The following is a 72,089-nucleotide window of genomic DNA, read 5'->3' as shown; positions in this document are numbered from 1 at the left end:
TTCAGAGATTTCCATACCCAACTATAACATCTTCCGTCAAGATAGAACTGCCAAAGGGGGAGGAGTTGCAGTTTACTGCAGAGATGGCCTGCAAAGTAATGTCATACTTTCCAGGTCCATACCCAAACAGTTCGAACTACTAATTTTGAAAATTACTCTCTCCAGAAATAAGTCTCTCACGGTTGCCGCCTGCTACCGACCCCCCTCAGCTCCCAGCTGTGCCCTGGACACCATTTGTGAATTGATCGCCCCCCATCTAGCTTCAGAGTTTGTTCTGTTAGGTGACCTAAACTGGGATATGCTTAACACCCCGCCAGTCCTACAATCTAAGCTAGATGCCCTCAATCTCACACAAATCATCAAGGAACCCACCAGGTACAACCCTAACTCTGTAAACAAGGGCACCCTCATAGACGTCATCCTGACCAACTGGCCCTCCAAATACACCTCCGCTGTCTTCAACCAGGATCTCAGCGATCACTGCCTCATTGCCTGTATCCGCTACGGAGCCGCAGTCAAACGACCACCCCTCATCACTGTCAAGCGCTCCCTAAAACACTTCTGTGAGCAGGCCTTTCTAATCGACCTGGCCCGGGTATCCTGGAAGGACATTGACCTCATCCCGTCAGTTGAGGATGCCTGGTCATTCTTTAAAAGTAACTTCCTCACCATTTTAGATAAGCATGCTCCGTTCAAAAAATGCAGAACTAAGAACAGATACAGCCCTTGGTTCACCCCAGACCTGACTGCCCTCGACCAGCACAAAAACATCCTGTGGCGGACTGCAATAGCATCGAATAGTCCCCGTGATATGCAACTGTTCAGGGAAGTCCGGAACCAATACACGCAGTCAGTCAGGAAAGCTAAGGCCAGCTTCTTCAGGCAGAAGTTTGCATCCTGTAGCTCCAACTCCAAAAAGTTCTGGGACACTGTGAAGTCCATGGAGAACAAGAGCACCTCCTCCCAGCTGCCCACTGCACTGAGGCTAGGTAACACGGTCACCACTGATAAATCCATGATTATCGAAAACTTCAATAAGCATTTCTCAACGGCTGGCCATGCCTTCCGCCTGGCTACTTCAACCTCGGCCAACAGCTCCGCCCCCCCCGCAGCTCCTCGCCCAAGCCTCTCCAGGTTCTCCTTTACCCAAATCCAGATAGCAGATGTTCTGAAAGAGCTGCAAAACCTGGACCCGTACAAATCAGCTGGGCTTGACAATCTGGACCCTCTATTTCTGAAACTATCTGCCACCATTGTCGCAACCCCTATTACCAGCCTGTTCAACCTCTCTTTCATCTCCTCTGAGATCCCCAAGGATTGGAAAGCTGCCGCAGTCATCCCCCTCTTCAAAGGGGGAGACACCCTGGACCCAAACTGTTACAGACCTATATCCATCCTGCCCTGCCTATCTAAGGTCTTCGAAAGCCAAGTCAACAAACAGGTCACTGACCATCTCGAATCCCACCGTACCTTCTCCGCTGTGCAATCTGGTTTCCGAGCCGGTCATGGGTGCACCTCAGCCACACTCAAGGTACTAAACGACATCATAACCGCCATCGATAAAAGACAGTACTGTGCAGCCGTCTTCATCGACCTCGCCAAGGCTTTCGACTCTGTCAATCACCATATTCTTATTGGCAGACTCAGTAGCCTCGGTTTTTCGGATGACTGCCTTGCCTGGTTCACCAATTACTTTGCAGACAGAGTTCAGTGTGTCAAATCGGAGGGCATGCTGTCCGGTCCTCTGGCAGTCTCTATGGGGGTGCCACAGGGTTCAATTCTCGGGCCGACTCTTTTCTCTGTGTATATCAATGATGTTGCTCTTGCTGCGGGCGATTCCCTGATCCACCTCTACGCAGACGACACCATTCTATATACTTTCGGCCCGTCTCTGGACACTGTGCTATCTAACCTCCAAACAAGCTTCAATGCCATACAACACTCCTTCCGTGGCCTCCAACTGCTCTTAAACGCTAGTAAGACCAAATGCATGCTTTTCAACCGGTCGCTGCCTGCACCTGCATGCCCGACTAGCATCACCACCCTGGATGGTTCCGACCTAGAATATGTGGACGTCTATAAGTACCTAGGTGTCTGGCTAGACCGCAAACTCTCCTTCCAGACTCATATCAAACATCTCCAATCGAAAATCAAATCAAGAGTCGGCTTTCTATTCCGCAACAAAGCCTCCTTCACTCAAGCCGCCAAGCTTACCCTAGTAAAACTGACTATCCTACCGATCCTCGACTTCGGCGATGTCATCTACAAAATGGCTTCCAACACTCTACTCAGCAAACTGGATGCAGTCTATCACAGTGCCATCCGTTTTGTCACTAAAGCACCTTATACTACCCACCACTGCGACTTGTATGCTCTAGTCGGCTGGCCCTCGCTACATATTCGTCGCCAGACCCACTGGCTCCAGGTCATCTACAAGTCTATGCTAGGTAAAGCTCCGCCTTATCTCAGCTCACTGGTCACGATGGCAACACCCATCCGTAGCACGCGCTCCAGCAGGTGTATCTCACTGATCATCCCTAAAGCCAACACCTCATTTGGCCGCCTTTCGTTCCAGTACTCTGCTGCCTGTGACTGGAACGAATTGCAAAAATCGCTGAAGTTGGAGACTTTTATCTCCCTCACCAACTTCAAACATCAGCTATCTGAGCAGCTAACCGATCGCTGCAGCTGTACATAGTCTATTGGTAAATAGCCCACCCTTTTCACCTACCTCATCCCCGTACTGTTTCTATTTATTTACTTTTCTGCTCTTCTGCACACCAATATCTCTACCTGTACATGACCATCTGATCTTTTATCACTCCAGTGTTAATCTGCAAAATTGTAATTATTTGCCTACCTCCTCATGCCTTTTGCACACATTGTATATAGACCCCCCCTTCGTTTTCTACTGTGTTATTGACTTGTTAATTGTTTACTCCATGTGTAACTCTTTGTTGTATGCTCACACTGCTATGCTTTATCTTGGCCAGGTCGCAGTTGCAAATGAGAACTTGTTCTCAACTAGCCTACCTGGTTAAATAAAGGTGAAATGAAAAAAAAAAAAAAAAACACGCTCGACCATTGCTACTCTAACTTCGGCTTGAGGAGGAATGTACACAGCTGTGACAATAACTGACGAGAATTCTCTTGGTAGGTGAAATGGCTGGCATTTGATTGAAAGACATTCTAGGTCGGGTGAGCAGAAGGACTTGAGTTCCTGTATGTTGTTATGATTACACCATGAGTCGGTAATCATAAAGTATACACCCCCGCCCTTACTCCTCCCAGAGAGGTGTTCATCTCTGTCGGCGCGGTGCATGGAGAAGCCAAGTGGCTGAACCGATTCCGACAACATATCCTGAGAGAGCCATGTTTCCGTGAAACAGAGAATGTTACAATCTCTGATGTCTCTCTGGAAGGCAACCCTTGCTCAAATTTCGTCTACCTTGTTATCAAGAGACTGGACATTGGCGAGTAGAAAACTCGGGAGAGGTGAGCGATGGGCACGTCTACGGAGCCTGACCAGAAGACCACTCTGTCTGCCCCTTCTGCGGCGCCGTTGTTTTGGGTTGCCTACTGGGATCAGATCCATTGTCTGGGCTAAAGCAAGGAAATCATGTTCTGATGCTGATTGGCTTATTTTTAGGCAGTTACGAAACAAGTGTTATTTTCTTCTCAGGAAGGCCAAGTCTGAATATTTCATGTCTGTTACCACTGATAACCTGAATGACCCTAGAAAGTTTTGGAAGGCTATTAAGTCTATGTCTGGTAACAGTAATATTAATATTAATGAATTACCGTCATGTGTTTTGAAGGACTCTGTTGCTATATATGACAAAACTGAAATGCTGAATTGTTTCAATGAGCACTTTGTATCATCTGGTAGGCTGTTTGATTTAGTGTCCTATGTCTCTGTACAACCCTGTGTGGATGAACCAGTGAGAGCTGGTCAAACCTTTAGCTTTTTGCCATTCTCAGTGCAGGTGGTACATAAAGACCTGAAATCCTTAGATCAGAGAAAGTCTGCAGGTCCTGATCTTTTGGATCCCTGCTTTTTAAATCTGACAGCTGATTTCATAGCTGAACCACTTACATATCTGTTCAATCTAACCCTGGAATATAATGAAATTCCAAATATCTGGAATTCAGCATTTGTCCTACCACTTTTAAAAGGGGGATATCCAACTCTTTTAAATAATTATAGGCCAATCTCAAAGCTGTCACCCCTGGTGAAAATACTTGAAACCCTTGTAAGTGAACAGCTAAAATAGTTTTTATTTACTAACTCTATTTTATCAATGTACCAATCAGGCTTCAGAAAGAAGCATAGCACAATTATCCACAATCTGGATAAAGAAGCATATCCTGTGTGTGTGTGTGTATGTGTGTGTGTGTGTGTGTGTGTGTGTGTGTGTGTGTGTGTGTGTGTGTGTGTGTGTGTGTGTGTGTGTGTGTGTGTGTGTAGTGTACTGAGTATATACGGTGTTTATACATTATGTCTGTATATGTGGATAGATTTGCATGTGCTCCGTATGGCTAGTGAGGGGTATCTATGCCAAGTTGACCACACCGGCAGGAGACAGGCTGGTCGGGCAGGAAGTAGGAGGGGGGGTTGTGTGGCACTCCTGCCGGGCGACACCACCCCACTGGGCACACAGCTGGTGTAGTTCAAATGGAGCCCCCCACTCCAACACACATTCAGACAGAGACAAACACACGCGTGATACACCAATCACCTCAACACTCCAGCAGCCCACACTTACACCTGCTAGACCACAGAACAGGAAGCCAAGCTGCCCCTCTCTTCTATCCACCTCCCTCTCTCCCCTGCCTTCCTCCCTCCCAGCATCAACCAGTCTACTGTACAACCAACACATGGTGACCAACCTGTCTTGCAGGTGCAAACCAGACTAGACAACTCAACCATGATGGCCGCCTGACCAATCTTCACAGCTCAGGAAGTTTACCAGATCAGAAAGAACCGGACATATGTAACCAATATGGTGATAGCTCCACCCAGCCTCCCAAAGGTTTTAGGGGAGATGCATATGGCTTACAAGTCATTCAGATCTCATCTGCAAACAGCAAAAGGAAAGAGGCTAGGAGTTGTTTTGGGACCAGACCTCACTTTTTGACCTTTCCATAGATGCACAGACAGATACACAGACACACACACACACACACACACACACACACACACACACACACACACACACACACACACACACACACACACACACACACACACACACACACACACACACACACACACACACACACACACACACAGGCACACACAGGCTCATAGGAAAAGAGCTAGAGGAGTTGAGGACACTTGATGACAAAACAGGATATTAGGAGGGAAGGGTCATTCTTTTGGTCGGGGGGCTGAGTAGAAGGCTCCTCTAGCAGGTATCCATCAGCAAGGGCCATCATCCTCTCTGGAGGGGTTAGCATTAACATGGGCTAACGGCTCATGGCTCAAACAGAGAGGGGGAGAGGGGAGATAGAGCAAGGGGAAAGAGAGAGGATGAGGAGTGGGGGTAGAGGTGGAGGGGGGTGAGGGGGAGGGGGGGGGAGGGGGAGGGGAAGAAGGAGATGGAAGAGGATAGGAGGCAGAGAGGAGATAGGCAGGTGAGAGAGTGAGGGAGATGAGGAGAGTATAATCTCTTTTCAACAGTAAACCTTGGACAAGGACAATAAACCTTGCCTCGAGGCTTAGTTTTCCCGTCTACAGACTTGAGACTGTTAGAAAGCGAGAACTACACAGAGTTACCATGTCTCTCTTCCTCTCTGTTTCCGTTTTTCACTCACTCTTTCTGTTTCTGTGTCGATTGCTTACTCTCTGTTCTTTTCAGAGGGTGGATTCTGTTTCTTCAGAGTAGGGGTGGCCATTTGACATTATTTTACTATTCAAATAGTATCATGACATATTTTTGGATGTCCAGATAGTAATTACATTTTTTAATGTTCTCCATTTTCTCGACCAATCAAAATCACGCAAATGCACATGGCAGAGGTAAACAGTAGACATCTGCTTTTCTCTGGTGGGTTGGCTAACAGAAACACCCTGGTGGGTTGGCTAAAGAGAAGTCAGATTTTTTGGCATGATAGAACTGGTTCTGTTACAAAAAGTATTTTGCATTGATCTGGTCAGGTATAGTGGAAGGCTATATTTTTATTTGTAATTTTGAGGTCAATAACAACTATTTTCAACCAAGCTACAACTGTTAGATTAATACAGCACTACTAGCAGGGGTTTTTATATTTAGTGTTAGCAATCTAGCTAATGTGTTGAGTTTTCACTTCCTCATGTTTATGTTATTTTACCTTTATTTAACTAGGCAAGTCAGTTAAGAACAAATTCTTATTTTCAATGACAGCCTAGGAACAGTGGGTTAAGTGCCTGTTCAGGGGCAGAACGACAGATTTGTCGCTACAATAATATCTGTGTCAATATCGCAAAATTTACTTGCTAACAACCTGTTGTCGTATTCGCGTGGCTGTTGTCATCAACCAGAGACCGGAAATAGGGTATACGGTCATTTGACTTTTCAACGTTTTTTTTCTCTCAAAATGACAGCGCCAAAGCGGACGCGACATTTCACTGTCAAAGAGGCTGTATCTCTATTCTGGTTGGTGATACGGATTCGGACACATCCTTGCACTTTGAAAAGTGGTGATTTTCAAGGTGAGTGAAATAAGTAAACAGCAGATATGTTTTGTGCTGTCAATGTTTGATGCTGTGAAATTTAGGGAATAGCTCTCAGATTAGCAATTCCTGTCATGTCATGATAACTTGTTTGGTACAGGCGAGCACATCAGAGGTGGAGCTTGAATGATTGCTCGCAGTCTCATGGATATAGCTGACTATCTACAGTTAAACACTGCAACTAACTAGTTGGTTGTTTTGTATTGTTTCTACCGATGTAATTCATAAGGAAACAGCCCAAGCTGCTTGCTATAGCTAACTAGCGACCTAAGTAGTCTGTCAGGCAAGAAAAGTTGTGTATAGCGGCATGCTGCTTTCCCGGGAACAGGCCCAAATCTCCGTCTTTTGCGTGAAGAGAAGACAGAAAAGCGGACAGAGGTCGGGCTGCCTTCTGAGAATTCGTAGGCGATCGAATAAACCACCATTGCCTTCCTTTCTACTAGCTAACATGCAATCATTAGAAAATAAAATTGTCGACCTATGAGGAAGATTAAACTACCGGAAGCTTATAAGAAATCCCGCTATGCCCTCCGACGTACCATCAAACAGGCAAAGCATCAATACAGGACTAAGATCGAATCATACTACACCGGATCCAAAGCTCATAGGATGTGACAGGGCTTGTAAACCATTACAGACTACAAAGGGTAGTACAGCCGAGAGCTTCCCAGTGGCACAAGCCTACCAGACTAGCTAAACTACTTCTAGGCTCGCTTCGAGGCAAATAACACTGAAACATGCATGAGAGCACCAGCTGTTCCGGACAACTGTGTGAATACACTCTCCGCAGCCGATGTGAGTTAGACCTTTAAACAGGTCAACATTCACAAGGCCAGACAGATTACAAGGATGTGTACTGCGAGCATGCGCTGACCAACTGGCAAGTGTCTTCACTGAAATTTTCAACCTCTCCCTGTCCGAGTCTGTAATACCAACATGTTTTAAGCAGACCACCATAGTCCCTGTGCCCAAGAACACTAAGGTAACCTGCCTGAATGACTACCGACCCGTAGTACTCACGTCTGTAGCCATGAAGTGCTTTGAAAGGCTGGTCATGGCTCACATCAACACCATTATCTCAGAAACTCTAGAACCACTCCAATTTGCATGCCGCCCTAACATATCCATAGATGATGCAATCTCTATTGCACTCCACGCTGCCCTTTCCAACCTGCACAAAAGAGAATGCTATTCATTGACTACAGCTCAGCGTTAAACACCATCGTCCCCTCAAAGCTCATCAATAAGCTAAGCACCCTGGGACTAAACACATCCCTCTGCAACTGGATCCTGGACTTCCTGACGGGCCGCCTCCAGGTAGTAAGGGTAGGTAACAACACATCCGCCACTCTGATCCTCAACACAGGGGCCCCTCAGGGGTGCGTGCTCAGTCCCCTCCTGTACTCCCTGTCCACTCATGACGCCAACACCATCATTAGGTATGCCGATTACACAACAGTGGTCACTGACAATGACGAGACAGCCTATAGGGAGGAGGTCAGAGACCTGGCCGTGTGGTGCCAGGACAACAACCTCTCCCTTAACGGAGAGGCAAAGGAGAAGATTGTGGACTACAGGAAAAGGAGGACCAAGCACGCCCCCATTCTCATTGACGGGGGCTGTAGTGGAGCAGGTTGAGAGCTTCAAGTTCCTTGGTGTCCACATCACCAACAAACTAACATGATAAGACAGTCGTGAAGAGGGCACGACAAAACCTTTTACCGCTCAGGAAACTGAAAATATTTGGCATGGGTCCTCAGATCCTCAAACGGTTCTAAAGCTGCACCATCAAGAGAATATGGTTGCATCACTGCCTGGTATGGCAACACCCTAGTCATAGACTGTTCTCTCTGCTACGGCACGGCAAGCGGTCCCGGAGCGCCTAGTCTAGGTCCAAGAGGCTCCTAAACAGCTTCTACCCCCAAGCCATACATCTAATCAAATGGCTACCCAGACTATTTGCATTGCCCACCCCCCACGCCCTATTTTATGCCACTGCTACTCTCTGTAAATATCTATGCATAGTCACTTTAATAACTCTACCTACATGTACATATTACCTCAACTAACCGGTGCCCCCGCACATTGACTCTGTATATAATCTCACTATTGTTATTTTACTGCTGCTCTTTAATTACTTTTTCCTTTTATTTTTTATTCATATTTTTTTTAACTGCACTGTTGGTTAGGGGCTTGTAAGTAAGCATTTCACTGTAGGATCTACACCTGTTGTATTCGGCGCATGTGACAAATAATATTTGATTTGAGAGAGATTATGCTATTTGTTGCTCCTCTCCACTACTCTGTTCCTCTAGGTCAGTGAAAGAAGATATGTGAAGGGTCAGTGCTCAGGAGCAAAAGGCAGGGAGGAAGAGGAGTTGGAGATGATTGGAGGGATAGAGATGTGGAGCGAGGAAGGTGGTGTCACGCCCTGGCCATAGAGAGGCCTTTATTCTCTATTTTGGTTAGGCCAGGGTGACTAGGGTGGGCATTCTATGTTAATTTTCTATGTTTTGTATTTCTTTGTTGTTTGGCCGGTGTGGTTCTCAATCAGAGGCACCTGTCTATCGTTGTCTCTGATTGAGAACCATACTTAGGTAGCTTTTTGGGTTTTGTGGGTAGTTGTTTTCTGTTTTTGTGTCTGCACCAGACAGAACTGTTTCGGTTTCGTTCATTCTCTTTGTTGTTTTGTTATTCAGTGTTCACTTCAAATAAAAAAGATGAACACGTACCACGCTGCTCCTTGGTCCTCACCTTCTTCCACCAACAGCTGTTACAGGTGGAGTGGAGCAAGAGGAGAGTGGAGGGAGAGAGGAAGAGGAGAGAAAGAGAAAAGAGTAGAGGGAGAGAGAGAGGAAGAGGAGAGTGAAAAGAGGGAGAAGAGAGTAGAGGGAGAACATGGAGAGGAGGAGGAAGAAGAGGGAGAGGAAGAAGCAGAGAGAGGAGGAAGCAGAGGAAGAGCACACCCAAGAGGGGAACCTACGTTTCCATGGTGTGTGTCTGCCCCAAGTCCACAACACCTTCTTTGGGTGCTCTACATGTTCTGTGCCACATTGCAAGATGGGGCCATGTTTCCAGAAGTTCCATGACATGTTGAAGGCTAAATGCAAACACTAAAGTTACAGTGTGAAATCTGAATTTGTCTTACAAAAATCGATGTCTCTGAAGAGTTGTTGTGTTTTGTATCTTCTCTCTTTCTAATAATTGTTGCATTCACTGAAATGTTGTCTAAGTAGGCTACTATTTCAATATTTTGTGTCAGGTCTAGTCTGTACCAAATCTTATTGAGAGAGGTTTTTAAAATGGTCTCCCAATAGTTGTTGCATTTTGACATTGTTACAGATGCAAGAAACGTTGTCAAATTTTTTAAATAGTTTCTAAATGTCATCTGGTCACACTTTGGATACATTTTTGAAAAATACATTTATGTAAATAATATTTATAAATATAATTTTGAGTGAGTAATTTAGTCAAATTTACTATCATTTAGATACTGTCACGCCCTGACCTAAGAGATCCTTTTTTCTCTGTTTGTTAGGTCAGGGTGTGACTCCGGTGGGAAGTCTGCTTTCTATTTCTTTGTTTTGGCCGGGTATGATTCTCAATCAGGGACAGCTGTCTATCGTTGATTGGGAATCATACTTAGGCAGTCCTTTCTCCCTCTTTCACTTGTGGGATCTTATTTTTGCATTGGTTGTTATTTTGCCCTGCAGAACGTCACGTTCGTATTTTGTTTGGTTGTTGTCGGTGTTCATTATAAAATAAATAGAATGAACACATACCACGCTGCGCTTTGGTCCACTTCTTCCCTTGACGATCGTAACAGAAGATCCCTCACAAAATGACCAAGCAGCGTGGCCAGGAGGAGAAGGGATCCTGGGCACGGGAGAGAAGGAGAGTTTAAGACATTGTGAACATGGGAGGAGATCATGGCAGGCGACAAAAGCCTGCCATGGAAACAGGCGGAGGCAGATAGAGAGGAGCGGAGAGATCAGGAGTTATGGCAGAGACACTGGAGCACGAGAGGCAACCCCAAAAAAACATTTTTGGGTGGGTTGCACAGGTGGGCGAGCGGAATTGCTCAAGGTTCCAGTGCCATGTATTCCGGTTTTACGCACCGTGCCTTCAGTGCACAGTCACAGCCCGGTGCGTGCAGTACATGCTCTCTGTACCTGCCGCGTAAAGAGCGGTATCCAGCCAGGAAGGGTGGTGCCGCGCAAGTTGTCTCCAGTGTGCTTTCACAGCCCAGTGCATCCTGTGCTGGTGCCCCGCACTTGCTGGATTGAAGTGGGTATCCAGCCCAGTGAGTCCTGTGCCTGCTCCACGAACCAGGCCTCCAGTGTGTCTCTCCAGCCCGGTGAGTCCTGTGCCTGCTCCACGAACCAGGACCCCTGTGTGTCTCCCCAGCCTGGTGAGTTCTGTGCCTGCTCCACGAACCAGGCCTGCAGTGTGTCTCCCCAGCCTGGTGAGTCCGGAGCCTCCAGCGACGGTCCCCAGTCCGGAGCCTTCAGCGACGAGCTGCAGCCCGGAGCCTCCAGCGGTGGTTCCCAGTTCGGAGTCTCCGGCGACGATCCACGGTCCGGTTCCACAGAAGCGGAGGGATCAGCGGAGGGAGCGGGGTCTACGTCCCGAACAGGAGCCACCACCGATGTAGATGCCCACCCGGACCCTCCCCTATAGTGTCAGGTTTGCGGCCGGAGTCCGCACCTTTGGGGGGGGGGGGGGGGGGGTACTGTCACGCCCTGACCTTAGAGATCCTTTTTTCTCTGTTTGTTAGGTCAGGGTGTCTCGGGTGGGAAGTCTATGCTTTCTATTTCTTTGTTTTGGCCGGGTATGATTCTCAATCAGGGACAGCTGTCTATCGTTGTCTCTGATTGGGAATCATACTTAGGCAGTCCTTTCTCCCTCTTTCATTTGTGGGATCTTATTTTTGCATTGGTTGTTATTTTGCCCTGCAGAACGTCACGTTCGTATTTTGTTTTGTTGTTGTCGGTGTTCATTATAAAATAAATAGAATGAAAGCTGCACTTTGGTTCACTTCATCCTTTGACGGTCGTAACAGATACTTTAGGTTTTTTGTTGTTGAGTGTTTGATAGTGAGTGTCTTTACACAATGGAAGACAAAATTATTGTTATTCCTATTGACATGAATGCGGTGTCATATTAAAGAAGAGGTTGTGCTCTCTAAAACTAAGTTAACTTTTAATTGTCACTTGTTATTTGTTTTGGAGCTACTGTATGGCCATTTGATTGAAATGTGTGAGAAAATTTGCTTTATATTGAAAATTCACAGTAATCTACAGTAGCATTCTAGAATTCTATTTAAGTGATAATGCCCAAGAACCTGGTGTTTGGGGGATATATTGTCATGTCTTGTCATATTATGTCTTGTTCCTGTTCTTTCTCTTCACTCTGTCTCCCTCTGCTGGTCGTATTAGGCTACCTTCTCTTTCTCTCCTCCTCCAGCTGTTCCTCATCTCCTCTAACTACCTCGTTCACCCTTTTCCCACCTGTTCCCTTTTTCCCTCTGATTAGGTCTCTATTTCTCTCTCTGTTCCTGCTTCTTTCCTTGTCAGATTCTCGTTTGAGTTTCTCATGCCAGAACCAAACTATCGTCTTGTTTGCTTCACCCTTGTCCCATCCTGTTGGAATCTGCCTGTTCTTCTGATGCTACGTGTGATCAGGTACCTCTGTCCGCTACGACCCGCGCCTACCCAGAGAGACCAGCAGTCTGTCGCCGCAACCCAGCTATTCTCCTCTGCTGCTAAGAAGGGGACTCTTTAGTAAATATCAGAAGGACTTTCTGTTTCATTTGTCGCCCTCTCTGAGGGTTGTCTATTTTGCCATTTTTCTACATCTGAAGAGGATCTATGTCTTCCCTGTGTTTTTACATTAAAGGACTCTGTTTTTGTTAAATCGCTTTTGGGTCCTCACTCAAGTGCACAACAGAAGAATCTGACCAAGAATAGACCCAGCGATTTCGGATCCTTTCCACTCAGCCGTCGAGATCCAGGGAGCGATGCTAGGCAGACACGAGCAGGAATTGTCTGTTGCTCGACATGCCGTTGAGACCCTGACCGCCCAAGTCTCCGACCTCACAAGACAGGTTCACCATCTCCGCCTTGATCCACCGGCCACTTCCAGGGCTTCCGAATCTCCGGAGCCCAGAATCAATAACCCGCCGTGTTACTCTGGGGAGGCCACTGAATGCCGCTCGTTCCTCACCCAGTGTGATATTGTGTTTTCTCTCCAGCCCAACACTTACTCCAGGAGCACAGCTCGTATCGCCTACGTCATATCTCTCCTTACTGGACGGGCTCGTGAGTGGGGCACGGCTATCTGGGAAGTGAGGGCTGAGTGTACTAACCAGTATCAGGACTTTAAGGAGGAGATGATATGGGTTTTTGATCGTTCTGTTTTTGGGGAGGAAGCTTCCAGGGTCCTGGCTTCCCTATGTCAAGGTAATCGATCCATAACAGATTACTCTATTGAGTTTCGCACTCTTGCTGCCTCCAGTGACTGGAACGAGCCAGCTTTGCTCGCTCGTTTTCTGGAGGGTCTCCGCGCTGAGGTAAAGGATGAGATTCTCTCCCGGGAGGTTCCCTCCAGCGTGGATTCCTTGATTGAACTCGCTATTCGCATAGAGCGACGGGTTGATCTTCGTCACCGAGCTCGGGGAAAGGAGCTCGCGTTCTCCGTTGCCCCCCTCTCCGCATCACTACCATCTTCCTCCGCCGGCTCGGGTGCTGAGCCTATGCAGCTGGGGGGTATCCGCATCTCGACTAAGGAGAGAGAACGGAGAATCACCAACCGCCTCTGTCTCTATTGCGGTTCCGCTGGTCATTTTGTCACTTCATGTCCAGTAAAAGCCAGAGCTCATCAGTAAGAGGAGGGCTACTGGTTAGCGCTACTACTCTGGTCTCTCCTTCAAGATCCTGCACTACCTTGTCGGCCCATCTACGCTGGACCGGTTCGTCAGCTTCCTGCAGCGCCTTGATAGACTCTGGGGCGGAGGGCTGCTTTATGGACGAGACCTGGGCTCGGGAACATGACATTCCTCTCAGACAGTTAAAGGAGCCCACGGCCTTGTTCGCTCTGGATGGGAGTCCTCTCCCCGGGATTCAGCGTGAAACGCTACCTTTAACCCTCACTGTCTCTGGTAATCATAGCGAAACCATTTCTTTTTTAATTTTTCGGTCACCTTTTACACCTGTTGTTTTGGGTCATCCCTGGCTAGTTTGTCATAATCCTTCTATTAATTGGTCTAGTAATTCTATCCTCTCCTGGAACGTCTCTTGTCATGTGAAATGTTTAATGTCTGCTATCCCTCCTGTTTCCTCTGTCTCTTCTTCACAGGAGGAGCCTGGTGATTTGACGAGGGTGCCGGAGGAATATCACGATCTGCGCACGGTGTTCAGTCGGTCCAGGGCCACCTCTCTTCCTCCGCACCGGTCGTATGATTGCAGTATTGATCTCCTTCCAGGAACCACCCCCCCCCCCCCCCCGGGGTAGACTATACTCTCTGTCGGCTCCCGAACGTAAGGCTCTCGAAGATTATTTGTCTGTAGCTCTCGACGCCGGTACCATAGTCCCCTCCTCCTCTCCCGCCGGAGCGGGGTTTTTTTTTGTTAAGAAGAAGGACGGGTCCCTGCGCCCCTGCATAGATTATCGAGGGCTGAATGACATAACAGTTAAGAATCGTTATCCGCTTCCTCTTATGTCTTCAGCCTTCGAGATCCTGCAGGGAGCCAGGTTTTTCACTAAGTTGGACCTTCGTAACGCTTACCATCTCGTGCGCGTCAGGGAGGGGGACGAGTGGAAAACGGCATTTAACACTCCGTTAGGGCACTTTGAATACCGGTTTCTTCCTTTCGGCCTCGCAAACGCTCCAGCTGTCTTTCAGGCATTAGTAAATGACGTCCTGAGAGACATGCTGAACATCTTTGTTTTCGTCTACCTTGACGATATCCAGATTTTTTTCACCGTCACTCCAGATTCATGTTCAGCACGTTCGACGTGTCCTCCAGCGCCTTTTAGAGAATTGTCTTTATGTGAAGGCTGAGAAGTGCACTTTTCATGCCTCCTCCGTCACATTTCTCGGTTCTGTTATTTCCGCTGAAGGCATTAAGATGGATCCCGCTAAGGTCCAAGCTGTCATTGATTGGCCCGTTCCTAAGTCACGCGTCGAGCTGTAGCACTTTCTCGGCTTCGCGAATTTCTATCGTCGTTTCATCCGTAATTTCGGTCAGGTGGCAGCTCCCCTCACAGCCCTTACTTCTGTCAAGACGTGCTTTAAGTGGTCCGATTCCGCCCAGGGAGCTTTTGATCTTCTCAAGAATCGCTTTACATCCGCACCTATCCTTGTTACACCTGACGTCTCTAGACAGTTCGTTGTCGAGGTTGACGCGTCAGAGGTGGGCGTGGGAGCCATTCTTTCTCAGCGCTCCCTCTCTGACGACAAGGTCCACCCTTGCGCGTATTTTTCTCATCGCCTGTCGCCGTCGGAACGTAACTATGATGTGGGAAACCGCGAACTGCTCGCCATCCGCTTAGCCCTAGGTGAATGGCGACAGTGGTTGGAGGGGGCGACCGTTCCTTTTGTCGTTTGGACTGACCATAGGAACCTTGAGTACATCCGTTCTGCCAAACGACTTAATGCGCGTCAGGCTCGTTGGGCGCTGTTTTTCGCTCGTTTCGAGTTCGTAATTTCTTATCGTCCGGGCTCTAAGAACACCAAGCCTGATGCTTTATCTCGTCTCTTCAGTTCTTCAGTAGTCTCCACCGACCCCGAGGGGATTCTCCCTGAGGGGCGTGTTGTCGGGTTGACTGTCTGGGGAATTGAGAGGCAGGTAAAGCAAGCACTCACTCACACTCCGTCGCAGCGCGCTTGTCCTAGGAACCTTCTTTTCGTTCCCGTTCCTACTCGTCTGGCCGTTCTTCAGTGGGCTCACTCTGCCAAGTTAGCCGGCCACCCCGGCGTTCGGGGTACGCTTGCTTCCATTCGCCAGCGTTTTTGGTGGCCCACTCGGGAGCGTGACACGCGTCGTTTCGTGGCTGCTTGTTCGGTCTGCGCGCAGACTAAGTCCGGTAACTCCCCTCCTGCCGGCCGTCTCAGACCGCTTCCCATTCCCTCTCGACCGTGGTCTCACATCGCCTTAGATTTTATCACCGGACTGCCTTCGTCAGCGGGGAAGACTGTTATTCTTACGGTTGTCGATAGGTTCTCTAAGGCGGCTCATTTTATTCCCCTCGCTAAGCTCCCTTCTGCTAAAGAAACGGCACAAATCATCATCGAGAATGTTTTCAGAATTCATGGCCTTCCGTCAGACGTCGTTTCGGACAGGGGTCCGCAATTCACGTCTCAATTTTGGAGGGAGTTTTGCCGATTGATTGGAGCTCTCTCTTCCGGCTTTCACCCTCAGTCTAACGGTCAAGCAGAACGGGCCAATCAGACTATTGGTCGCATCTTACGCAGTCTTTCTTTTCGTAACCCTGCGTCTTGGTCAGAACAGCTCCCCTGGGCAGAATACGCCCACAACTCGCTTCCTTCGTCTGCGACCGGTCTATCTCCTTTTCAGAGTAGCCTCGGGTACCAGCCTCCGCTGTTCTCGTCTCAGCTCGCCGAGTCCTGCGTCCCCTCCGCTCAGGCTTTTGTCCAACGTTGTGAGCGCACTTGGAAGAGGGTCAGGTCTGCACTTTGCCGTTATAGGGCGCAGACTGTGAGAGCCGCTAATAAGCGTAGAACTAAGAGTCCTAGATATTGTCGCGGTCAGAGAGTGGCTCTCCACTCAAAACCTTCCCCTTAAGACAGCTTCTCGCAAGTTGACCCCGCGGTTCATTGGTCCGTTCCGTATTTCTCAGATCATTAATCCTGTCGCAGTGCGACTTCTTCTCCCGCGATATCTTCGTCGCGTCCACCCGGTCTTCCATGTCTCCTGTGTTAAGCCCGTTCTTCGCGCCCCCGCTCGTCTTCCCCCCCCCCCCCCCCATCCTTGTCGAGGGCGCACCTATCTACAGGGTCCGTAAGATTTTGGACATGCGTCCTCGGGGTCGTGGTCATCAGTACCTAGTAGATTGGGAGGGGTACGGTCCTGAGGAAAGGAGTTGGGTTCCCTCTCGGGACGTGCTGGACCATTCGCTGATCGATGATTTCCTCCGTTGCCGCCAGGTTTCCTCCTCGAGTGCGCCAGGAGGCGCTCGGTGAGTGGGGGGGTACTGTCATGTCTTGTCATATTATGTCTTGTTCCTGTTCTTTCTCTTCACTCTGTCTCCCTCTGCTGGTCGTATTAGGCTACCTTCTCTTTCTCTCCTCCTCCAGCTGTTCCTCATCTCCTCTAACTACCTCGTTCACCCTTTTCCCACCTGTTCCCTTTTTCCCTCTGATTAGGTCTCTATTTCTCTCTCTGTTCCTGCTTCTTTCCTTGTCAGATTCTCGTTTGAGTTTCTCATGCCAGAACCAAACTATCGTCTTGTTTGCTTCACGCTTGTCCCATCCTGTTGGAATCTGCCTGTTCTTCTGATGCTACATGTGATCAGGTACCTCTGTCCGCTACGACCCGCGCCTACCCAGAGAGACCAGCAGTCTGTCGCCGCAACCCAGCTATTCTCCTCTGCTGCTAAGAAGGGGACTCTTTAGTAAATATCAGAAGGACTTTCTGTTTCATTTGTCGCCCTCTCTGAGGGTTGTCTATTTTGCCATTTTTCTACATCTGAAGAGGATCTATGTCTTCCCTGTGTTTTTACATTAAAGGACTCTGTTTTTGTTAAATCGCTTTTGGGTCCTCACTCAAGTGCACAACATATATTGGCACGGGTGTTGTTAGGCCCAAGACTTTATCTCAGGCCAGAAAACCGTGCCGATATAGCCTCCAAACACTAGCTTCTCGGGCATTATCACTTAAATAGAATTCTAGAATGCTACTGTAGATGATTTAGAAATACCATGTCTGCCACAGCCCTGTATGCTATGGTGAATCATGTCTGTAGGCTGGTACACGTCGGTGAGACAAACAGGAAGTGTGATCCACTTCCTCTGTCCCCTGAGTGAACACGCCGTTCAGCTCGTTGACACACATACCAACCATCCTCTCAGACCCGCGTTAGATGACACGCTCTCACACACAAAGGCCGAATACTACACGTTAACATTCTTATGAATGTGACTCATCTTAGATGACAAGGCATGGATAATCAAAACAGAAATGCACTCGGATTGTAAAGGTTCTGTTCAGTGTGTGTGTGTGTGTGTGTGGGACTCTCTAATCTACAGGAATTTCTCAGGAAAGAAGCTACCATCTGGGGGCGGCAGGTAGCCTAGTGGTTAGAGCAGGTAGCCTAGTGGTTAGAGCAGGTAGCCTAGTGTTTTTTATTTATTTAAGTTCACCTTTATTTAACCAGGTAGACTAGTTGAGAACAAGTTCTCATTTACAACTGCGACCTGGCCAAGATAAAGCATAGCAGTGTGAACAGACAACACCGAGTTACACATGGAGTAAACAATTAACAAGTCAATAACACAGTAGAAAAAAGAAAAAAAGAAACATTATAGATTGTGTGCAAAAGGCATGAGGAGGTAGGCGAATAATTAACATTTTGCAGATTAACACTGGAGTGATAAATGATCAGATGGCCATGTACAGGTACAGATATTGGTGTGCAAAAGAGCAGACAAGTAAATAAATATAAACAGTATGGGGATGAGGTAGGTAAATTGGGTGGGCTATTTACCGATAGACTATGTACAGCTGCAGCGATCGGTTAGCTGCTCAGATAGCAGATGTTTGAAGTTGGTGAGGGAGATAAAAGTCTCCAACTTCAGCGATTTTTGCAATTCGTTCCAGTCACAGGCAGCAGAGCATTGGGCCAGTAACCGAAAGGTTTCTGGATTGAATCCCCGAGCTGACAAGGTAAAAATCTGTCGTTAACCCACGGTAGGCCATCTTTGTAAATAAGAATTTGTTCTTAACTGACATGCCGAGTTACAGGTTACATTTTTTAAATTTTTTATCTGGTATCCAAGCAGTGTTCTGATTAAAAGACATACCCTACTTGGCCCGAGTTATCCAGACAATTAACCGTGGGTCCGTGCTTTGCAGGCACACACATACCAAATACACACATCCACCTACAGTTACTAAATCACCAATACCCACATACAGCACACAGAAACGTACAAACAAATTACATTCTCACATGTGAAAGGGGATACTTAGTCAGTTGCACAATTGAATACATTCAACTGAAATGTGTCTTCCACATTTAACCCAACCCCTCTGAACCAGAGATATGCGGGGGGGGGGGGGGGGGTTGTTAAGTGGGCAGAACATCAGATTCGAACTAGTGGTTACTGGCCCATCACTCTTAACTGCTAGGCTACCTGCCGCGCACAGGCACCGCTCTCACGGATACGACAACAAGCCCGTTGCAGGAAATTCTGAGCTCTTAGATGGTCCTGGTTTAGGCTGTTACTGGAATGATTAAACCCATGTTTTTTCCAATATCGGCAAAGTCTTGGTAAAGGGGAGGGGGGAGAAGAGAGGGAGCTGGTGAAACAAACAGCTGGCCACGTCGCTGCAACCCTGGTTATGACTTCAAGTTCAGCAGCGGTTACCCCTTTGTAAAAATACTAATGTGGAATGTTGTGCCATGCCACGCTGGAACAATGCTACTAACAGCACAAATAGGTTATTGGCATTAGACAGACTGTGGCTTTCTGTCCACCCCCACTGTCTGATGGAGCAGACCAATTGGAGGGAGGAACTCTGCAACCCACAGCCCCAGGTCCTTGTGGAAGGAGAGAGAGAGACTCATGCCCCCAGATCCTCCAAGAATAGGTTCCCATGCTGTGCCGTGGTGCCCAGCCAGGCGGCAGAACACAAACAACTGTCCGACAAGCCTCTCGGGTTAAACACGCCTTAGCCCGGCACTCCGACACCACAGGGCTGACTGGCTGTTCGTCCCTTTTTACCCCTCCATCAGTCATACCCCATTGCTACAATATAAACACAAGCAATATGGTGGGTTATGTTGAGTATGGATGAGATGCACATGCAGTTCCTATATTATCAGTAAAGAGACAGGACATGAAAAACAAACAGTGTTCATGGAAACAATACAGACCTAGCTTCACTAGTGTTCTATGGAGTCTCTGCACAATAGACAAGAGGAAGATTGTTGAAAACCCAGTGTTGAGTCTCTCCCTCTTACCTCTTCCCTCTCCCTCCCTCTTTCACCCCTGGGGAAATATCAGGACTGGCTCTCTAATGAAATGCATCCACGGGAGAAGTTTAAAACCATTCCTAGCCCCGACAAAAGCCTCGGAAAATCTGTGTTCCACTCACTCTCCATTTAGAGCACAATTCCCCCCTCCTCCTCCCCCACACACAACCAACCCCCCAACCATTACCACGCAAAACCAACACACGTGGTGGAATGGAAGCGAAGACCCTGACGTTGACTTATTGCGAGATGGCTTTTTCTGCATTGGCGTACCATGCTTGCAAAAGTTGCATTCAAATTGGACTACAGTATGTATTGCTAACAGGAGTGTATAAAAGATTTAAAGTGTTCTGATTCTTTAACCTTCTCCAGAAGTGTGCATTTGTTCACTCCCCCTCATGTATAAGGGCACAAGGCGAGACCCAAATGCAGACACAGGAGGCAGACGGTAGAGCTCCGATATTTATTATAACAAAGGGAGTAGGCAAAGGCAGGTCGGCGATAGCCGAGAGTTCATAAACCAGGTCAGTCCAAACAGTACCAGGCGATAGGCAGTCTCGAGGTCAGGCCAGGCAGGGGTCAGAAACCAGATCCAAGTCCAAAAACAGTGCAAGGGGATAGGCAGGCTGGTAGTCAGAACAGGCAGAGTGGTTAGGCAGGCGGGTTCGGAGTCAGGACAGGAAAGGGTTGAAACCAAGAGGACTAGAAGCAAACAGAGACTGGAGAAAAATAGGAGCAAGGAAAAACGCTGGTTGCCTTGGCAAACAAGACGAAGCTGGCACAGAGAGACAGGAAACACAGGGATATATACACCGGGGATAATAAGCGACACCTAGAGAGGGTGGAGACAATCACAAGGACAGATGAACCAGGTCAGGGTGTGACATCATGCATTTAAAATGAAGGGACTGGTGCAAGTATGGCCGGATGGAGTTTCCACCATATTTCTTAGACCAGTCCATTCCTTTTAAACCCATGAGGAGGGGCATACCAGTCCACACTTTGGGAGAATGGTAGAGAATCAAAACGTAGTCATTGATTTTACTACAGAAGCAGACTGGAGTCAAACAAAAACGTCTCATTACCCGTCCAATCCCCTTGTTATTTCGACTCCTACCATTTGGACTCAATAAGCCTGGAAAGAGGAATACGACACAAATGTAAACATTTAAGCACTTTGGCCACCTTTTTTGGAGAGCATGCCTCCAAAAATGAACACTCATCCAAAAATGATGAGGTGGCCCAGTTGTGTTTGCATTTTACAGATTGTGATGCAATCCACTTTCCAATGCTTAATCTGCTTATGAATTTAAATCCGCAATCCGCAGTTGAAACTCCCTGCCTCGGTTTCGGTAAAAAGCTGAGGGATGGGGCTGGAGAAATGTAACCACTCTCAAATTCAAAAATAGAGCTATGGATGCAAGGACTATGTCATAGAAATGATAATTGTAAGCATGTTTTGTGGCTATAATTGTAGTGTTTGTTTACATTTACTTGGATTACAAAAATTGGAGTAAAACAAGCCACATTCTGGATTCTGATGGGGTACAACAATTGAACTAAGCTCATATTCTTCAAGAATCAATTGGTACATTGATTTTGCAACTGCAGACTGCCCCTAGATCGTATGTCAGCTCAGGAGACAGGAGACGACGGTCCCCTAAAAGGCAACCGTGGAATTCCAGGCACAATAACAAAGCCAAAGGGTATGAGAAGGAATCAAAAACAGGCCTGCTGTCTCCACTCTTTACTTTCCACAAAATGTATGCGCTCACTACTGTAAATCGCTCTGGGTAGTGTCTGCTAGATGACTAAAATGCTAAATGTAGGTAGGGCAGTGTGTGAAAGAGAGGGTCTGGAGAGGAGAAGAGAGGAGCTAGACTGCCAGGCCTGAAAACAAAGACCCGCCTTTGGAGCGCGTCACGCAGGCCGGAGCATTTGACAACAACCCAGCACATTGAGTAATTAGCCAATCTTTTCTTATATGTGGCGGTCTCTCTGACGTCAATACCGTACCTTCTGAGATTTGTCTCCCCCCCCCCCCCCTCCCCGTTGCAACTTTCATTGCGTAACACTGCTTTTGGCAGCTGCTCTGTGCATGGGTGTTACATGGGTTCAGGGCGGTGGGCGGTGGAGGGGGGTTTAAATGGATGTGCCATAATGCGTAGCCTAGATTTGCAGGTTATTTGCCAGGTGGAAGCAGAGACAATAAAACAAATATGATCCATAAATGATCTTGTGTGTCAGGATGGCAGCACTGAAAAGCAAGTCTGGGTTGACTTTGCTCTATTGCTTTCAAGCTTTGGCGCTGATTTCATGTAAACCAGGAAGGGGGATTATCAGCAATCACTCTCACTCACTCAGGTTTTAGGAGGAGTTTGCAGAGGATTTACTTTCCCATCTGACGCCGAGTTGATTGCTGCGTTATCATTATTGTTATGTGCCTTGTGTATGCAGGCCTATGTGTATGTGTGCGGTCCTGTTTTTTCACTGCTTGGGATGAAAGGCGATGGCATGGCAGTGAAAGATTGTCGACATGATTAATGGCACATCTAGCCGATTCGACGACAACAGGGTAACAGCGCTTTATTACAGTGTCACTTTGACATGGACATGACCGTTTCAAAAATAGAACATACGCTGTCATCATATGAACGTGAGTGTCCCTGAACACTGTTTACATACTCCCTGAGTGGTCCGTGTGTAACCACGTTTCAAAACCACAGGGGTCCAAAACGTTGCTTTTGTCAAGCTGATTTCACACTATGAATGACGTGACTGACATTAGTTCCATTTTGTGCACCAAAATGTTTGTTTACTCCCTCACCTCCTTCAAAACATACATATGTTTACTAAGCAATGAGCCAGTGTCCTATGTTGATTCGGAATCATATGTATCCTCACTCTGTAATGTTGCAGAAGAGTGATTGCCAGTGTGGGAATCTCTGGTTTAGGCATGCGTGTTTGCTCTCCCTTGTCTATATGTGCCCAGAGCAGGGTTGGCTGGGTTTCTGCTTGAGCCCCATGGGTGGATGTGTGGATGCATCGATCCCATGCCGTCTGATGTCAACACGCTTTTTAGACGCTTTAATCCACTCGTGTGACGAGACAAAAGTCCTCCGGGTCAAGATTGTCATTTGGCACTTCTTAGAAAGCAGGCCACCAGAAACCAGATCGGGTGGTTTTTAAAAGTCCAATGGCAATGTCAATATTGAGGACCAATTTGGTCATTGTGCGTCACAGGAACTTGACGTTAAAAGAGACATTTCGGGGAACACAAACATGTCTTAGATCTTCTCCTGAGTGCAATGAAAAAAAAGGTTGGCTGAAATCCACCCTCTATCAGTAGGAAAAGACTGAACTCACCCAATTCCTTAAAACAAACAATAATGTGCAAACCTTATTACTCCTCCCAAAGCCACCTCATATCGCTGAACTCCGCAAGGAGAGGGGAATGTGGAAATGATAGAGCTGTCATGATGAGCTCTCTGGAAAGCAGTCCATAGCCACGTTACTATCACGGAGTTGTTTTAATTATACGATTTGCTCTATGAAACAGAGCCTTTCCTCACTGGAGGAGAACTCAAAATGGTAATTAGGCAGATATCATTTGACAAGTGCTGGTGTTATAAAACACAGGGTAGGAGACCACTTGAATTCGCTCATATTTTAATGTCGTCTCTGAATAGGAATTCTCGCTAAGATGTTCACATTATGGTGATGATGAGGACTCGGACATAAGACTACAGTGCAAAGTGGTCTCAGCTAGGCTCTCAATAACTAGGCTCTCAAGTTGGTTCTCGATTAGTCGTGCCACAAAAAGCATCTTAGTTCACCCCATCCATGAAATCGTATTCATTGTGATCTACAAAACAAAAACGGAACCTAAATCCGCACTCCAACTCATGAGACACATGATACATACATCTCCAGTTGACTATGTATGTGCTATACGGGAGTTTAGGGAGAGACTGTGCTCACCCATTCAGGCTAAACGTTCCCTCTTTCCTCAAAGGGTCACGAAGCTAAAGGGATATTGATTTGTGCCCCCGATCACAGCCGCAGTTCAAAGAGCCATTCAACAAGGCCGTCGCAACACGGCATCCTGACACATCATGTGGTATTTTGAGCCATTTTGTCTTTTCAAAGAGCCGTCAAAGCCGTATTAAATGCCCTGAGCCGGCACCGAAGACACACACACACACACCACCCAGGCTCGAACGAAACAAAAGGAACATCTCGCTTCCACCACCAATTCCCTTCCCCTAAATACAATTAAAATCAACAGGCTTTCTTGCGTGCTCCGGAATCTATGCTCCATAGGGCCCAGAATAGCTTGTTTGTTTACCACAATCCCATTGACACAAGGAGCTTGATCGTAGCAGGCTCTGATGCTCAGGCTAACCTTCTTTCTCCCAGAGAAGAGTTCAGTCCTGCTTTCCCAGGGTACAGAGAGAGAGAGAGCCTGGGCGGGACAGCGCCTAGACTGGAGGTGGTGACCTTCCTAATGGGACAACTCTGGGAGGAGGGTTTGATAGTCGGATATACCAGGACAGGAGAGAGAGAGGGGACCAGAAGTAAAGACCAGAAACATGCACCCACATAGAAACAAACAGAAATGCGCAAACACACACACCCATAAACACCAATTGGTACAGTCACGCATGCAACAATTTGTCTTACATTCCCCTCAGAGCCTGCGGTTTTAGACCCGGTATGACTGCTTCCCCGCTCACGCCGGTGACGTCAACGGGGACCGAACCGAGAGGCCCCGGAGTAACCCGAGGATAATAACTTGCATAGGTCATCACCGTTGTCATTTCTTCAAGGCATTACTGAATTCAACAAGGGTATTGATCCTCCATGGATGTAATACTGTGGTGAAATGATGCTGGTGAAATGATTTTACAGATTAGATCATTCCCTTGGTGTTTTTGGGGGGTGGAGCATGGCTTTGGATCTCTCTAAACCATTCTACTAGGAATTCCCATGGACCCTTTTGACCAACACGATGTAAATGCATGAATATTAACCCTTTAGAACCCACAGCGGCCGTCAACGGCCTTGTTTTTCTAACAATGATACAGTGTCTGTGTCAATATCGCAAAATGAACATATTCGCGTGGCTGTTGTCATCAACTAGAAACCGGGTATGCTGTCATTTGACTTTATTTCACTCAAAATGATGACGGATACTGACTTTTCACTGTGAAAGAGGCTATATCTACAGCATGTTGGTTGGTGATACGGTTTCGGGCACGTCCTTGCACTTTGAAAAGCGATGATGTCGAGGTGAGTGAAATAAGAAAACAGCAGATATATGTTTGGTGTATTCGATGTTTGATGCTGTGAAACTTGGGCAATAGCTCTGACTAGCAAGTCCTGTCATGACTAATTGGTTGATACAGGCGAGCACATCAGCGGTGGAGCAGGAGTTCAAATGATTGCTCTCTGTCTCATGGAAATAGTTGCAGTGTTTAGCTGTGTACATACAGCAGTCAGCTAACTAGTTGGCTGTTTTGTCTGCTCTCTACTGATGTAATTCATGTGGAAACGGCCCAAGCTGCTTGCTTTAACTCGATAGCTGTCGAGCTCGTCTGTCAGGCAAGAAGAGTTGTGTGTGGCGGTAAATTTAGACTGCGCTCGCAAAGCGTCAACCTCAGCTGTCACTTTCACAAGCTAGCCATACAGACAACCGGCTAACTAGCCACCGAAATGGAGATGAGAGCAATTTGTGTTTATCTGTCGGGCTTAGGTCATGGTTTTTCATGTTTGCAAGGTACAGATATGCATAGGCTATACAGTGCATTCAGAAAGTATACAGACCCCTTGACTTTTTCCCACATTTTGTTACATTACAGCCTTATTATAAAAAGAAAAAAGGGAAATATCATTATTCACATAAGTATTCAGACCCTTTACTCAGTACTTTATTGAAGTACATTTGGCAGTGATTGCAGCCTCTAGTCTTCTTGGGTATGACGCTTCAAGCTTGGCACACCTGTATTTGGGGAGTTTCTCCCATTCTTCTATGCAGATCCTCTCAAGTTCTGTCAGGTTGGATGGGGAGTGTCGCTGCTCAACTTATTTGTTTAACACGTTTTTGGTTACTACATCAATCCATATGTGTTACGTCATATTTTTGATGTCTTCACTATTATTCTACGATGTAGAAAATAGTAAAAAATTAAGAAAAACCCTGGAATGAGTAGGTGTGTCCAAACTTTTGACTGGTACCGTACATATGCAAACCATGAACTGAGAAACAATCTGGCCACTAAGGGCTTCATAAAATGATTTTGATTGATTGAAAGTGCTGTATACATGATGATGCTGTGTGTGTTTTAGAGAGAGCGAGAGAGAGAGAGCGAGAGTGCAGAGAGAGCGAGAGCGAGAGAGAGGAGGCGTGTAACTATCACACAATTTATTATGGAAACCCCTAAGAGTTGATTATTAGGAAGAGAGTAGCTGTGTTCGAATACTCATACTAACCACACTAACCGTACTATTTGTGTGCTTATTGGTCATAGTACGGATATAGTTAGTATGCCAAAAGTTCCCGGGTGTTGTACTACATTTTCAAAAATACGAAGTATACAAGCAGTGGACATTATTTAGGTGCTTTTAGGGCCCATAATGCAATTCTTCAGAAAATAAAAAATCATATATGAAGAAAGTGGCGGGAGATATGCAGCCGAAGTCCGACGAAAGCATATACAAATTAATTGCTTTAACTAACTATGACACATCTTAAGAAATGTAATTAAGTAATGACTTTTCAAATACGTTACTTAGGCTGACAAATTGTTAGCTACGCTAGCCTTACGAACCGCATAGGATATCATTACAGCAGTTGCTTGTATGTTCCAGTATGTTACCTAGCTACCTAACGTTAGTTGGCTACTAATACATCGAACTTGCCAGTATATTAACTATACCCTATCAAACTAACTACTCAATGTTTATAGACTTGATTATTAACATCACTCTTAGCTTAGCTAAGTTGTATAGTTGCTGTGCATCCTCAATGGACATTGTTAATGAAGAAGTAAGATGTCTAGCTAGTAATTTGTTATCCTAACAAGCTAGCAAGAAGTTGCACAATTCAACTTCCGGTAGACAGGCAATGCGCTAGTACACTCAACTGAAAGGATACGGTTCATTTACAGTATACTAAAATGAACTAATGCTACATAGTATGTATCACAGCGCATGCTCATTAAGTATGTAGTATACAGTATGTTAGAAAGAGATGAAGGAAGAGAGAGACAGGGTGAGAGGGTGAGAGGGTGAGAGAGAGGATGTTCCTGTATCCTATTTATCCCTCCCTCTGTTTAATCCTATCAAATCAAATGTTACCGGTCAAATACACATATTTAGATGTTATTCTGGGTTTAGCGAAATGCTTGTGTTCCTAGCTCCAACGGTGCAGTAATATCTCACAATTCACAACAATGCACACAAATCTAAAAGTAAAAGAATGGAATTAAGAAATATATAAATATTAGGACGAGCAATGTCAGAGTGGCATTGACTAAAATACAGTATATACACATGAAATTAGTAAAGCTGTATGTTAACATTATTAAAAAGAGAATAGTGATCCATTATTAAAGTGACCAGTGATTCCATGTCTATATATATAGGGCAGCAGCCTCTAAGGTGCAGGGTAGAGTAACCGGTTGGTAGCTGGCTAGTGATGGCTGTTTAACAGTCTGATGGTGTCACACCCTGACCATAGTTTACTTTGTATATTTCTATGTTTTGGTTGGTCAGGGTGTGAGCTGAGTGGGCATTCTATGTTTCATGTCTAGTTTGTCTATTTCTATGTCTGGCCTGATATGGTTCTCAATCAGAGGCAGGTGTTAGTCATTGTCTCTGATTGGGAACCATATTTAGGTAGCCTGGGTTTCACTGTGTGTTTGTGGGTGATTGTTCCTGTCTCTGTGTTTGCACCAGATAGGAGTGTTTTGGTTTTCCACGTTTTTTTTTTTTTTGTAGTGTTCGTGTTTATTCCTTTTTGTTATTAAACATGAATCAGTATAATCACGCCGCATTTTGGTCTGCTTCTCCTTCACCACAAGAGAACCGTTACAGAATCACCCACCACAACAGGACCAAGTTGCGTGGTAACAGGCAACAGCAACAGCAGGAGAAACATAAGGATTTATGGACATGGGAGGACGAACTGGACGGTGAAGGACCCTGGGCTCAGCCTGGAGAATATCGCCGTCCCAAGGAAGAACTGGAGGCGGCGAAAGCGGAGAGGTGCTGGTATGAGGAGGCAGCACGGCGACGCGGATGGAAGCCTGAGAGTCAGCCCCAAAAATGTATTGGGGGGGGGGGGGCTCACAGGGAGTATGGCTATGCCAGGTAGGAGACCTGCGCAAACTCCCTGTGCTTACCGGGGGGCTAGAGAGACCGGGCAGGCACCGTGTTATGCAGTGGTGCGCACGGTGTCCCCAGTGCGGGTGCATAGCCCGGTGCGGTATATTCCAGCTCCGCGTATCGGCCGGGCTAGATTGAGCGTCAAGCCAAATGCCATGAAGCCGGCTCTACGCATCTGGTCCCCAGTGCGTCTCCTTGGGCCGGCTTACATGGCACCAGCCTTGCGCACGGTGTCCCCGGTTTCGCCTGCATAGCCCAGTGCGGGCTATTCCACCTTGCCGCACTGGCAGAGCGACTGAGAGTATTCAACCAAGTATGGTTTGGCAGGCTCGGTGCTCAAGAGCTCCAGTGCGCCTGTACGGTCCGGTCTATCCAGTACCACCTCCACACCCCAGCCCTCCGGTAGCAGCTCCCCGCACCAGGCTTCCTGTGTGTGTTCTCGGTCCAGTACCACCAGTGCCAGCACCACGCATCAGGCCTACAGTGCGCCTCGCCTCTCCAGCGCTGCCAGAGCCTTCCTTCTCTCCTGCGCTGTCGGAGTCTCCCGTCTGTTTAGCGCTGCCAGAGCCTTCCGCCTCTACAGCGTTGCCGGAGTCTCCTGCCTGTTTAGTGCAGCCAGAGCTATCAGTCTGCATGGAGCAGCCAGAGCTGCCAGTCTTCATGGAACAGCCAGAGCTGTCAGTCTGCATGGAGCAGCCGGAGCTGACAGTCTGCAAGGAGCTGCCAGTCTGCAAGGAGCTGCCAGTCTGCAAGGAGCTGCCAGTCAGCATGGAGCAGCCAGAGCCGCCAGTCAGCATGGAGCAGCCAGAGCCGCCAGTCAGCATGGAGCAGCCAGAGCCGCCAGTCAGCATGGAGCCGCCAGAGCCGCCAGTCAGCATGGAGCCGCCAGAGCCGCCAGTCAGCATGGAGCAGCCAGAGCCGCCAGTCAGCATGGAGCAGCCAGAGCCGCCAGTCAGCATGGAGCAGCCAGAGCCGCCAGTCAGCATGGAGCAGCCAGAGACGCCAGTCAGCATGGAGCAGCCAGAGCCGTCAGTCTGCCAGGATCCACCAGTCAGCCAGACTCCTCCAGATCTGCCAGTCAGCCAGGATCCGCCAGTCTGCCAGACTCTTCTAGATCCGCCAGTCTGCCAGACTCTTCCAGATCCGCCAGTCTGCCAGACTCTTCCAGATCCGCCAGTCTGCCAGACTCTTCCAGATCCGCCAGTCTGCCAGACTCTTCCAGATCCGCCAGTCTGCCAGACTCTTCCAGATCCACCAGTCAGCCAGGATCTGCCAGAGCCTTCCTCCTCTCCTGTGCTGCCGGAGTCTGAAGAGCCCCTCTGTCCCGAGCTGCCCCTCTGTCCCGAGCTGCCCCTCTGTCCTGAGCTGCCCCTCTGTCCCGAGCTGCCTCTCTGTCCTGTGTTATTAAGTAGGGTTGCCGTGGCTAGGAGGTCACGGAAGCGGACAAGGTGGGGGAAGACTACGGTGAAGTGGGGACCACGTCCAGCACCAGAGCCGCCACCGCGGACAGATGCCCACCCAGATCCTCCCCTATAGGTTCAGGTTTTGCGTCCGGAGTCCGCACCTTGGGGGGGGGGGGGGTACTGTCACACCCTGACCATAGTTTACTTTGTATATTTCTATGTTTTGGTTGGTCAGGGTGTGAGCTGAGTGGGCATTCTATGTTTCATGTCTAGTTTGTCTATTTCTATGTCTGGCCTGATATGGTTCTCAATCAGAGGCAGGTGTTAGTCATCTCTGATTGGGAACCATATTTAGGTAGCCTGGGTTTCACTGTGTGTTTGTGGGTGATTGTTCCTGTTTTTTTTTTGTAGTGTTCGTGTTTATTCCTTTTTGTTATTAAACATGAATCAGTATAATCACGCCGCATTTTGGTCCGCTTCTCCTTCACCACAAGAGAACCGTTACAGATGGCCTTGAGATAGAAGCTGTTTTTCAGTCTCTCGGTCCCAGCTTTGATGCACCTGTACTGACCTCGCCTTCTGGATGATAGCGGGGTGAACAGGCAGTGGCTCGGGAGGTTGGTGTCCTTGATTAACTTTTTGGCCTTCCTGTGACATCGTTGCTGTAGGTCTTACATGTCCTGGAGGACAGGCTGCGTGCCCCAAGTGTTGTGTTGGGCAGACCGCTCCACCCTCTGGAAAGCCCTGCGGTTGCGGGCGGTGCGGTCGCCATACCGGGTGGTGATACAGCCTGACAGGATGCTCTCAATTGTGCATCTGTAAAAGTTTGTGAGGGTCTTAGGGGCCAAGACAAATTTCTTCAGTCTCCTGTGGTTGAAGAGGCACTGTTGTGCATTCTTCACCACACTGTCTAAGTGTGGATGGACCATTTCAGATCGTCAGTAAAGGGTACGCAGAGGAACTTGAAGCTTTCCACCTTTTCCACTGCAGTCCCGTCAATGTGGATAGGGGGAGTGCTCCCTCTGCTTTTTCCTGAAGTCCACGATCAGCGTTTTGTTGACATTGAGGGAGAGGTTATTTTACTGGCAACACTCCACCAGGGCCCTCACCGCCTCCCTGTAGGCTGTCTCGTCATTGTTGGTAATCAGGCCTACTATGGTTGTTTTCGTCTGCAAACTTGATGATTGAGTTGGAGGTGTGTGTGACCATGCAGTCATGGGTGAACAGGGACTACAGCAGGGGGCTGAATATGTACCCTTGTGGTGCGGTGCCCCTGTGTTGAGGATCAGCAAAGTGGACGTGTTGTTTCCTACCTTCACCACCTGGGATGGCCCGACAGAAAGTCCAGAACCCAGTTGCACAGGGCGGGGTTCAGACTCAGGGCCCAGAGCTTGATGATGAGCTTGGAGGGTACTATGGTGTTGAAGGCTGAGCTGTAGTCAATGAATAGCATTCTTACATACGTATTGATCTTGACCAGGTGGGACAGGGCAGTGTGCTGTGCTGTGCTGTGCAATGGCGATTGCATCGTCTGTGGATCTATTTGGGAGGTAAGCAAATTGAAGTGGGTCTAGGATGTCAGGTAAGGTAGAGGTGATATGGTCCTGAACTAGCCATGATGACAGAAGTGAATGCCATATGGCTATAGTAATTTAGGTCAGATACCTTTGCTTTCTTGGGTACAGGAACAATGGTGGACATCTTGAAGGAAGTGTGGACGTCAGAATGGGATAGGGAGAGATTTAATATGTCCGTAAAAACTCCAGCCAGCTGTTACTCACATGCTCTGAGGACGCGGCTAGGGAAGCCGTCTGGGCCGGCAGCCTTGTGAGGGTTAACAAAGTTAAATGTATTACTCACGTCAGCCATGGAATATAAGCCGGCCGCGTCGTTTACACTGTGTTATCCTCAAAGCGGCGAAGAAGGTGTTTACCTCATCTGGGAGCAAGACGACGGTGTCCACGATGTGGCTGGTTTTCCCTTTGTTATCCGTGATCGTCTGTAGACCCTGCCATCTGACATCTGAGGCATTGAATTGCGACTCCACTTTGTCTCTGTACTAACGCTTTGCCTGTTTGATTGCCTTACAGAGGGAATAGCTACACTGTTTGTATTCAATCATATTCCCAGTCACCTTGCCATGGTTAAATGCAGTGGTTCGCGCTTTCAGTTTAGCGTGAATGCTGCCATTTAGCCACAGTTGCTGGTTTGAATAGGTTTTAATAGTCACAGTGGGAACAACATCCCTTATACACTTCCTGATGAACTCTACCTGGAACATATCCCAGTCTGCGTGATCAAAACAATCTTGAAGCATGGATTCCGATTGGTCAGACCAGCGTTGAATAGACCTTAGCACGGGTACTTCCTGTTTGAATTTCTGCCTATAGGAAGGAAGGAGCAAAATGGGGTTGTGATCTTATTTGCCGAAGCGAGGGCAGGGGAGGGCCTTCTAGGCATCCCGGGGAGAGAGAATAGCAGCGGTTGAGTGTTTTCCCAGCGCGAGTACTATAGTCAATGTTACTTCGGTAACGTTTCCTCAAATTTGCTTTGTTAAAATCCCCAGCTACAATAAATGCGGCCTCAGGATACGTGGTTTCCAGTTTGCAGAAAGTCCAGTGTAGTTCCTTGAGGGCCGTCGTGGTATTGGCTTGAGGGGGAATAGACTGGGGCAAAAAGTATTTAGTCAGCCACAAATTGTGCAAGTTCTCCCACTTAAAAAGATGAGAGATGCCTGTAATTTTCATCATAGGTACACTTCAACTATGACAGACAAAATGAGAAAAAAAATCCAGAAAATCACATTGTAGGATTTTTAATGAATTTATTTGCAAATTATAAGTATAATATAATATACTTGGTACATTTTGATTGAGCAATTTAGTCAAATGTACTAAAATGTAAATACTCTACGGTGTTGTGTTAATTGTTTTTGATAGTGTCTTCACACAATGGAAGACAACATTTGTGTTATTCCTATTGACATGAATGTGGTGCTCTTTAAAACTAAGTTAACTTGTAATTGTCATTTGTTCTTTGATCTATGTCTGTTTGAAATGTGTGAGAAAATGAGCTTATCTTGAACATTCTCAGTAATCTATTTGTATTTTGTATTAATTAAGTATCACCATTAGCTACTCCCGAGGCAGCAGCTACTCTTCCTGGGGCCGGCAAAATTACAGAATTAATTTACAGAATTTACAGAATTACAGAATTCACAACACACTAAGGGGGCTAAAGGGTTAAAACATGCAAATGACGCACAACTCAACCCAATCGCAACAGAGGGGTAAACTACAAAGCAGGATCAATGACTTAAGAGGTGGTCTGTTGTGTACAGTCGACAGCTGCTATATCGTGGAGGGTCATCGAGATGTGTAGTGCTTAGGTCCGGGATGCTGGGCTGAAGAGGGGCACTCTATTAGAGCGGTAAGTATGGTCAGATCAGTGAGAAGGAGGCTCAACAATTGCCCTCTGAGCAGGTTTGTGAGTGTGTGCTTTTGTTTGGGAGTCTATGTGTGTGTGTGTGTGAGAGAGAGAGAGAGAGAGAGAGAGAGAGAGAGAGAGAGAGAGAGAGAGAGAGAGAGAGAGAGAGAGAGAGAGAGAGAGAGAGAGAGAGAGAGAGAGAGAGAGAGAGAGAGAGAGAGAGAGAGAGAGAGAGAGAGAGAGAGAGAGAGAGAGAGAGAGAGAGAGAGAGAGAGAGAGAGAGAGAGAGAGAGAGAGAGAGAGAGAGAGAGAGAGAGAGAGAGAGAGAGAGAGAGAGAGAGAGAGAGAGAGAGAGACTTGTGTGTCTATAAATAGCTGCATTTCACCCGCCACTGCTCCAGCAACCGGGGCAGCTCTCAGCACGCCCTCTCTCGTTCACTCTCTCCCATTCTGCCCCCCTTCTATCTCCAGTCAGTCTACACTTAAACCTTTCAGGCCTGGTCTGCTATCACACAGAAGGGGCTCTACCACCACAGTGAAGCTGCTATAGGTTCATCAAGAAGGAGGGGTCTGGGACGAAGAGGGGAGAGATGAGAAGAGATGGAGTGTCGCTAGCTCTGTCTGTGGCCCTGGGGGTCAGGTGGTCCATTCTCATCAGGTTCAATTGTAGTGTGTGTGGTGGTGGGGGGGTAAACATGGTAGAAGAACACGTTGCGTGTTGCCAGTTCTAGTATCTATCTCAATTTGACCGAAAACAGTGATGTGTGTGTGTAGTCAGAGCTAAAAACATGTCAACACATGCATGTGAATGTAAATGGGGAAAAAGTGAGCAAGAGAGACAAAGAGAAATGAACTCAAACAACTACATTTCCCCTTCAGTCGAGTCATTCATCAACCCACTGCTTGAGAACCCTCCCAGACACCAGTGTTGAGAACCCCCCCGAGATTAGCGGACCCACGGTCTCCCCAAAGTGACGTTTCTCATTAGCCGGCACCACGTCCGCTAGAGCAACCCCCGTTAGCTAATTTATTTAGCTAGGGTCTAACATGAGAGTGTGGGCGGTTGACAAAACTCCCTTCCACTCGCGTGGCTCAAGTCTGACGTGTTCCCTCATTGTACAATATGTAAACATTTAAAATGTTTCTCCTTGGACAAGTTCTGCTAGTATCTGCCCATTTCACTCTGTCAAAATGTTTTCTCTAGTTTTGTGCCAACTGGACACAACCCAGGTGTGTATGACTTCACACCATATCGGTCAAGAGAAGTCAAGTTTCTCCGTTTCTCTGGGTTACTGTAGTTGCTCTTATTTCAGAACTGCCTGAGACCAGCTAAGATGTCTCCCTTTTCTACTTTGTCTATGCAATAGTGCACATTATGCCAAAGCACAGTGACATGACTGCATCTCTATGTTTATGAATGACGGCCCAAGTCCCGGGAAATTGGGGGGGGGGGGGGGGGTACGGTAGGGTTGTTCTCTAGCTAAACGGGACTTGTAAAGCCATTTTTCTATCTCAGGTGAAACTATTCCCGACAACCCTATTGATTTGCACCAGTGATTGTGAGAAGACAAAATGTCCACTGGACATAATTCTGAACTTGTCCAAAAAAGTCCCTGAATGACCTTCGGGGGGAAAACAAGCCATTAGATCAGGTATATCTAAACATACCATGAGGGGAGCACAAGATGTAGACTATATGCAAACTTTGCAAATTCAGCATTAGACGTCAACAATCCAAACCCCTGAATCCTTGCTTCTCTGAACTTGGAGGCGCTGTTCGCTGCTCTCTTTTACTGCTAAGCAGGAAAAACTTAGCATATGGCATCTTTATAGCGTATAATCGGTTTTCTGGTTGGGAAGATCTTGTATGGTTGAGAAGACGTCATAAAGACCATTTTAATCTGTTTCTGTCTGCTGGGAACCATGGCAACAAGTCAAAAGGCAGTTCCAGAAAAACGTAGCCTTGGGGATGGTAGCTGAGCAATGAGCATCATCGCTGACGTCCGAGGTGGCCTGTTTGTTTGTTTGGATGATGCACGTCCCAGATTAAAATACGTCACAATCCATGGGAGAGATGATAATAGATAATCTGGTAAAGAGCAACAATGACCGAGGCTGAACCAGCTGTCTTACGCAGAGGGAAGGCCAGAGGGAAGGCCTGAGCGAAGAGCTGACCCCAGGCTGAACTCAGGGCAGTATATTACCGGCAGGACAGGCAGAGACTTGGGCAGCTAAAATGTGTCAGTGCTCAATGTGGACTAATCCAAAGGCTTGGCCAAATGGGGTCAGGGTCCTGAAATGGTCCCCCGGTTCAGTCACTGTGACTACACTTGTCATAAAAAGGCCTGGTTTTCTTTACGCTGGCAGTGAACTGATTGATTATTGCCACGGATTGGCCAATGCACTAAAATACATAGTCATGGATTTAAAGATGTGTAAGTCTTTTTAGGCTATATAATTATATGCTACAGAACTGGAAGAATATATAGAAAGACCATATGACATGAAAACCCTTTCACATCCTCATGGCACACCAAAAGGCCTTGATCAGCTTAGGGCTCATATCATGCGGTACCACGGTTAGTTAAGTGGATCAGACCGAGGCTTAGTGGCAGTACTCTCATTAACATTGTCCCTCTCTGGCATCTCACCATCAGGTAACACTAATGGGGCTTGGAGATCACTTTAACAAGAGAGAGAGAGAGTATTGTTTTGTCAAACTTTTGTGAGTGTAATGTTAACGGTTCATTTCTGATGATCTATTTCACTTGCTTTGGTAATGTAAACATTTGTTTCCCATGCCAATAAAGCCCTTTGAATTCAAAGGTCACAAGACAACAGTGGCGCTCCCATGGACAAAGGGCATCCGCTGAAGTGGGTCCTTTGCTGTTGTTCAGAGATTGATTTGCACTTTTCGCACCAAAGTACGTTCATCTCTAGAAGACAGAACGCATCTCCTTCCTGAGCGGTATGACGGCTGCATGGTCCCATGGTGTTTATACTTGCATACTATTGTTTGTACAGATGAACGTGGTACCTTCAGGCTCTCATGGATGAACCAGACTTGTGGAGGTCTACAATTTTTTTCTGAGGTCTTGGCTGATTTCTTTTGATTGATGATGTCAAGCACTGAGTTTGAAGGAAGGCCTTGAAATACATCCACAGGTACACCTCCAATTGACTCAAATTATGTCAATTAGCCTATCAGAAGCTTCTAAAGCCATGACATAATTTTCTTGAATTTTCCAAGCTGTTTAAACGCACAGTCAACTCAGTGTATGTAAACTTCTGATCCACTGGAATTGTGATACAGTGAATTATAAGTGAAATAATCTGCCTGTAAACAAAGTAGATGTCCTAACTGACTTGCCAAAACTATAGTTTGTTAACAAGAAATGTGTGGAGTGGTTGAAAAACGAGTTTTAATGACTACGACCTAAGTGTATGTAAACTTCCGACTTCAACTGTGTATACACACACATGAAAATCATGCTTTTGATTGCACTGGGACTTTAATTGTAAACTTCTCTTTTGGCAAAGCAGTGCTTTGAGTTTTCGCTAAATTCATTAAAAAGACAATATGCCTGCTTGTTTTATCCTCCAAAGAGATTAGCTGACTGGAATATTATGGAAAACTGTGGGAGGGACAATTACTAAGCAGTATAATCTCAACTCCACAGTCAGCTCCATTGTTCTCCAAAGGACGCAAGTATGGCCCCCAGAGGTTTTGTTTAGTGTGGTCCCACTCGTATTATGACTTCATATGCATCTTTCTATTAAGGATTTTTTTTCCACAGCAGAGGATATATGAGAACCAAAATATTTTCGTGATGTTGAAATGCATCGACTCAAGATATGAGGGAACGCTACTATCCCTCAAGCAAATAGATTGATACATGTTAAGAAACTAAACGTGAGGCATCCAGAAAAGTTTTTATGCCCCCAAAAATATATCACCAAAATAAGGCTCAACGTTCAATTTCAGAAGTCACCTCCTTGCTTAACTTCAATAATATTGAAGCAGATTGTTAAACCTCTCCACTGAATTATATCAATTAATATCATGGAGCATTTTCTTTGGCCTTTGCCCCGGTGAATGACGACTCCTCTGGGATGGGTGGCGGAGGTTAAGCCCCTCTTTGAAGATTACACTTCGCTTTCCAGTCGCCTGGTCCAGAGACTAGCCAGCCACTGTAATCCACCGCTGCAGACATTTGATAGCTCCCAGAGCAAGTCATTATTATAGCTGCTGGTTAAAAAGAAAGAAAAGAGAAAGATAGGGAGTTAGAGTGACAGAGAGAGAAACACGTGAAGAGAAATGGAGAAAGGTGATGGCGTATTGGGGGGGGATGAAGAGGAGAAATATGATTTTGAAAAGACATCAAACTGATGTAAACTCTCTCTGGGCTACTATGGGTAACTACTCTACATCTACACCATGGATGGGCATCTTTGGGGATCACAAAGATACAGAACTCATCATGAGGGGCTGCAGTGGCTCGTGGGTCTCCGTATCCACTTCCACCCCGAGGGGGTAACTCGACCATGCTGGACACTAGAATGACTAACCAATATTTAAAAAATGTAGCTGACACGGGCTAATTGAGTGACTGCTGATGCACAACCAAATTTTGCAATTGCACCTCGTTTGTTATATTATTCTAACTCTCAAAAGTTAATTGAGACCCTGACTGTTAAAAAATATATATTTAAATGTTTTATAAAAAAAATTGTATTTGTCCACGGCTCTACAAAAGCTGTCGCCCGTCCCTGATCTACACTACCATATTGTAAGCTACTGTCTCAAAATGAATAACAATATACCACAACAATAGCCGGTGTGCAAAACATTGGGAACGCCTTCCTAATAATGAGTTACACACCCCTTTTCCCTCAGAACAGCCTCAATTCTTCGGGGCATAGACTACAAGGTGTCGAAAGCGTTCCACGGGGATACTGGTCTGTTGACTCCAATGCTTCTCACAGTTGTGTCATGTTGGCTGGATGTCCTTTGGGTGGTGGACCATTCTTGATACACACAGCAAACTGTTGAGCGAGAGAAATCCAGCAGCCTTGCAGTTCTTGACACACTCAAACCGGTGCGCCTGGCACCTACTACCATACCCAATTCGAACGCACTGAAATCGTGTGTCTTGCCCATTCACCCGCAATGGCACACATACACAATCAATTATCTCAAGGCTTAAAAATCCTTCTTTAACCTGTCATCTCCCCTTCATCTACACTGATTGACGTGGATTTCACAGGTGACATTAATAAGGGATCATAGCTTTCACCTGAATTCACATGGTCAGTCTATGTCATTGAAAGAGCAGTTGTTCGTAATGTTTTGTTCACGCAGTGTATATCACATATGGTTGGTTGTGTCATAATTGGGGAGAACAGGCTTGTGGTAATGGCTGGAGCAGAATGGGTGGATAGGTATCAAATACATCAAATACAATGTTTCCAAAAACCAAGCCATGAGGTCGAAGGAATTGTCCGTAGAGCTTAGAGACAGGATTGTGTTGAGGCACAGATCTGGGGAAGTGGCCAAGCCAGAACCCGGACTTGAACCCGATCGAACATCTCTGGAGAGACCTGAAAATAGCTATGCAGCGACGCTGCACATCCAACCTGACAGAGCTTAATAGGATCTGCAGAGAAGAATGGGCAAAATCCCCAAATACAGGTGTGCCAAGCTTGTAGCGTCATACCCAAGAAGACTCAAGGCTGTAATCGCTAAAAACATGTTTTCACTTTGTAATTATGGGGTATCGTGTGTCGATTGAATGATTTGATATATTTTAGAATAAGGCTGTAACATAAAAGAAAAGGGGTTTGAATACTTTCCAAATGCACTGTATCAGCTATGTCTTTGCCAAAAACATTTCCATAGGTAACAATTAGTCTCTCCATAACTCTCCATAACAATTTCACTCCGACAACGGCCACCGTTTCGTCTCCCATACCCGACCTTTTTTTGTATTTGACCAAAGCATAACAAAAACGCAAAAAAAGCATTAGAAGCAACACTTGACTTTCTCGTTGGTTTTTGTGAGCAAATGAAATTTGAAAAGAAAAGCAATTTGTAAAACACAATCTAAAGTTCAAGTATCTTCTTAATGTCATAAAGGGAACTAACAGTGTTGTGACATCACAAAATCATGCTGCTCAAAATGATACCGGTCTTGTGGTGACTGTGGTTGGTCCCCCAAGTTATTAAAACACTGAAGGTAAAGTATCAAAGTCCTATAAGAAAGATTATAAACAAACGGGTAATTAAGTAGAAGCATTCCCTTGTGTTTAATATTGCCGAGTGAGATTACAGGAGGGGGTGTTTGCTACCCGTTGTTCACACTCCTGTTTCCTGTAAGAAGATTAGTCGTCCTTCAAAGTCTCAATCATTTTCTCTCTGATATGGAATCATCTCGGGATAAATCTGCACTTAGCCTTGCACTTTCCACAAACTTGACATGAATTATTTACAACCATCTGCCACAGAATGAGAGTTAGAACAGGTCTCAAGGGGCTTAATGAACCATCATTCTCTTATCCCCCAAGCGGACTCTTCTACAGTGTACTCTCTCCGAAAGACCTGGACACCCTTTGCTGGTGGGTAGCAGGTGGAACATTGAGTTTGATTTATTTATTTAATTTCAGTGTCATACACCAGTTGGTGCCCAGCCCATATGAGCTTATAACATATGGCATTGGTAGTAGAAGTGGGATCCTACACAAAGGGAAGAGGCAATGTTATTTGGGGTAATAACAGTACAGCTACTTCACAATGTCTCCACACCCAATCATACCAGCATGCTCATACCTCATCGTGAGTAGGGCTGCGAGGGCCTTTAACTATGGCTGGTGTTGGCCTCTCTTCTTAGCACGGCCCCCTCTCAGTGTTTGTGTTCCAGTCAGGGGAGTCTCCCTTCATGACGATTTATTGACACAAGATCCCTCCAGCTTGGCTGCCAGCAATTACTTGCGGCGGGAGAGTGGAGAGTAGAGAGAGTTGGGCCTGGCTCAGACATGTGCGTCTGTGTGTGCATGCTGGCTCGACTTGAGTTAACTTGACCTTGCCAGGGCTGCAACCAGTTACGACACACCAAGCAAAATGACATGTCACCCAGTCAGACATAGCCACCCAAGTCTAAAACGGACAAAGGCCCTCAGTGGAGACTGGTGCAGTTGAAGATGAGAGAATATGTTGCGATTTCAGACCAACATAGGACTGTTCCAGAAGTGGAAAACGATTAACTCTAAAGAAGTGGACAAGGTTTCCACATTCTCTCGAGCAACCTGTTGACTAAGGAATGGTTGTTCAAATCAAAGACCATCCTGGTAACCTTAGGAATAGTTATGTGACACTTCATCCAAAATTCAATAATGTCAGCAAAGACCTGCATTCTAATGGGTCAAACAGTAGTCAGAGGTCTGTGGAGAATGGACTGTGTTGTCCAATTCGATCTCATTGCTGTGCTAACCTGTATTGGTCAAAGGTAACATCCACAGCAGTTCAAAGCTGACCCATTGTTGTAGGGAATGGATAACCTGTTCGGTATAAGGTTTTATACCTGATCAGGGCTCCGAACTGTCAATATTTAGTCGCATTTTGCCACCCTTTGACTTGACTGTGCGAGTTACATTTTTGAATGGTCGCATCAGTGCAAGCTGCACATTCTACATGGTCACCTCACTCAAAATATCCTATTTTTCAGGAGGCTAAGAACATGATTTGGTCAAACAGTAGGCTAAAGTGCATTATAGAGGTTGACCGATTAAATCGGCATGGCCAATTAATTCGGGCCAATTTCAAGTTTTCATAACAATTGGTAATCAGCATTTTTGGACGCCGATTACATTGCATTCCACGAGGAAACTGCGAGGCAGGCTGACCACCTGTTATGCGAGTGCAGCAAGGAGCCAAGGTAAGTTTCTAGCTAGCATTAAACTTACCTTATAAAAAAACAAACTACACATGGTTGATGATATTACTAGCTTAACTAGCTTGTCCTGCGTTGCATATACTCAATGCGGTGCTCGTTAATTTATCATCGAATCACAGCCTACTTCGCCAAACGGGGGATGATTTAACAAATGCGCATTAGCGAAAAAAGCACAATGTACCTAACCATAAACATCAATGCCTTTCTTACAATCAATACACAGAAGTATATGTTTTTTAACCTGCATATTTAGTTAAAAGAAATTCATGTTAGCAAGCAATATTAACTAGGGAAATTGTGTCACTTCTCCTGCGTTCATTGCACGCAGAGTCAGGATACATGCAACAGTTTTGGCTGCCTGTCTCGTTGCGAACTAATTTGCCAGAATTTTACATGATTATGACATAACATTGAAGGTTGTGAAATGTAACAGCAATATTTAGACTTAGGGTTGCCACCCGTTCGATAAAATACAGAATGGTTCCGTATTTCACTGAAAGAATAAATGATTCGTTTTTGAAATGACAGTTTCTGACGTATTATTTTTTTAAACTTTTATTTAACTAGGCAGATCAGTTAAGACCAAATTCTGATTTTCAATGACGTCCTAGGAACAGTGGGTTAACTACGTTTGTAACGGAATTCCTCTTCTTCAGAGGAGGAGTAGCAAGAATCAGACCATGGTGCAGCGTGGTAAGTGTCCATAATGATATACACTGCTCAAAAAAATAAAGGGAACACTTAAACAACACAATGTAACTCCAAGTCAATCACACTTCTGTGAAATCAAACTGTCCACTTAGGAAGCAACACTGATTGACAATAAATGTCACATGCTGTTGTGCAAATGGAATAGACAACAGGTGGAAATTATAGGCAATTAGCAAGACACCCCCAATAAAGGAGTGGTTCTGAAGGTGGTGACCACAGACCACTTCTCAGTTCCTATGCTTCCTGGCTGATGTTTTGGTCACTTTTGTGCTTTCACCACCAGCATGAGACGGAGTCTACAACCTACACAACTGGCTCAGGTAGTGCAGCTCATCCAGGATGGCACATCAATGCGAGCTGTGACAAGAAGGTTTGCTGTGTCTGTCAGCGTAGTGTCCAGAGCATGGAGGCGCTACCAGGAGACAGGCCAGTACATCAGGAGACGTGGAGGAGGACGTAGGAGGGCAGCAACCCAGCAGCAGGACCGCTACCTCCGCCTTTGTGCAAAGAGGAGCAGGAGGAGCACTGCCAGAGCCCTGCAAAATGACCTCCAGCAGGCCACAAATGTGCATGTGTCTGCTCAAACGGTCAGAAACAGACACCATGAAGGTGGTATGAGGGCCCGACGTCCACAGGTGGGGGTTGTGCTTACAGCCCAACACGTGCAGGATGTTTGGCATTTGCCAGAGAACACCAAGATTGGCAAATTCACCACTGGCGCCCTGTGCTCTTCACAGATATAAGCAGGGTCACACTGAGCAAATGTGACAGACGTGACAGAGTCTGGAGACGCCGTGGAGAACGTTCTGCTGCCTGCAACATCCTCCAGCATGACCGGTTTGGCGGTAGGTCAGTCATGGTGTGGGGTGGCATTTCTTTGGGGGGCCGCACAGCCCTCCATGTGCTCGCCAGAGGTAGCCTGACTGCCATTAGGTACCGAGATGAGATCCTCAGACCCCTTGTGAGACCATATGCTGGTGCGGTTGGCCCTGGGTTCCTCCTAATGCAAGACAATGCTAGACCTCATGTGGCTAGAGTGTGTCAGCAGTTCCTGCAAGAGGAAGGCATTGATGCTATGGACTGGCACGCCCGTTCCCCAGACCTGAATCCAATTGAGCACATCTGGGACATCATGTCTCGCTCCATCTACCAACACAGACTGTTGCACCACAGACTGTCCAGGAGTTGGCGGATGCTTTAGTCCAGGTGTGGGAGGAGATCCCTCAGGAGACCATCCGCCACCTCATCAGGAGCATGCCCAGGCGTTGTAGGGAGGTCATACAGGCACGTGGAGGCCACACACACTACTGAGCCTCTTGTTTTAAGGACATTACATCAAAGTTGGATCAGCTTGTAGTGTGGTTTTCCACTTTATTTGGAGTGTGACTCCAAATCCAGATTTCCATTGATAATTAGGGTGATTTTGTTGTCAGCACATTCAACTATGTAAAGAAAAAAGTATTTAATAAGAATATTCCATTCATTCAGATCTAGGATGTGTTATTTTAGTGTTCCCTTTATTTTTTTGAACAGTGTATTTAATAAATCAACAGAACACTGAACAAAATTACAAAAGTACAAACAAATAACTGAAACAGTCCCGTATGGTGAAAACACTAACACAGGATACAACCACCCACAAAACACAATAGAAAACAGGCTACCTAAATATGGCGCCCAATCAGAGACAACGACTGACACCTGCCTCTGATTGAGAACCATACTAGGCCAAACACATAGAAATATAACAACAGAACAAAACATAGAAAAAACAACATAGAATGCCCACCCCAACTCACACCCTGACCAACTAAAATAAAGACATAAAAAAGGAACTAAGGTCAGAACGTGACAGCCTTGTTCAGGGGCAGAAAGACTCGGGGATTCAATCTTGCAACCTTTTGGTTACTAGTCCAACGCTCTAACCGCTAGGCTACCTGCCGCCCCAAAATTTGACCATATTAATGACCAAAGGCTCGTATTTCTGTGTGTTTATTATAATTAAGTCTATGATTTGATATTTGATAGAGCAGTCTGACTGAGCGGTGGTAGGCAGCAGAAGGCTCGTAAGCATTCATTCAAACTTTACTGCGTTTGCCAGCAGCTCTTAGCAATGCTTGAATCACAGTTCTGTTTATGACTGGATGCAATGTTCAGACATTCACAGAAGTATCTACAGCATAACACAATCATCGAAATCAGAAAAATGTAGGCTACATTTGCCCTAGCGCTGAGGAAAGAGTGACTTAACACAAGCGTACATATTTGTATTACTCTCGCTGACAAACTACAATATGAATTAGTTAATAGAAATGACTATTTATAATTAGTCACATCACGGGTAAGCTCACCATTGATCGAAATAATTGAGTAAAACACTCTCTAGAAATCTAAAGTAATCCGAAGATGGGTAGTTTCAGCGCGCTGCCAAGCTTTTTTCTCCTCACAGAAACCAAAGATAAGAGGAGACAAGATGAGTTTGGTCTGTTTATAGTATGCATGTCTATGCATCGTCTACCTATCGTTCACATCCCACCATTCATTTCTGGAAGTCCTCGAAAAATGAGTGAACCCTTACTCACCTCATTCTGTTATAACAGCTTTGGTCCAACAGACGATTGTATGTCAACAAACATGGCTACACACAGCTGGAATTAGCTTAGCTCGTAATCAGTACAACCTTCAAAAAAGTATTTTACACACATATGTGCCCATTACAATCTTACAATCTATGCAAGAATCAGAATGCATGATTTGTCACCCTAATTGAAATCATGTGAATAAAACAGTAAATATATAAATAATTACCACAGAAAACATTTCCCAATAGTGATTTATTGATACAAGGGGCGCGTGCCGGCAGTCAATCACGTAACCTCTCACTCCCACTCTGAGCCATTCAGTGTTGTTGTTTATGTATGTTAGCTAGTCAGCTAAGCTGTAGCATTAGCAATGTCTTTCAAAAGGAGACAACTCACAAATGTCGAAATTCTGGAGATTTTTTTAAAATTCTGACAATAAGTCTGATTATGAAAATCAGGAATCAGATTCTGACAGTGAGGAGCTGCCCAGCAACCTTGTAGCCATTGAGAACCCTGAATCTGAGGATCCCTTGTCCACTGACAAAGTCCCAGGTCCCTTTGAAGATGCTGGTGATGTAGGCAGACCGACAGTGGATGAAGTACAGGAGTTCTGTGGTAGCTGGAAGGCCGCCAGCCATTTCACCCCTCCTGGCCCTGCTGTTTGCTTTGATGAGTCCCAGTCTGGAGTGCAACGCCCCTTGCCATTTCCATCTGAGGCAGAGTGCTTAAAGTTGTTTCTGACAGAGGAACTGGAGAGCCAGAGAGCCAGGAGTGGGGGGGTAAACTCGCTAACTGGGTGACAACCACAATTAGTGAAATGTATACCTTCCTGGTGACAGTCCTTCTCATGGGGATAGTAATGAAGAACTCCCTAAGAGAATACTGGAGAACAGATCCTATGTTTGCAACTCCCTTCTTTGCCACCCTCTTTTCCCAAGACCGCTTTCATGTTCTGCTGCTATGACTGCATTTCATCAACAATGCTACTGCCATCCTAAATGACCCGTTATATAAAATAAGAAATGTCAACAGATGGCAGTAAAGTGGCATAACAAACGAGACATCCATGTCCTCTCCACTGTCCATACAGAAACCATTTCGGCCACAGGAAAGGTGGACCACCTGACGGGAGAGAGAAAAATCTAACCAGACTGCGTGCTTGACTATAACCTCAAAATAGGGGCAGTGGATAAGGCGGACATGATAAACAGCTTTGTGGAATGAACTCAGAAAATGACCAAGTGGAATAAGAAGATATTTTTCCAGGGTAGCTTCAAAATACAACAAGGCAATACTAATTACCATTGTTTTACAGAGCTAATAGAATAATGTAGCTAGCTACTTAAGCACGATTGAATATAACACCATAAAGGTTATGAAATGAGTAACGTTACCCAGGTTACCACAGTTATAAGGAATATACACAAATATATTATGCTCCATACACACAGTGAGATACAGTAGAAACAGTATAACATGACATACAAATCAAATCAAAATCAAATTTATTTGTCACATACACATGGTTAGCAGATGTTAATGCGAGTGTAGCGAAATGCTTGGGGTCATTGAAACTATTATAACGTTATAAGGCACTTACTTTGATAGAAACGCACACATTTCCAAAGTTATTATTGATAACGAAAACAACAATGAATGCGATGCAGGCAACAGACGGAAAAGTTGAAAACGGCCTATAAATAAAAACAAGCTGTGTGCCTTGGTTTGAGGGCAGTGCGGATTAAATGTACTGTTACGTAACAATCACATTCTGGAATGGAATGAACGTTCTAACATCACGTGCATAAAAACAACTCACGCTGGGATGACCGTTAGAAATATTTGGAACTCACACATGAAAGGGTTAATACCAAACTTGTTTGTAAATACAAACAAATTGTTAAATTACGAGCCTAGTTGATTTAACCAGGGAAAAAGCCAGGAACCTTCCCACATGTTTGGCTGAGATAATGAATGGGCTGGACATGCCGAGAGATTAGTTTGGATTGGTCTACCATGTAGCATGGTTCTCTCTATAACATGAGCTATTCAGTATGTGTAAGTATTGCTTTCTAACGCCGCTTTTTTTAAATATTGAGAAGAGCTGCAAACGTGTTGCTAATAATCTCCACTTTCTGGAAAACCGAATTCTGGCATTGTATAAATCAAATCAAACTTTATTGGTCACATAGACATGGTTAGCAGATGTTAACGTGAGTGTAGAAAAATACTTGTGCTTCTACAGTTGAAGTCGGAAGTTTACATACACCTTACCAATTAGATTTAAACTCAGTTTTTCACAATTCCTGACATTTAACTTAATCCAGGTCAGTTAGGATCACCACTTAATTTTAAGAATGTGAAATGTCAGAATAAGAGTAGAGAGAATGATTTATTTCAGCTTTTATTTATTTCATCACATTCCCAGCAGGTCAGAAGTTTACATACACTCAGTTAGTATTTGGTAGCATTGCCTTTAAATTCTTTAACTTGGGTCAAATGTTTCGGGTAGCCTTCCACAAGCTTTCCACAATAAGTTGGGTGAATTCTGGCCCATTTCTCGTGACAGAGCTGGTGTAACTGAGTCAGGTTTGTAGGCCTCCTTGCTTGCACAGTTCTGCCCACAAATTCTCTATGGGATTGAGGTCAGGGCTTTGTGATGGCTACTACAATACCCTGACGTTGTTGTTCTTAACCAGCTTGGAAAATTCCAGAAAATGATGTCATGGCTTTAGAAGCTTCTGATATGCTAATTGACATAATTTGAGTCAATTGGAGGTGTACCTGTGGATGTGTTTCAAGACCTACCTTCAAACTCAGTGCCTCTTTGCTTGACATCATAGCCAAGACCTCAGAAAGAAAATTGTAGACCTCCACAAGGCTGGTTCATCCTTGCGAGCAATTTCCAAATGCCTGAAGGTACGACGTTCATCTGTACAAACAATAGTACGCAAGTATAAACATTATGGGACCACACAGCCGTCATACCACTCAGGAAGGAGACATGTTCTGTTTCCTAGAGATTAACGTACTTTGGTGCGATAATTGCGACTCAATCCCAGAACAACAGTAAAGGACATTGTGAAAATGCTGGAGGAAACAGGTACAAAAGTATCTATATCCACAGTAAAATGAGTCCTATATCGAAATAACCTGAAAAGCCGCACAGCAAGGAAGAAGCCACTTCTCCAAAACCGCCATAAAATGCACATCGGGATAAAAAAATTACTTTTTGGAAAAATGTCCTCTGGTCTGATGAAACAAAAATAGAACTGTTTGGCCATAATGACCATCATTATGTTTGGAGGAAAAAGGGGGAAGCTTGCAAGCCGAAGAACACCATCCCAACCGTGGAGCACAGGGGTGGAAGCATTATGTTATGGGGGTGCTTTGCTGCAGGAGGGACTGGTGCACTTCACAAAATAGGTGGCATCATGAGGTAGGAATATTATGTGGATATATTGAAGCAACAGCTCAAGACATCAGTCAGGAAGTTAAAGCTTGGTCGCAAATGGGTCTTCCAAATAGACAATGACCCCAAGAGTACTTCCAAAGTTGTGGCAAAATGGCTTAACTAGTGACACCCCATCCCGTGAACAGGACAGTTGTCATCATCTGACACTAATTAGCATAACGCAACGGACATAAATATTCCTAGAAAATATTCCTATTCATGAAAATCACAAATGAAACATATTGAGACACAGCTTAGCCTTTTGTTAATCACCCTGTCATCTCATATTTTCAAAATATGCTTTACAGCCAAAGCTAGACAAGCATTTGTGTAAGTTTATCGATAGCCTAGCATAGCATTTTGTCCAGCTAGCAGCAGGTAACTTGGTCACGGAAATCAGAAAAGCAATCAAATTAAATCGTTTACCTTTGATGAGCTTCCGATGTTTTCACTCACGAGGCTCCCAGTTAGAAAGCAAATGTTCCTTTTTTCCAAAAATATTATTTTTGTAGGGGAAATAGCTTCGTTTGTTCTTCACGTTTGGCTGAGAAATTGCCCGGAAATTGCAGTCACGAAAACGCAGAAAAATATTCCAAATTAGCTCCATAATATCGACAGAAACATGGCAAACGTTGTTTATAATCAATCAAGGTGTTTTTCAAATATCTATTCGATAATATATCCATCGGGACAATTCGTTTTTCAGTAGGACCGATTGGAGTAATGGCTACCTCTGTATTTTATGCGAGAGTCACCCTGGGATCCATCAGGTGACCACTTGCGCAATGTAGCTGCCTACGGGTATTCTTCAACATAAATGCGTAAAACTATGTCACAATGCTGTAGACACCTTCGGGAATACGGAGAAAGAGTAACCTGGTTGATAGCCCATTCCCTGCTCAATAGGGATGCATTGGAACGCAGCGCTTTCAAAACACGAGGCACTTCCGGAATGGATTTTTCTCAGGCTTTCGCCTGCAACATCAGTTCTGTTATACTCACAGACAATATTTTTACAGTTTTGGAAACTTTAGAGTGTTTTCTATCCTAAGCTGTCAATTATATGCATATTCTAGCATCTTGTCCTGACAAAATATTCTGTTTACTAAGGGAACGGTTTTTTTCTAAAAAAATGAAAATACTGCCCCCTAGTCACAAAAGGGTAACCTCTCTAGGGTATGTGGGACACTAGCGTCCAATCTGGCCAACATCCAGTGAGATTGCAGAGCGCCAAATTCAAATACAGAAATAATCATTCAGAAAACAAAACATATTTTTACATTGATTAAGTTCTTTTTAATCCAACCACGGTGTCAGATTTAAAAAATGTTTTACGGCGAAAGCATACCTTATGATTATTTGAGAACATAGCCCAGTTGACAAATTATTACAAACAGTAACCAGCCAAGCAGAAGCATTACATACACTTAGGTTAGAGTCATTAAAACATCTTGAACTTCTTCCATTTTCTAATAATTGAGCCAACAGTTGTTGCCTTCTCACCAAGCTGCCTGCCTATTGTCCTGTAGCCCATCCCAGCCTTGTGCAGGTCTACGATTTTATCCCTGATGTCCTTACACCCTCTCTGGTCTTGGCCATTGTGGAGAGGTTGGAGTCTGTTTGATTGAGTGTGTGGACAGGTGTCTTTTATACAGGTAATGAGTTCAAACAGGTGCAGTTAATACAGGTAATGAGTGGAGAACAGGAGGGATTCTTAAAGAAAAATGAACAGGAATTCTTACTGGTTGGTAGGTGATCAAATACTTATGTCATGCAATAAAATGTAAATTAATTACTTAATCATACAATGTGATTTTCTGGATTTTTGTTTTAGATTCCGTCTCTCATAGTTGAAGTATACATATGATAACAATTACAGACCTCTACATGCTTTGTAAGTCGGAAAAGCTGCAAAATCGGCAGTGTATCAAATACTTGTTCTCCCCACTGTATGTCTCCAGATTAGCTACATCTTCAAACTAAGGGGATTCATGGCATCTGTGACAGAGGGAGAGAAGCGTTCATCCATGTATACAGGTAAGAAAGTCCAGCTAGCTACATTTTCAGATAATATACATTTCAAATTTTGTCAGAAAGTATTTCTCATAGCAGGTTAAAGCGTACTGTTAGCTAGCTAGCTAGCTAACATTGAACCTAGTTGGTTAGCTTTAGCTAGCTTCAGATTCATGCAGGGTAGTAACGTTATGAGTTGTGATTATGGTTCATTCTTTAGCTAGCTAGCTTGCTAACGGTAGCTAACTCAGTTATGTACATACGTGGGCAACCGCGGCATTCAAACGAGGCTGCAATGAAAACTAAATGGGACTGTAGCGACTGTGTTGCATCACAATCCAGGGTGTATCAATTAAGCGTTGATTGGCATGGTAATGGACCAATAGTACTGGAAAAAGGTTGAAAACACTGACCCCGCTGACGCTGTACGATAAAGTGTGACGGGTCACGATGTAACGTACAGCACGCATTATTCAACTCATTCTGTGCTGTACAGCCACATTCCAACCAGGTGTAGCGCTTCTCTCGCAGATTAAAAACAAGAAATGATCTATGGTAAGTGTAATGGTGAGTGTAAAGTTAATTTATCGTGAATTCATCAATAGTTAATTCAATCAATTGTACATTTTTGGCGTAATCACTGCAAGCCATCATGACTCACAAAAACCTTGACACCCACAGTTTAATTGTGAAGATATATTTAGCGCCGCCCTAAGAACCCTATTCAAATGATACAAACCTTCAAATAGGTATGTAATGAGACATTATTTAAACTCTTTACAGTGTTTTTAGAGGTGATAAGTTTTAAAAAGACCTGGTGGAGTACCATTGCTTTCTTCAATCATGCAGAGACGGGCAGCATGAAGGTATCGTCATTAATTTTGCTGGAAAGGGGAGAAATTGTGAATTACAATTCATATTAGAGTTGACCTGGAAGATTTACGTTTTTGAGGCGATAAAATAAGGTCAAATGTATGGAAGAGCACAATGTACAAAAGTGCATTAGCTAAAGTTACATGTCTAAACAACAGACTCCGCTATGCAAGTAACCATTTCACTGTACCGTTTACACATTCTGTATCATGTGCCTGTGATGAATAAACTTAGATTTATAGTGTGTGTTTACCAATGTAAAGAACAACATGACCTGCTTCAAAGTCAAATTAGGGTATAACTTTTGGCCAATGAGACTGTGTCCAAGTTCGAAAATTCTACGGTAGAATGCATTGCTTTTATTTCGGCACACTCATAACCGTAAGCTATTTTCTGTAATTAGCTCGCCATTAACTTAATTATTATCTTGTCATTGGTTTATTTTCCTGTAATAATAAATACCAATGAGCTAAAGTTAAGATGTTGTCAGCTATGATATGGTCATTAGCTAGCTAGCTAACAAGGTAGAAACGATCCAAAGCATTGTTTAGAAAGTTGCTTTTAGTTCCTGGTTTGATATATCGACATATACTAAATTCATGTTTAAACGGATGGGTTTGTTGGTGTTAAAATACACCAGTTATGCTATTTTGAACCTCCAGGCCTGGTGTTTTGGTGTTTATACTTTTTCATAACGACAAGTTTGATGCGGACGACAAATCTTTGGTTGTTTAGAACACTACCATACTCTGTTTGGCCTCGCATGTGAATCCTTAAAGAGATGGGTGGGGCTAAGGCTTAAGAGACTGTGAACGAAGCTGAATGAATATAGACAAAGAGCTCTCCAGCAGGTGTCCCAACACAGTCAAGGGCCTATTTCTCAAAAGTGGGCTTACATGTTTATCAACTTTCAAAGCAGAATTACTTTCCCATTGTTCCTCAACTATAGTGTATGACGTAACATTTTCTAGCTCTGAGTCTATTTCAAATTGTGCTACATAAGACCGAATTGAGCCAGTCAGTCACATATTGAGTTGCACCCCTGCCATTTGTCCTAAGACCAGCCTCAATTCATTGGGGCATGGACTCTACAAGGTGTCGAAAGTTCCACAGGGATTCTGGCCCATGTTGACTCCAATGCTTCTCACAGTTGTGTCAACTTGGCTGGATGTCCTTTGGGTGGTGGACCATTCTTGAAACACACGGGAAACTGATGAGCATGAAAAACCCAGCAGCGTTGCAGTTCTTGACACACTCTAACAGTTGCACCTGGCACCTACTACCATACCCGTTCAAAGGAAGTTAAATATTTTGTCTTGCCCATTCACCCTCTGAATGGCAAAAATACACAATCCATGTCTCAATTGTCTCAAGGCTCAAAAATCATTCTTTAACTTGTCTCCTCCCCTTCATCTACACTGGTTGAAGTGGATTTAACAAGTGACATCAATAAGGGATCATAGCTTTCACCTGGTCAGTCTATGTCATGGTAAGAGCATGTGTTCATAATGTGTCGTACACTCGGTGTGTGTGCACATAAAGATGTAGGTAAATTAATCTCTATTTTAACAAAAAAAATTAACAGCCTAATTGACTAGCCCAAATTTTTGACAACCACTGGTTTAGGTTGCACATACTTTCCTGCTTAAACATGTTAGATTAAACTATTTATTTCTTGAATACTATCTCAGAAGTCTATTACACTTTTCAAAAAAGCACCGACATTATAAGACGATTTTTAAAAATCCTATTGCGTGACGCCACAAAAAACAATTGGTGCAACCAAATTATGGTGTCACGACTTCTACCGAAGTCGATGCCTCTCCTTGTTCAGGCGTTGCTTGGCGGTCGACGTCTCCGGTCTTCTAGCCATCGCCGATCCATTTTTCATTTGTCTTGTTTTTTCACATACCTGCTTCTGATTTCCCTCATTATGTGTTGTGTATTTAACCCTCTGTTTTCCCCATGTCTTTGTGTGGTATTGATGATTTCTGTTTCATGTATTGCGCACGTTAGTCTGTTGCGCTGGGTTATGTTAACCCAAATTGTTATTTTGTGTTTATTTTGCCATGTGCTTTTGGTTCGCCTAAATAAAAGGCTCCGTTGGCTACCCAATATCTGCTCTCCTGCACCTGACTCTCTTACAGCCATTTACGCAGACCTGACATATGGCTTGGTGTCACCAACTGAAAAAGTTAGTGGGACCAGTGCCATCAGGGTAAAATGTTAGTCTGGAGCTCTGCTGTCTCAGTTTGGTAAATGTTACAACTGGAATTAATTTAATAAATTAAATGCAATTGAAAATACTATAACACTGCTAGTTAGAAAAGCTTTTGGTTAATTCTCCCTGGGAGCACATTCCTGCAGCATGCCAGTTTGATGACGCCAGGGTGAAAAGAAGCAGAAAATGACATACGATTGCCGACATTCAAAATCCAATCCGGCCAGATTGGTATCTTCAGGGAAAAGCAACTTAACAGGTCCTCAGCCTAAGCTGTCTGTCTTTAGACAGTGAAGCAAAATAAACACCAAGGGAAAAAATATCAGAACTCAAATGAAACATACCGTGGCCTCCTTCCACAAACTATTTACATAACCAAACTTACAATGGGAAGGAAAAAGAAGTTTGGACCCACTCGACCAGAGAGAGAATGTAATAGATAACTTCAGCCAGTATTCATGGACATTTGGAGGTGTTGTTTGGGACTGCTGTGTCCAGGCTGACGCATAATCCAAGAATAATCCGTAATCCGAGCAAGGTCACACCAGCGTCCCAGAATGCCATGGCCTGCGCTGTGCCAATAGCACGGCCATAATCAAGCAGTGCCTGTGACCTCAGTGTTTTGAACATATGGGGCGAGACACAATTGGCCTTTCTAGGGGAACTCAGCAGGACGCTCGTAAACAACTTTGATTAGTGTATTTAACAGAGATACGGGTAACTACAGTTTTGTGATGAAACCAGCAATATGGAAAACATATATTTTTTTTATGAAATAAACCCATTAATTTATCATCCAATGTAAAAAATATATACATTTGCCAAGGGTGTTACAAAGATGTAGTAATTCAAACTGGTGATGCTGGGTATTGGATTGGCAGCTCAACATATTGTCTGCAACAGTAATATGACCGAGCAGTAAAAACATTGGACATTTGAGTAAAGGGTTGCTCAACTCCTGGGCTGTGTTTGTTGGCATGTCTCAACCAAAGCTCATGCTGTTGTTGAATGAGTGAGTTCAACATCCTACAGTGGTTGTGGTTGGGCTATTACAAATTTAGCATAAGAACACTGGAAATAAGAGCGAGGGTATGATGAATGCCTAAAGCTCGCCACAACCAAACAAAATCACTTTTTATTTGTCCTCGACGAGTCCCGTTAGGACATCAGAACATCTTTCTTACAGAAATGTGGTTTAAAAACCTTAGGCAATTGAAAACACACTGAACTCAATAATTAATCCTGCAATAAAGTCTCTTTGGTTATGGCACTGTACTGACAACTTCTTCAAACAAAATTCTCATAAAACAACGATATACAAAAGCAAAAATGAAAGCATAGAGTGACGCTGGAGAACATTCACTTGAGGGCATAACCATCTTCGGCTGCATGTCCCTGTACGACTTCAACAAATGATTCAGTCTATGTGATGCAGCTTAGTGGAGGCTGCCTTCTAGGAAGAATGGGAAAGATGGTGCAAGTCTACTGCTGTATCGCGCTGTAGCCTTGGTATTGTGAGCCTTCGTATTGGGGGCTATGTGCAAAGCCACATTGGTTCAATTCGCTGTTTCCTTGTCTCTCCTACTAAAATGCTAAATAAAACCAGAGTCCACAATTCTGAGGGCTCAGACAGATGTTTAAATAAAATGTTCAAATAACATTATTGTAACAGGACTATGAAAGTTTTCCTGCAAAACACCCTGACAATGAAGACTCATCAGCAAAACCCATAAAAACATGATGCCAACAGGGACAGTTTACAAGTTAAAGGATAACCTGTCACTGAACTGTGGAAGTGGGTTTTGGACAAACTCATAAAAAATGTGTCATGTGTGAGAAATGTACGTCAACAGGGATCCACGCTAGGGTTAAACACATGTGTAAGACAGATAGGCAGGTAAAAGACTGGAATCCCTAACAAACTATACTGATCAAAAATATACACGCAACATGTAAAGTGTTGGTTCCATGTTTCATGAGCTGAAATAAAAGATCCCTACATTTTCCATACGCACTAAGGCTATTTCGCTCCAATTTTGTGAACAAATGTATTTACATCCCTGTTAGTGAGCATTTCTCCTTTGCCAAGATAATCCATCCACCTGACAAGTGTGTCATATCAAGACGCCATACAGGTGGTCTTCAGTTGTGAGGCCGGTTGGACGTACTGCCAAATTCCCTAAAACGACGTTGGAGGCAACAGCTCTTGTGGACATCCCTGCAGTCAGCATGCCAACTGCACAGTTTAGAGTGGCCTTTTATTGTGCCTCATGCAGCTGGACACATTTCCTTCGGATAGTGTTTATCAGGCTGTTGATTGTGGACTGTAGAAAGTTGTGCCACTCCTCTTCAATGGCTGTGCGAAGTTGTTGGATATTGGCAGGAACATGCCATCGTCCAATTAGATCCAGAGCATCCCAAACATTTTTGCCGAGAATGCAGGCCATGGAAGAACTGGGACAATTTCAGCTTCCGGGAATTGTGTACAGATCCTTGCGACATGGGGCCGTGCATTATCATGCTGAAACATTAGGTGATGGAGGCAGATGAAGAGCATGACAACGGGCCTCAGGATCTCATCACGGTGTCTCTGTGCGTTCAAATTGCCATTGATAAATTGCATTTGTGTTTGTCAGTAGCTTATGCCTGCCCATACCATAACCCTACCGCCACTGGAAATGTGCCCAGCTGCATGAGGCAAATGGTGGTCACACCAGATACGGACAGGTTTTCTGATCCATGCCCCTAATTGTTTTAAGATATCTCTATTCCCAGTCATGTGAAAATCCATAGATTGGGCCTAATGAATTTATTGCAATTGACTGATTTCCTTATATGAACTGTAACTCAGTAAAATCTTTGAAATTGTTTCATGTTGCTTTAATATTTTGGTTAAGAATAGAAAAAGTATATATACAGTTCAAGTCAGAAGTCTACATACACTTAGGTTGGAGTCATTAAAACTTGTTTTTCAACCACTCCATACATTTCTTGTTAACAAACTATAGTTTTGGTAAGTCGGATAGAACACCTACTTTGTACATGACACAAGTAATTTTTCCAACAGTTGTTTACAGATTATTTCACTTATAATTCACTGTATCACAATTCCAGTGGTTCAGAAGTTTACATACACTAAGTTGACTGTGTGTCATGATGTTCATCTGAGGAAGAAGGAGTAGACCAAAGCGCAGCGTGGTACGTGTTCATATTTCCTTTAATTAACTGAACACTAAATACAAAAGAACAAGAGAATAAATTAAAACCGAAACAGTCCCGCATGGTGCAAACACTGAAACAGAAAACAACTACCCACAACCCATAGGGGAGAAAACAGGCTGCCTAAGTATGGTTCTCAATCAGAGACAATGATTGACAGCTGCCTCTGATTGGGAACCATACCAGGCCAAACACCTAGAAATATAACACACAGAACCAAAACATAGAATGCCCACCCCAACTCACGCCCTGATCAAAAAAGGAACTAAGGTCAGAACATGACACTGTGTCTTTAAACAGCTTGGAAAATTCTAGAAAATTATGTCATGGCTTTAAAAGCTTCTGATAGACTAATTGACATCATCTGAGTGGTTTAAGGCACTGCTTCTCAGTGCTAGAGTTGTCATTACAGACCCTGATTTGATTCCAGGCTGTATCACAACTGGCCTTGATTGGGAGTCCCATAGGGTGGCACACAATTGGCCCAGCATCGTCCGAGTTTGGCTGGGGTAGGCCGTCATTGTAAATAAGAATTTGTTCTTAACTGACTTGCCTAGTTAAAGGTTAAATAAAATAAATATATAAAAGAGGAGATACCATTTCTCCATTTCAGAGTAGTGAGAAGGATTATTTCCTCTGTTTCCAAGGCAGCACCTCGATGAATAAATCCTTAAGACTACTAAATTAGGGGGCCTCCACTGCTACTATTACTGCTGTTTCCAGCACGCTTGGTTTATGTTCCCAAAAGAGGCTTACCCAAGCAGTCTGGCACGGGGACAGATTTAACAGAGGGGAGGAACAGGCACTCTAGGAGGATGATGATGATAGGTGTCTATATCTATCTGTTTTGTACATGTAATTAAATGAGAATGACAGTCGGTCAGACAGACAGACGAATAGCTCGACCTCCCCCTCGTAAGACAACCAGGATCATTGGTGTCAAGTGTTGGTTGGGTGATTCCTGCTGGATCATGGATGCTGAAATGGTTGGGGATCCCTGGCTGAAAGTATGTGCTCTCTCAGATCTCATTTCTTTAAGAGGATTAGCAGGCCTGGGGCAGCAGAGGGTGAAACCCAGGCCCCCAGGTCTCCAACCAGATCCATGGTGAGGGGAAATCCCTTTACATCGTTAGATCACAGGATTAGTGGGGCACCACCTCTCTCAACGTCCAAGGGCTAACAGGCCTGCTTGATTAGAGAACTTTGGGCAAAGCCTCAAAAGTAGTAATGTTGATTTTGTGGTCAATTTACCATTTCTTTGTGGATTTTGATGTGTTATTGGGGTCATTGTCCTGCTGGAGGATCCACTTGTGGCCCAGTTTCACCCTCCTGGTAGAGGCAACCACGTTTTTGGCAAAAATGTCCTGGTACTTGGTAGAGTTTATGACGCTGTTGACCTTAACAAGGGCCCCAGGGGCCTCATTTATCAATATTGCGTGGAAACTATTCTAAAATACTACTTATAAACGGAATGTATAATGTTCATACTTCATAGAAAGTGTGATTTATCAAACAATCCTACGAGCATCACACCCACACCGGTAGAAGATAACCATTGATAAATACCATTTGTTCTCAGCCTCGATGCTCGTGCACGACCTTGGCTATTTGCATTTAGAAACACCCCTAATTAACCATATGGTCAAAATCATCACTTTAAAGCCGTACCAAAAATAACATAGCTACAAAGGGGACCATTAAGTTGCTTTAGTAATGGCAAATTTTAGAGCCCTCTGGGTTCTCTATGGTGTTGTTGTTCAGGGTGTGACTAGGGGGTGTTCTAGCCTTTTCATTTCTATGTTGGTGCTCTTAGTATGGTTCCCAATTAGAGGCAGCTGGTGTTCGTTGTCTCTAATTGGGGATCATAGTTAAGGTGGGCCTGTTCCCACCTGCTTTGTGGGATATTGTTTGTGTATGTGCTTGTTCCACTACGTTACTTCACGTTTCAGTGCTTGATTTTGTTGAGAAGTTTCACTTTTAATAAAGATGTGGAACTCAGATCACGCTGCACCGTGGTCTGTCCATTTCAACAAACGTGACAAATACTTCAAATGAGTAGGCAACCATTCTCATCCCCTGGCATGTGTTTGTCTTTTTAAAGTAGGTCGCAAAAATTCTATAAGATTGGTTTTGGGAAACTATAGTTTATGAGCTAAACTGTACTGCAAAAAAAAGTCCCACCTGTCTCTAGAAATGCGCTCTCTGTGAAATGCAGCATGTGCCAAATCCGCAGAACAAAGCAAGATCAGCCTCATTATCTCAGTCTTTTAATAGTATTTCAACAATGGTTTCACTTTCACACGTACCTCTAATTTAAGAAATAACTGTACTTCATATGGATTATTATCGTAACAAATGCACTGATGTGGTTAAATTATATGCCTGCATGAATTCATTTCAGACATTTTCAACATGTATTTTCCCCATTCTACACTTGACAAGCAGTTCCCTTATTCCATCACTTGGCACTGTGCGTACCCATGGTCATATGCACACTCTCAAGCAAATGGTCATAGCGATAAATCTCACACTTTGCGTAGAAATGATTTCATGCATGGTTTACGCACAGATTTGTGCATACACATGATTGATAAATGAGGCTCCAGGACCAGTGGAAGCAATACAGCCCCATAACTTCAAAGACGCCAAAGACCTCTGTTTTTGTCTCATCTGACCATAGCACTCAGTTCCAATCCAAGTGTTATTGCCGTTTCACAAACTCCAGGCGTTTACATTTGTTGGAGGCTTGCTCTCTCTGGCAACCCTTCCAAAGAGCCTATTGGAGGTTTTTGTCATTTGCCAAAAGTGGCCCTTGGATTTTTCTTTCCCTCCCGAATCATCTTCCTCACTGTGTGTGGGGACAAGATACAATTGTCCTCGACCAGGAACGTTTTTACCCATTGCCTGCATCATTCTCTGTTCTTATATCTAAATCAACTCAACCCCAAAAGAGAAAAAGAAGCGAGAAATAGACTGCTAATCACCAATCCAGAAACCGGATAAACATTGGCATCATGTAGCTACACTGAAAGATGCCCAATGCCTTTATTTAAACTAGCTAACATTAGCTAGCTAAATCTAGATATGCAGACTGTTGATGTGTTTCTTTTGTAGTTGATAATACTAGCTAGCTAGGTGGTCGACAGCATTTTCAGCCCAGGACCACTCGTAGCTTTAGAAATCAATACAGTAACATCACACAAACATGTGAAAGTATCTCAGGGAGATACTGGTGGAGACTGTCTGATATTGACGGAACCTGAGGATGTACACGCTGTGGTTGTGCAAAATCCAACACTGAAAGAGAGGTAAGAAATGCTGTATGCATTTTCTATTACGCTTTGTGATTCAATAATTATTTTGTTAGTGATTGACCAAAATAGTTAGCTATGTTTACCTCTTCAGCACATTTCCTGCCTTTCTACAGCATTGATTCCAACCTAGTGTGAACTACCCACCAGAACGAATGAATGAATACTCAGAGTAATCTGTCAAGTAAACAATGGCTCATCTGCATGACATGTTGGTGGACTATGGGAGAAAGTCATAGGATGGTCAAATTAGCATATTAGCCCCCTCCCCCATTTAGCTGTAGTCAACAAAGAATTAATGGTGTATTGGTTGAATACACCATTAATACACCAAAAGTATTGGTTGAATTCCTTAATGGTGCGTACGTTCGCTCTATAATTTACTCATTATATACATATTATGTTATCAAAATCAACATTTATTTGACATATGCACAACATAGTGAATATGACATTGCATTGTACCGTGTACTATTGAAGTAACAATTTAAATAAGGTTTTCCCACAGTGCCAACAACCCCCACAGACTCAGACTCGTTCCTCCTGTCCCACTTAAGACTTAATCTTCAAGAACATCAGTGCAAAGGGCTTAGTAGGAAACCTTTGTTCATAAAGAATGGCAGACATTTTGCACGATACCAGTATTTTGAGTATACTTGAGAAATTGATATACAATTACTATGGCCAGTATATTACCTACCTTCTCTCTCTCAGGTGGAACCATGGCTAGTCTGTATCTACCTCCTCTCTCTCAGGTGAGACCATGGCCAGTATATTACCTATACTATATATGCAAAATTAGTAGATTCGGCTACTTCAGCCACAGTCATGCAATCTCCATAGACAAAAATTGGCAGTAGAATGGCCTTACTTAAGAGCTCAATGACTTTCAACGTGACACCGTCATAGGATACCATCTTTCCAACAAGTCAGTTTGTCAAATTTCAGCCCTGCTAGAGCTACCCCGGGCAACTGTAAGTGCTGTTATTGTGAAGTGGAAATGTCTAGGAGCAACAACGGCTCAGACACGAAGTGCTAGGCCACACAAGCTCACAGAATAGGACCGCCGAGTGCTGAAACACGTAGAGCATAAAAATTGTCTGTCCTCAGCTCCCAACACTCACTACCGAGTTCCAAACTGCCTCTGGAGGCAACGCAGCACAATAAGTTTTCGTTTCACTTCATGAAATGTTTTTTTTCGGGCAGCCAAGATCACCATGCGCAGTGCCAAGAGTCGGCTGGAGTGGTGTAAAGCTCGTCCTCCATTGGACTCTGGAGCAGTGAAAACGAGTTCTCTGGAGGGATGAATCACGCTTCACCATCTGGGTTTGGCGGATGCCAGGAGAACGCTACTTGCCCGAATACATAGTGCCCACTGTAAAGTTTGGTGGAGGAGGAATAATGACCTGCGGCTGTTTTTCATGGTTCGGGCTAGGCCCCTTAGTTCCAGTGAAGGGAAATCTTAACGCTACAGCATACAATGACATTCTAGACGATTCTGTGCTCCCAACTTTGTGGCAACAGTTTGGGGAAGGCCCTTTCCTGTTTCAGCATGACAATGCTCCCGTGCACAAAGCGAGGACCATAAGGAAATGGTTTGTCGAGATCGGTGTGGAAGAACTGCACGGAGCCCTGACCTCAACCCCATCGAACACCTTTGGGATAAATTGGAACGCCATCCAACAACTCCAAGCTATCCTGTGCATTATAGGTTGACATTGGGAAAACATGAACAAAATGGTTATTTCAATAGTACATGTTACAATGCAATGTCATATTCCCATATACATCCCACTGTATCCTGTGCATATGCCAAATAAACATTGATTTTAATTGATAACATAACATTGATGGAATAGGAGTACATTTATAAATTCAACCACCTCATCTTCAATGCTCCCATAGTCCACCAATATGTCATGCAGATTAGCAATTGTTTATTTTATTGATCACACTGGGTATTCATTCACTCATTCTGGTGGGTAGTTCACACTAGGTAGGAATCACTGCTGTAGATAGGCAGGAAATGTGAACAGGCAAACGTAGATAACTATTTTGGTTGATCACCAACAAAATAATTGTGGACTCAAAAAGCATAACCAATCTACCTGAGAAATACAGTACAATCGGAAAGTATTTAGACCCCTTTACATTTTCCATATTTTGTTACGTTACAGCCTTATTCTAAACTGGATTAAAATGGATTCGTTTTTTTGCTCATCAATCATATACAATACCCCATAATAACAAAGCAAAAACAGGTTTAGAAATTTCTAAAACGTATCAAATAAAAAACTGAAATATTACATTTACATAAGTATTCAGACTCTTTATTCAGTACTTTGTTGAAGCACCTTGGGCAGCAATTATAGCCTCGAGTCTATGGGTATGACACTACTAGCTTCGCACGCCTGTATTTGAGGAGTTTCTCGCATTCTTCTCTGAAGATCTTCTCAAGCTGTCGGGTTGGATTTGGAGCGTCTCTGCACAGCTATTTTCAGGTCTCTCCAGAGATGTTTGATCAAGTCTGGGCTCTGGCTGGGTCACTCAAGGACATTCAGAGACTTGTCCCAAAGCCACTCCTGCATTGTCTTGGCTGTGTGCTTACGGTCGTTGTCCTGTCCAGTCTGAGGTCCTGAGCTCTCTGGAGCAGGTTTTGATCAAGGATCTCTCTGTACTTTGCTCTGTTCATCTTTCCCTCGATTCTGACTAGTCTCCCAATCCCTGCTGCAGAAAAACACCCCCGCAGCATGATGGTGCCACCACCATGCTTCACCAAAATGTTTTGGTAGTCTTCCCCAGATCTGTGCCTTAACACAATCTTGTCTCTGAGCTCTAAGGACAATTCTGTTAACCTCATGGCTTGGTTTTCGCTCTGACATTCACTGTCAACTGTGGGACCTTATATAGACAGGTGTGCCTTTCCAAATCATGTCCAATCAATGGAATTTACCACAGGTGGACTCCAATCAAGTTGTAGAAACATCTCACGGATTATCAATGGAAACAGGATGCACTTGATCTCAATTTTGAGTCTCATAGCAAAGGGTCTGAATACCTATGTAAATAAGTTAACTTTATTTATTTTTAATACATTTGCAAAAATGTCTAAACCTGTTTTCGTTTTGTCTTTCTGGGGTATTGTGTGTAGATAGATGAGGATTTTTATTTAATCAATTTTAGAATAAGGCTTTAACGGTACAAAATTTGGGAAAAGTCAAGGGTTCTGAATACTTCCCGAATGCACTGTACATGTTTGTGTGATGTTACTGTACAATTCTATAGCTAGACACATTTAACATTAGGTTGCAAGTGACTTTCACTTCTTCTCCAGCTCCGGGACTGCAGGGTGATTCGAATAGGCTGGATTAGCGCAAAGACTCACCTTGCCCAGAAGGCCAGCCAAAGGCGGCTAAGGGCTCAACCCCCTTGTCTTCATTCAAATTGAAAACATTACACAAGGAGTGGGGCGACATAGGGTCGCCACTGACCTGTGGAGTCCTGCTTTAAACAGGTTAACTTTTTTTTTTAAATAGAATGTTAATGCAGATTTTATTTTGTTAGATTTTTTAATTAGAATCGTTAGGGTGCCAATAATTGATGCTTATCTTTTTGAGAATTGTTTTTATTACTTGTTAAACAAAATATATTGCTCTGAGTAATTGTATTAGTATAAAATAATATATATATTTCTTAAATGTTTGTATAAAATATAGCTCAGTATGTGTATTTATTTCAGTCTTTTTTGCTCATCTTTAACAAGGGTGCCAATAATTTGAGGTGACTGTACATTACATCATATCAACAGATACGTATGTCACATTTTGGCCAGAGAAACACACAACATGCCATAAAATCTTTATATTATGCAGTTAATTCATTCCGTTTAGTGAGAATCCTTCCCAGCTGTCTCTCTAACCATAAGGCCTGTCACCTACAGCAGCCAAAGATCTGACTCCACCTCAGGCGAGGCAAACAACTTCATTAATGGCAGCTCCTCAAACACCAGAGAGTTGACATAAGGACACCAGCGATAAAAAAGCAATATCAATCTAATTCAACTCAAGTGGGAAGAAGTTCAAAAGCGTTTGGTTTGATGTAGCACAAGATTTGACAACCTTGGTCTGCTGGTGCTGCAGGGTGTTGTTCTAACCAGGCAGTTTTCCATTGCAGAATATTTTGCTATAGTGTGCACGAATTAACACGACCCAGCACTGGTCAACCAGACAAACTCTTACCTAGGCGACTGTAGGAATCAATTGTTGGGGTACCATTCCTGAGAAGACTGATGAAGAGGATGAGGAAGACGGCCTCAGTACTCCTCTGGGGGGTGTAAGGTGAACACCATCGACTGTCCGGCTGGATGAACACTGCAAGGGAGAATATGATGAGGGAGGAGGGAGCGTCTCAAGGGCTCATTCTAGTCGACACAGCTTTCAGGTGGTTGCAGTTGGCTTGCTTCTCCACTCCCATGAATTCAACCTGTCAAGGGCACATAAATACTCAAGTTTAAATGAGGTTAGTCATATGTGGACCAAATATGCTCCCATACAATTCAAAGTTTAAGAATACTATATAGGCTACTTAACAGTGTACAAAACATTAGGAATTACCTTCCTAATTTTGAATTGCACCTCCTTTTGCCCTCAGAACAGACTCAATTTGTCAGGGCATGGACTCTACAAGGTGTCAAAAGCTTTCCACAGGGATGCTAGTCCATGCTGACTCCAATGCTGAAGTGGATTTCACAAGTGACATAAATCAGTGATCATATCTTTCACCTAGATTTACCTGGTCAATCTATGTAATGGAAAGGGCATGTTTTGTACACTGAGTGTATATACTATTTAGAATGTAAAAATGTATTACGTAACAAACAAATATCAACATACTAGGCCCACCCATACTGAGAATGCATCATGTAATGCACAATTGTGTTGTTTCCCACTATTCGTTCATTTTGGTACAGCCTGTCCTCATATCTGATTATCAACTGTTGTCAAAAGAAAAGGAGCTCAGATGCAATAACTGAATAACCGAATAACCAACGTTGACAGACAAGCTGTCTTCATCAGGGTATAATGACACCCACTTCCCTTGAAAAACAGTTTGCTCTACATCCAATTCTGTCGAACCAAAAGAATTTGCAAAAAACAATCAGATTTCAACAGAAATATGGCTGAGACACAAAGAAAATACAAGGAGAGGGGGTACAAAAATGGTCAGATTAATACGGCCATTGAGAAAATCCAAAACAAATCGAGACATGATCTCTTTCAAGGACAACCTCGCAAAAAGAAGCATTCTTGCATCCTCACTACCCGTGCTCTGATCGTTCAAACATTGGCACATTCTAAGATCCATTCTAAGATCCGATGACAGTATCGGAAATGTGTTTTCGGACCCTCCCTTGGTCGTATTCTCGAAGAGGCAGAAATCTCAGAGATCAATTGGTAAATTCGGATTTACCACCCCAAAACACCCCAGCACAACATCTATTTGCGCCTCTACCGGATGGAAACTACAAGTGTACTTCTGGAAGGTTATCCCATCTTCACAGAGGAACTCTGGAGCTCTGTCAGAGTGACCACTGGGTTCTTGGTCACCTCCCTGACCAAGGTCCTTCTCGTCTGATTGCTCAGAGCGGCCGGGCGGCCAGCTCTAGGAAGTCTTGGTGGTTCCAAACTTCTTACATTTAAAAAGGGTGGAGGCTACTGTGTTCTTGGGGACCTTCGATGTTGCAGACATTTTTTGGTACCCTTCCCCACATCTGTGCCTCGACTTAACCCTGTCTCGGGTATATATATATATATATATCATTTGAGGTATGTCACTTAGTTATCATGTTTATATTACATTTTACAAACCAAACATTACAGTATATATATACACACACAGGTGTCTGCCTTTCCAAATCATGTCCAATCAATTGAATTTACCACAAGTGGAGTCCAATAAAGTTGTAGAAACATCTCAAGGATGATCAATGGAAACAGAATGCACCTGAGCTCAATTTTGAGTCTCATAGCAAAGGGTCACAATATTTATGAAAATAATGTATTTCTGTTTCTTTTTTAAATATATACATGTATATATATGCGCAAACAATTTTTTTAATAATTCACTGTCAATTTGGGGTATTATGTGTAGATTGAGGTGAAAAAATGTGTTAAATCCATAACAAAATGGGGAAAAAGTCAAGGGAAAAAGTCTAGGGTTCTCAATAATTTTCGAATGCACTGTTGGTCTGAAAAAACACTTCTACTAGATGAAATGCCGAAATGAGTATGACATCCTGGCATTTAAAGAATACTAAATTTTTAAAATGTCACATATTACAAAACATTATATTTTCGCATTCCCAATCAGCCTACTATTTAGAACGCAAGTTCAGGTTTTTTGGACACAGCCACTGTCTCAATCTACCCCCTGGGCTCCACTATAATAGTCAAAACTGTCAAACAAGAAAAATAATTTAGTTGTCATCACTCATTATTTACACACAACACATAATTTCTACTTTTTCTGGCATGGCACAGTTTTTTCCATCCCATCCATAACATTCTTCCAAGCAAGCTATTGTCCAATTGATTGATTGATTGATGATAAGTAAAATACTTGCTCTTTAGTCCAGCTATTGAAGTCATTACCCAATGGGAAATCTACAGGTAATGATCATGTGGACAATATTTAGCTTCGCTATGCTGCTCCCCCAATTGCAGCTCCACTGAAACTCCACTGATTTAATTGGTCATTGGAAAAAAAGAGTCATTTTCGAGATACGTCACTTAGTTATCATGTTTATATTACATTTTACAAACCAAACATTACAGTACTGCTATGTGCATCCGTGCATCAACACCGGTATATGGTAAAATATGGTTTACCGCCCAGCCCTAGTCTATACTAGAGAAATGTGAAATTTGCTAATATGGGTGATTGTTAATGGGACAACTGATGGCTACAACCATCAAACTAGTAGCAGTAGTTAAAGGATAAAAAACGTATCCTTTATTCAATTCAGACAATTTATCACAATATGTATTTTTGTCCATATTGCCCAGCTCTAGTATAGTCATATTTAACTGACAGTCCACCTATATTAAATGGGTATTTTTCCTCCCCTCGTGCTTTAGTAAAATTGCACAGGGCAGCTGCCTTGAGCCACTTCTTTATTTAATATATACCAATTACTTTTCTTATGCCCTATCTGGAACTCATTCTACTATATTTGCAAATAATACTACAATGTATACAGCAAGACAATCTGTTCAACAGGTACAGGAAGCTCTACAAGTGGCTTTGGGAAATATCAGGGAGTGGGTCTGTTGGAACAAACTTGCTTTGGATGCTAAGAAAACCAAAGTTATGTTGGTCTGTTTTATCAGGAAAAATTTAGACAAAACATGGGATGTGATTAAACATGAGGCAAGAACGAATTGAGGAAGTGTCCAAAACTAAACTACCAGGGATGCAGCTATACAACTACTTATCATGCTCAGCTCAAATTACTAATCTATGCATGAAAAACAATTATGATTGTGATGCATGGTCAGAAGGATAGCTAAGTATCTTCCGTGAAATATTCTTAAGACAAACAACCCAAACATTAATTGGGAGTCAAGAGAACTACAGTTATGTGGTTGGGGGAAATGCATCAGCATGTGAGATTAGGTGGATGCAGATTGCACAGAATAAAGCAGCCAAGATTGTTCTAAAGTGGACATGTGATTCTTCTGTTGTAGTCATGCACAATGTTCTTGGGTGGCCAGCAATAGACAACATAATTAAAAAGAACATGCTCACTTTATTTCACAGAATACACCATTTAAAACAGCCAGTTGTTAAGCGACCAACATTCAGTCAATACATGGAATAGGATCTCCACCATATGTCTTACCCCAGCAGAGAAGACATATAAGGGGGTGGGGGGAAAACATTACAATTCAGAAAATGTAATAGTTTATATGAGAACTTTAGGACCACTTGAAAATAATAGACTGATGTTGTTCATGACTATGGTAGATGACTGAACCAATCTCTATGTTTTCAGATTGCCAGAGTATTTATCATCATCATATTTTAGTTTTTTCTTATTTACTTTTGTATATAATATGTTTTTACATTTCAATATGTCAGTGTATATCTGTTGTTTGCAACAGTGTTATTTGTGAAAATGTAATTGTATTTGAAAATTTAAGGATTAAAAGAGATCCTAATAAAATGAAAATTAAACATTGTTTCATTCTCTCTACAATACACAATACACTCCCCCCCCCCCCCCCCCCCCGAAGTGTGCACTCACCCGTGTATGGATTTACAAGGAATGGACAGGTGTGAGCAATATGGTTAAGGTAACTGTCCAGTGAAAATATTTTAAAAGTTAATATTCTGTTAACTCATACCCAAATTACTCAGATGTGGCCAAAGCAGAACATGGAGGGAAAAAATACACTTCAAAAACCCCACCTCAAACTTGCATCTCAAACAGACCGTTTCAAAAAGGCTTGCCATTTCCTCATAGAGGTGGAGCTGGCCAATTAGAGGTCTACTCGAACTAATATTTTGAATGACCGGTAAACACCCACACCATTCTGTTGTTGGGTCACACTGTCACGCCCGAACCTTAGAGCCTTTTTATTTCTCCTTTTGGTTAGGTCAGGGTGTGATTAGGATGGGCATTCTATGTTTTCTATTTCTTTGTTTTTGGCCGAGTGTGGTTCCCAATCAGAGGCAGCTGTCTATCGTTGTCTCTGATTGGGATTCATACTTAGACAGCCTTTTTCCCACCTGTTTTTTTGTGGGTAGTTATTTTCTGTTTAGTATCTGTTACCTGACAGAACTATTCACTTTCATTTTGTTACTTTGTTCCAGTGTTTCTTTGATAAATTAAATCATGAACACTTTCCACGCTGCGCTTTGGTCCACTCATTCCGACGAGAGCCGTTACACACGCACACACCATTCTAACACGGAAACCCTGCTTTTTACATACTGAATTACAATTTTTTGGGAAGGAAAACTATTTCACTCATATTGTAATTAATTCTAGGTCATATTTCATATCACTCTGGAAACACTGAACACTTACTTTAAGCCTTGCTTACACCAATCCAACTCTTTGAAATCAATGAGGGAGAGTGAACAAGTGCACACTTGGCTTAGAAGGGTAGAGTTTTGGATTGCAGCCCTGGAACATCTGCCATTCCGTTTCCTCAAGCAATTTTCTGTGGCAAAAGGCTTTGGTACGGTGTGCACAACTCCATTTAATACCACTCAGGAGGAACGGGTCATGTTGAGCATTTGTGAATAGACTTGACAAACAAGGTCATTATTGCACTGTAAAAAGCCCATTTGTTCTTAATGACTAACCTGGCTAAAGCAGGTTAAACAAAATGTGACACTCCAGTGTGTCATGGCAGATCATATCCAAAGACATTAATGATTGAGTGAACTAATAATGATCAATGCAAGCCTCTCCTTTCCTTCTTAATGCTTCCAGTTGTATGTATTTTTGACTGATGGATAAGACAGACTGAACATGAACAATATACCGTTCTGAAAATGTCTCATGTCACTTGACAGAAATATGGCTTTTGCAGCACAGGGGTTCATTTCCCCAGCGCTCCAAGTGGCACCAAAAGTAATCATGTCTGCATAAAAATAACATGTGCTGGAGATTGCGAGCGGTAAACAACAATTAGGGGTGTGCGGCACGCCAAATGAATCATTGAAATGCACTTCTGGTGTTCGACAGCTGCTGCCTGCCTCTTGGGCCTAATTGACTATGAATAATTCACTCAGGGACCACGATTAACGGTAGTCTACATGCCTGCACGTGTTTATCGAAAAAATGATGCTATAGCAGATTGACACGTTACTGTGTTGTCGTTGTTTAAGTTTTTCCTCCATCTATTGACAAATGACACAACGGCCACTGCAGATCCAGAGACGCTGACTGACAAAGGCAGGCTATGTGACTCCTCCTGAATGGTTTTTGTTAAGGCAAGGGTTGGGTTGAGGTGTTGTAAAGGATCTCGGTGAGGGTTTTAGTGCCCCTTGCAAAAATAATTGGGATTTCTCTATCATAAGTCTGGTCTAAACAGGCTCATTTAAAATTGAGAGCACCAGTGCACCTACAAAAACAAAACAAACTTTGCCCAAATAATTGTTGTTATGATTAGGCTGCTTGATTCTAGCCCAAACAGTTAAAAAATGTATAACCTGGGATGCTCTGAGGTACCGGAACATACGAGAAAAAATGTGAACAATTCAGCAGAGCAGCAGACAAATCACAGGTAGGCTACTATGTTGTTGCTGAAATGTACAGCACTTTCTAAGGTGCTGATTCATTCAAAGCATTTTAGACATCACATGAAAACCTATACAAATATTAGAATTTATGCATAGAGCACAAGCCTGGGGGGAAAAAAATTATAACACAGCCTACCATATTATGCACAGCAGTACAATGTAAACATGTAAACAAGCCCATAGATTGAAGATGTCTTTGATACACAATTGCTTTACAGCAAAAGTAAACAAACTCTAGTAATAGCATTTGAGTTTGGGCTGCATTATTATGCATATGGGAAGGGCATAGCCAGAAATTCCCTGGTGGTTGGACCTACAGAAATGTGGATGGCCCAATACGGGTGTGAGGGGGTTGGTGGTGAGGAGTAGTTTAAAAATAATAATAATGTATTTGATTTTGCTCAATCTGATTGAGTGTGCCTGGCAGAGACTGGCTCCCCAGTGGATGGGCCTGTGTCTGTGTCATCCCAGACCTACGCCCCTGCTGTATGGACTGTTTGGCTTATGCTAGGCTCTAAACTTTCTATCCATGAGGATGGTAGAGAACACTATAGCGATGATGTTGGTTCATTGATTGTAATTAGAGTAGTTGATTTTGAATAGTAATAGGACCTGTTTTCTATTGCGAACACATATAAGCCAGCAGTGAGGTAGGCTAACCACCACAGCAACGGCAACTCAAAACATAGGTTACAATGCGCAAGCCATAAGCCTGGGAACGGTCAGGCTTAAATCAACTCTGACTATCAAGCTCAGGCAACAACAAAAAAATGTTTTCAAAGTATATTTTTGGGGAGGCAGAGGAATCAAGGAGTCAACCTGATTTAACTTTTATCATTTTGTTATTTAAAAAAAAAATGAATTGCAAACAATGATTATTTTTGTTCATGCCATGAGAAGTATCGGATCCTGCATGACAAATAGATTCCGGAATGCCAAGGTATAGATTCCGGAATGCCAAGGTATAGATTCCGGAATGCCAAGGTATAGATTCCGGAATGCCAAGGTATAGATTCCGGAATGCCAAGGTATAGATTCCGGAATGCCAAGGTAGCTGCCACTCACATTAAGCCACTTACATCACAGATAAAATTTAAAAAAAGATAAAACAGTACATTATTATACCACTACTTATCTACAATACAAAATGTATAATATACAACAGTATTACACTGTATGTGTGTATAGAGTGCATGTCCTAGCGTGTGTGTGTGTCTGTTCCTGTGAGTGTGTGTGTGTGTGTCTCTTCACAGTCCCCACTGTTCCATAAAGTGTAAGTCGACAAGAACAAAACATGAGCACGAATGATTTCTAGTCAAACAGATGGAAAGGGGGTCTTAGAAAATATCTGTCAGAAAAAGACAAAAGAAAAGAGTATTCAAAATACATCAAAACACAATAATGCTTACGTAAAGGCCCCTGCCAACTAATATCAACATTTATATTTAGTTGTGCCGAAATTATTTGCCTTCTGTAAATTTAAGAAATATTGCCTAGTGTCTTATCATTCTGTTACCAAAAACACACATATGTTTAAGATATTTTCTAATTTCTCTCCCTCATGAGGGAAGATAAGGAAAATTCACAGAAGTAATAAGTAAAGATTATTCTGGTCTTTAAAAAAAAATCATCCATAGCCTGCACTCAAATAGTGAATGGAGGTTATGTGCAGATACTTTTTTTTAAATATGCCAGTTAGGCTACATCATTTGTAAAGTGGATTAATGTGCTTAATTTTAAAGAATTGAGCAGAAAATATAGCAGCACGAGAAAGCTGGGATCCGCTATTATTAAATAGTGTCAATGACTAGGCTTATTGTGCAATGACGACTGTGCAATGACTAGGCTTATAAGAACACGTTTCACTAGGCTTTGTCGGCCAGCGTCTTGGGCCTTTAGGATACGTTTGGAGTTATTTGGCAACGTCAGTTGTGATGCAAACCTTAGAAAAACATTCAGCTTAACCCATATGCCTATATGATGACTATTATTTGAAAAAGTCGCAGAAAAAATGCATGCGCTGTGCATCATCACCAAATTCTCTAAAATAATGTTGGAGGCGGCTTATGGTAGAGAAATTAACATTCAAATATCTGGCAACAGCTCTCGTGGATATTCTTGCAGTCAGCACGCCAATTGCACGCTCAACCAAAACTTGAGACATCTGTGACATTGTGGTATCTGACAAAACTGTACATGTTAGAGTGGCCTTTTATTGTCCCCAGCACCTGTATAATGACCATGCCATTTAATCAACTTCTTGATATGCCACAACTGTCAGATGGATGGATA

This window comes from Oncorhynchus kisutch, linkage group LG2 (genome assembly GCF_002021735.2).
Source record: "Oncorhynchus kisutch isolate 150728-3 linkage group LG2, Okis_V2, whole genome shotgun sequence".
NCBI classification, from domain to species: Eukaryota; Metazoa; Chordata; class Actinopteri; order Salmoniformes; family Salmonidae; genus Oncorhynchus; species Oncorhynchus kisutch.
The sequence above is the reverse complement of the archived record's forward strand: the minus strand, read 5'-3'. Positions refer to the sequence as shown.